The sequence below is a fragment of the Leiobunum rupestre genome, chromosome 2 (assembly GCF_980474605.1).
Source record: "Leiobunum rupestre chromosome 2, qqLeiRupe1.1.hap1, whole genome shotgun sequence".
Taxonomy (NCBI): Eukaryota; Metazoa; Arthropoda; class Arachnida; order Opiliones; family Sclerosomatidae; genus Leiobunum; species Leiobunum rupestre.
This window is the reverse complement of record NC_143385.1, coordinates 50,105,737-50,177,825: the sequence shown is the minus strand read 5'-3', so window position 1 is coordinate 50,177,825 and position 72,089 is coordinate 50,105,737. Positions and strand designations below refer to the sequence as shown.

Below are 72,089 nucleotides of genomic sequence, written 5' to 3'. Positions count from 1 at the left end.
AAATGATATTGCATCACACGTGGAAGGAGATTGTGAGAGATTCCACCACCTCGGTCAGAAATTCTGCGAAATTTAAGAAAAATCTGTAGCACTTGTTTATAAACACATTAACTGACTTGCTGCTCTAGAAAGCTACTGACCTAGCTTTTGAAAATTATATTAATGAGATAGTGCCAGAATTTTCTTGTTATTAGATTTTTGAATAAAATATATAAAATGATAATGGTAATGACAATTTTACTTAAAAAAAATATTCACTAACAAATAGAAGTTTTTAAATGAAAGGGTAAGCTTTCCTTCGTTTCTTGGGTACCTATTATTGACATCATTTGCTGATAGATGTTTATATTGGTTGCTACTAGAGAGATAATGTTTTAGAGGGAAACTGGATATAAAATAGTAGGGCAAATAATTCTCAAGTATAACCGAGATTTTAAAAAATCATTTTAACCCTTATGGAAAACATTAATACAACATCAGAATCGAATTTCTACCTTTAATAATATCATAATTGTTTTGCGAATAAGGAATTTAATTATCAAAAAACAGAAATCAATACCTTATTTCCAAAACAACTGATAATGTATTAAGCTTTCGTAAATATTGGTGGTTTTCGCTATTTCCTGATGCACTCTTAAAGTTATTGAGAGAGCGTTTTTATTTTGAAGGGAGCATGCAAAATTGTACGCGCCTAAAGAATCAACACAATTTTATGGACACATTTAATCCAAAAAAAACTGGAACAGTAGTATTTAGCTAGGAAATCTTCTCAATTTCTTTCTCTCGGCAACTTGTTTTAAGTGCCATAACATAGATATTGTAGAATTCTGGACATAAAAATCTATCACAAAATTTCAAATCTGTCCCAGCTGACACCATCTCTTTAACATAAAATAAAAATTCATACCTAATAATGAAATCTACTTCATTATTCGCAACTGTTATGGTTACAGGAGGCAGCCCGGACTCTGGCGAATCTAAATGAGATTCAATTGTGGCACGAATAGCATTTTTCAGAAGTTCAGGCATTATGTAGTCGAGGGGAGTTTGGATGTATGGAAATGAAGCGTTTAAATGCCCATTGAGTCTGATTGGCGGTGCTTTTCCATATTTGTGGATTGAAACTTGTCTAAGAAAAATAAATAAGTTAAGTTTATGAACCCAAAAAGTATTATAAATTATAAAAGAATCACCTGACAAAATCAGACCATTTCTCCAAAATTTCCTTAGGCTTCATGGAAACGTTTATAATTCCAACGTGATTAGTCTACAAATAATACAAACAATTTTAGTCTCAATGAGAGCACAACGATGAAGAAAATATTGAAATATCACCAACCTTTTCCTCGTGTAAGCCCAAATGATGTTCAGCTAACATTCTCAGACCCAATCTTGAAGTTAAAGTACGATCTAAGAAATTTCTTACTAATTCCTCTTTCTGAATAAAGTTAAAGGTAATTTAAAAAAACATAAGATAATAAAATATTTTAATTTTTACCAACCTGAATGTGCTTCCTACATTCACGAAATCCCGATGCAAGCATAGTGACAACATCCTTATGATCATCCAGCAATTGCTGTAGCATCTGGCAGTACTGCTTTTCAGTATCAAAATTTGAAATCTAAGATAGTAGGACAAGTGTTAGAACCTAAAATAATGGGATTTAGCAAAAGTTAAGGCACACTTACAGCAGGAAATTCCGTAAGCATGTAGAATGCACGAATGTAAAGTTCATGCTGAAATATAAGGTTTTGACTGTCATACAAAACAACAATTTAAAATTTTATTGTATAGACTCGAAATGCACTAACCACAGCAATGATGGTTGGGTTACAGCCCACGATAAAAGGTAGGCTACGGAAGCCATTGATTCTATGCGCAATTCGAACTGGTAGTTCTTTTTGAAGGTACTGGGCACTCCTCTAATGAAACAATGAAAAATGTTGTTTAAAGGATTTTAAATAGAAACTTCGTGATAGTTTATAATAATTGATAATAAAAATAAAATTATTGAAAGTACTATAGTTTATATAAGTTAAGATGAGGAAGTATTTATAAATGCAATATCACACCAGCTATCAGCTAGGCCCAAGTCATCTAGCGACTTTTAATGCCTTTAAATCCGGTGGTCGGTTTACAATGCGTAATTCTTTGAAATTTTTGAACTAACTAACAAAAAAATTTCGGCACATAGTCAAACCTAGAATTTTGGTTTTATAAATAAATTTCGTACAAGACTTAAGAAAATACTCTATATTTAAACTAGCCCTAACATTCTGATATTAAAAGCAAAATCAATCATGAAATTGGTTATAATTAAAGAAATTAGTGAATTAGCCTCCTAAAATCTCAAAAACACATTTTAAAAACTTAAAAGGTAATTGGAAATCAAAATAATGTACAATACTTTTATTAAGTTATTTAAGTTTAACAAATCAAACATTTTCTACAGCAATTGATTCAAATTCCTTAAGCACTAAATAACTATCCTAGAAATAGATTCAATTAAAATTTAAAATTGGGGTGTGAAGGATTAAATTGGCTTTCTAATCTAAAAAGTATTTTTAATAAATTTATAACTTTAGATACTATAAGTAATTATTTATAAAAATATGTTATCTAAACAGGTCAAGTGGAAGCACGAATTTGAGAAGTGGCAGTATACTGATGATTGCTGGTACATAAATTTAAGGCCGTAAAAACATTTGCATATAGCCTTGGAAATATAAAAAAAAATGCATGAAAACGACTGATAAGGTGGTTGCGGAAAATTCAAGTGAAGTGTTGAATCCGAAGGTCTAACAAAGAATTAGTTATAGCGATAAATAGAAAAACCAGAGTCACAAGTTAAACTCAGTAAAGCAGTCATTTATTTTTAGAACTTTTGCAATAAGATAAACCTACTATTGTCTATAAATGTCTTTGAGAGATAAGGCTCAATGACAAAAAGGTATTTTTGTGAATCCAGAAGAGGATAAGATTATGCTCCTTAAAAACTAATCTTTTGGTAGAATCAAAATATGTTGTAGTTGTGTACTAATAAAATTCAACGAGGCAATTGAAGCTACCAACAGACCTTAGATATTTCATGGTTTACTAACAGTTTGGGAAATTTGTCTTTTCAAGTATTAAAATTTTTAGTTAATAAATAAACTGTTCCTAGCAAGTAATAAACTACATCCAGTTTTTGGCTAGTAGACTGGCTAGATTATTTTGACAAAATAAAATGACTTTATTTGAAAGAGACCATTTCCAAGCATGTATATTTTCATATGAATGATAGTTACCGACAGACAGTAAAAATACAGTTACACTTTCTTGTCACTCCTACAATTTTATCAGACAAGGAACCGCAACATCAAAAACCAAGTTTTCTAATTTAAGATAGAGATAATTTTGAAATATGATATACCCACCAAAAGATGACTTCCATCTGGACTTCTACCCGAATACAGAATCGTCCCTGGAGTCAGGCGAACGGAGGGCTAGCGAAAAGAAAATTTAAGATTAGAGATTACACAATGGATTGCGGTCTTGTGACTTGAAAAAGAGCAAAATTTCAAAATTTATCATATCTGCAAGAAAAAATCTATTTCTCAAAATTTACTTGGAAAAATGTCAACTGTTGTATTAAAAGTAAAACATTATGGGTAGATGAAAATTAAATTATCAGATCCTGAAAAAGCTAACTGGTTTTAGGAAAAATTGCAATGAACCCATTAAATTCGAGTGAAATTAGTAAATGCTTCCTTATAAATATATTTTAGAAATATTTAGCTCATCTTGAAAATTCAAAAATCTGTGTAGTAAAATTTACTTTAAAATCACAAAATCAGTATGAAAACATTTCCAAAATTGGTTTAAATACTAGAAAAACTGCATCAAAGTAATATTTTAATATATAAAAAAACATTTTGCAAAATTTTTATTATATCATATTTTTTGAATTTAATGTCTTGTGACTCAAAAATAATATAAAAAGAAATAAACACTGAAACATCATTTTAAAATCATTTTAAGTAATTAAAATTTGAAACATTAATAAATACTGATAATGAAAATAGTAAAAGTTTTAAATACATCCAAGTAGATTTTTCTTGATTGTTAATTTCATAAAATATTGTCTGGAATTGAAATTAAAAAAAAAATTATTCATCACAACTTGTAAGTTATAATTTTTAGATCTTGTGATAAAATAAAATAATATAGTAGACAATTATTTAAAATAAATTTTGAAAGTAAAAAGGGACTTAACAAAAATGTGGGTTTCTTGTACAAACAAGCAAACTTCGAAATGATTATTGAACATTATTAATTTTTTGTGTAAATTACTGAATAATGTAGTTAAATGAACTTGCGAATTTGTACAAATTATTATAATAAGATTTGGCACTTATTCACAACCATTCTTGACAATTCTTCGAATAAAATATTTTGCAAAAAAAAAGGTAAGCAGATCAAAAGTTTAAATTAGGCAGTATGTATTTAATTTGTCAAACAATTAGTAAAATGTAGATTATTGGTAGAAAAAGCACCTTAAAGGCAAATGGTACAGAAAAACTTTCATTTAAAGTGTTGGGTAACCCAACAATCTGGATTCATTAAAGATATTTCCCTTAAGGGGGTTATTGAAACCAAAGGAGTTAAAACTGGATAAAACTGGTTGGTTCGCAACTGACTGTTACGGAAAGCATTTTTTCATTCAACTTCAGTTTGAAATGGTGTCAGTAAAATTAAGACCTCAAAAGACACTTAAAACAAAAGAGTCAAAAAGCAGAAGCAATTTATGTAAGTTCTCTCCCCACTGGTTTAAGGGGTTTTCCCCCGAGATCTTCGGTTTCCCCTTCCATAAAAACTTGTTGAGGTTAACGGTAATAGTTAGTGTAGGGAGCTGTTGGCTAGCGTGGCTTGCAGGGCTTGCCACCACCCTCCTACGCATTGTAACCCGGCCACCTGAATTAAAAGGCTTTAAAAGTCGCTCGATGACTTAGGCCTAGGGTGGTGCCTTGGGTATTAGCCTAGCTGATTATTAATGTGAAAAAGTTGTGTAAGGAGAAATTTTAAAATGTACTATAAAGTAAGAAAACCAGTTCGGATATTTTTACATTCAAGGCTTACTGCCAAAATTTTTGTGGGTAATTAACAAAAAAATTATGTACATGAAGGATATAAATAATAAATGCTTTTGGCAATGGCTTATTTAATAAGGCTATATGACTGGGTTCCTCAATGAAAATTTTAAGTGCTAAAAACTATTTTTGTAGTAATAAAAAACTTGCTACAATATATTAGAGATAAATGTACCTATAAAAGTGGTTTGTTTTGTCCATATGCACAATTTTATATTTTAGTTAAAATGAGCTAGGCTTAATTGGCACATGGTTTTTAAACGAAAAAACTTGCCAATGAAACTAATAAACACAAGATCTTTCACATTTAATAGTTATTGCTATTCAATGACATTTCCATATTAAAGTTAAAAATGTTTTTAAAGATTCATAAAATATTTCATAAATAGTTAAATTTCTAATGAAATTAAAAATTTTAGCACTCAAATTAAATAATTATTTAGCACAACTGATAGTTAATGATCTTCGATATCCAACAGGGTTGTCTGATTTAGATCAAGTCAAGAATCTTCGATTTAAATCACGTATCTATTTATTAAAATGTATGATAGTAGGTTCTTTAGCAATTTCAATTCAGAAAAAATGGACTTAAATTTTAAAATATAGTTTACGTTATCGCTGCACTCAAATTATTTATTAATTTTAAAAACTCAAAAAATCAACAACCCTGATATCAAACTAGTATTTTTTCATCTTTTTTGTATCTGGACCCCAACAAGCAAAATACTTTTTACATTAATATTTCCTTAGAAAAACTTTTATGAAATCATTGAAATTTATGTTAAAAATACACAAAAACAATACTCTTAACTAGTGTATTATAAATCAATAAATCAATGTAAAAAATAAATACCTTAGATGCAGATATGTCAATAGCTGACTGATTAAAGAAGGACTGTATGGATCGTTGTCGTACTTCTTTGAAATTTAAACTGTTAGTTTCGGGTCCATTTTGTGCGTACGTCAAAAATTTCACATGCACCAAAGCACCGATTTCCGGAACTAAAAACTTACCGTAAGCTAACTGAGGATTTAAATTTAAAACCTTTCTACAGTTTTTAACCGACTTTAATTTTGACATGTCTCACGTTTTAATTTAACTTGTCAAATTCAAATAACTACGGAATGACGAATGTGCAAACCTACATGACAAAAAAAGGCAAAAATGACATAAAAAGGCAAAAATGACATATGGATATTTAGATACTCTCTGCAAGATAATTGCAAAGCTTTAGTACTTAGCTAATGATTTAAAAACCATTTAACGAACAAAATTTTTAATATTTATATTTAACAAAATAATTGCTGAACACGGTGGCAAATTAGTAATTATATCTGGAAAATGGTCAATTTCACATGGATGGAACACTAATTTAAGGTTAAAGTTACTCATGTTGTGTTTACTTTAAAATATAGCCCACCAAAAACGAATTTTACATTTTGGAATGTAATGATTAAAGAAAAAATTTATAAACAAACAACAAGCTCACAAAAGCAAAACGCCTCAAAACATTTTTAACAAAATTTATGGTTAGTTTTATAGATTGTAACTGAATGCCAATATTTTGTTCTAAATTTTGAAATAAAATAGCAAAGGCTTCATTAAAAATATTTAAATAAACATTTCAACTCACTCAAATTAAAGCTCTTGTTCATCAATATTAAGTAAGTGCTTCAGAAAATGTAACGACTGTTATAAACCTTTAGTTAAATCATGGATTAATCTATGGTTAAAGTGAGATAACTAGTTATAATAGGCACACGCGGTCCACTGACCTGCAACTTACAGCCCGTTACATCGTGAAAGAAAGCAAAGCAATTTACAGTCTGCCTTTTGGCGAATAGCATTTGATACAACAAGCGTTACGTCACTCATCACTTTGTTATCATTCGGAAACCATTCATCGCGCACGTGATACGAAGGTTGCGGCCACGGGAGTCGCTCATCAAAATGTACATTTCCGTATGGAGGACAATGAGTTTACCAAGCAAAATCAGCCAATAGATGGCACCAGTTATTTCTTAGTCTTGGAGAATACGCTATCGCCATCTAGTCAACCAAAAAGAAAAAATCCATTACTAAAAATCTAAAACCACCTGAACCTTATTAAAAAAATTTAAAACCCAAATAAAAAATCCAGACCTTTGAAACATTTATTTATTCGAACAGTTATAATTGAATTTCCAAAATTTTGTATCTATATTAGGCCTAATTGCTTATAGATGGCGAGCTAATAATGCCATGATGTACCCATAGACATAATAAAGAACTAGACACAAGATTTTACGGGTGGTTAATACGGAAGCAACGCCAAGCAGACAACCTGCATTTGTTCCGTATTCCTGGGGTACTACGTTTAAGCGACGCCTGTCGAGTAGGTGAGAAAATAAAAAATCATCACTTGTTCGTGTTTGTTACAGTTTGTAATCTTTTAGGTACTCAGACTTGATTCGCGAATATTTCAGATGTGATAATTTAAAATAGGGTTAATTTTAATTCTAAGTTGTAAATAAGTCAATTCATTCTTTCCAAAGATAATATAACTACGTATAACTCGCAAGTGTCGACGCATGGTCCGCTGGCTTGGACTCCGCTCCCCAAGTAGACGTAATATTTCTCGACTTCAGGAAAGCTTTCGATACCGTTCCTCACCAGCTCCTCCTCGCCAAACTCCGCAGCTACGGAGTTCGCGGAGCAACTCTGTCGTGGGTTGCTGCCTATTTGGAGGATCGTGAATTTCGCGTGGTCTTGCCTGGAGCTGAATCCGATTGGTATCCTGTTACCTCTGGTGTCCCGCAGGGTTCGGTCCTCGGCCCGCTGCTGTTTACGGTCTACGTCAACGACATCGGGCACGGAGTTGTCTCACGGCTCTAAATATATGCCGACGACGTCTCGCTATCCCGGGTCATCCTCTCCCCAAATGACCACATCACTCTCCAGGCGGACCTAACTCAAATCACTAGCTGGGGCTCCCGGTGGAAACTCCAGCTAAACGCCAAAAAATGCAAGGTTCTTAGCCTGCACCGGCCAGGCATTACGCCAATTTGTCACGCCTACCAGGTCGACGGTGTTGGCCTCGACCACGTCTCAAACTTCAAATACCTGGCCGTCACTATCTCTTCCACGCTCTCCTGGGACGCCCATGTCTCGAACATCGTCTCCCAGGCCCATCGCGCGCTCGGCTTCCTTCGACGCCACCTCTATGGGTGCTCTTTCCCCACCAAGTCCTCTGCCGTCAAATCCTATGTACTGTCAATACTAGAATACTGCTCCTCAGTGTAGTCTCCGTCCACGGCCGCCGGTTCGCACAAACTGGAAATGGTCCAAAGAAAGGCCATTCGGTTCGCGACCTCTGTGGGCTACTCCTGGGACGTTAGTATAACCCGGGTTCTCCAGAATGTCCGCTGGCCAACTCTAACGTCGCGTCGGATGGTCAAGCGTCTCACGGCAATAAACTCGGCGATCCATAAGTCGGGTGGGGCGTACTCCGAGCTCAGCGCTTCGGTCTCGCCTTGGAAGCGTCCCCCGCGAGGATCTCGTTCTGGTGGCTCTTATGTCCTCCCTTTCATGAAGACGTCAGTCCGGAGAAACTCATTTGTGCCATCTTCAGTAAAGGACTGGAACTCGCTACCAGATCACTTAAAGTGTATCCCGCTTCGGCCAAAATTATCCAAAGAACTAAAACTGTATTTAGGCTTAGATTACTAAACCTATTGCTGTTACTATTATCCTGTATTTTCTTTCTGTAAATACTCTACTTCTGGCGTGATGGGCTTCGCCTTTTGCCAGCTCAATAAACTTTAGAACTTTAGAACCCTAGATTCGAAATCACGGCGTTTCTCGATAGCGCGTTTTCTCGTGAGGCTTTTACCAGAGAGTGTAAAGTCGCTTCGCTACAGAGAGGCGCCTCTTCCTATCCCCGTAATGTTAAAATTTCGTGGTACGTTTTTTCCCCATGAGAGCGTTGAAGAAGCAGACGACGGTGTTTGCAGTTCCCGGACACACGATGGCACTGTAAAATTGCTTATCAAAGAAAAATAAATTTTGCTCTCAGTAGGTTAAAGTTGAATTCAGCTCAGTCAGCTGTGATGTTGAATTATTTTAACTATTTAAGTAAAACAGTTGATTTCGTAAGAAATATAAAAGTAAGTTTATTATCAACTGTACTTTTTTAATATATCAAAAGAAATTCGTGGAATCTAAAGTGGAATATTTTATGGGCTGGCCAAGTCTTAATTAAATATACCAAAACCATGGTAGAACATTGGTGTTTTGAATAGCAGCGGTGAATTAAATATTCTGAAATATAATTAAGAACATTTTCTTTTAGAAGGTTCGGACTTTCAATGGCTTTGCAAATTTCTAAATCTTCGTCAGTGAATTGTCCTTTACCTTGCAAAACCCAATGGTTATCATATTTGGACAATTCTTCATCATGGTCCAGGAGCTGGTACTTTAAACGAGTCTGTTTAAAATAAAGTCATCCAAATTGTCAATTCAATATGAATCTGATGGTTTTAAGAGGCTATTGACTGATGCAGCTCTGTACGCGGCCTGGTATTGTTGAGGATTTGGATGATCTCAATTGTCTCCTTATTGGCGAAAGGAACCTAAGTAGTTTTCTAAAAATCTTGACTAATTCTTGCAGTTACTAAGAACTTTAAACCAAAATTATCCTTTACATCATTCCATAGGAGTAGCAAAGACTGAATTGATAGTTTCCACCCTTCAATACAAGGTAAGGTTTTATACCTACAGTTCTGAAGCTACCATATATTAAACCTTTCCAATTTTTCTTTCAGCATTGGTATGTGGATGGATTGATCAGTCATTGCTCTCTTACAGTGTGTTTCATTGTTTAATGTCCTGCTATTGCAGCAATCAAAAAGGCTGTTCATGTGTAAGAGGAACTGGGCTGTGTATGTGCTTTCAATTGTTAACTCTCCTAATCCCAGTGAACAGGCCATTTGAATTAGAAACACTTTGACTGCAAATTTGGGGAGGTAAACTGACTTTCATGTTAGAAAATGCTGGTAACTTGATATGTTTACGTTTCAGCTTTGAAACTTACCAATTTCTTGGTCTATTTTGATAAAATGTTCTAGGACTGCCCAAGAAACTAGATTGCCTTCCACTATTATGGGATACCGTTTGAAATTGTTCCTCACACTTTTCAAGAGATGTGGAGGATCAATTTCAATGAATGGCTTTTCCACTGATATCCCCATACTTTTGAACAAATTTTGATTGCCTGTTCCTTGGTCACAGACTACAGCTTTCACAATAAGGCCAATACGTTTCAGGTGAGTTACACAATCATGAAGCAATATCTTCAAAGTCTGTTCGTGACAAGCATCTTTTGTGGGGAAGTAACCAATTGGTGGTTTGAATTTCAGTTTTATGTCATTCACCATGAACACTAGGGCCTGATTTGCGTACTATTTTGACCTTCCATATGGACCGAAGTCTACGAAACCTTCAATGTTATGGTTTTCATTATTGTCAAAATGTTTAGTTGAATGGCTATAATTATGTTCAGTACAAATATATTTAAATGGAATAGAATTCAATAGATAGTTCTGGGTTTAAATTCATAGGAATTGACTTTATCCACTGTAAAAAAAATTTCATTTAAAGCTAGTGTTCATCATTGTGAATATTTTATATAAATTATCATTTTCTTCGTTGAATTGATTTTGGAGGGCATAATTTGGCATTTGTAGTGCTGCGTTTACCTTACACCAGATTGTAGTTGTAACATGATCTTCAGGTGCATTTTCATTTGCTACTATTTGAATTAATTATAAATGAACATAAGGCAGTAAGAGACCATGGCGGGATATGTTTTTGCCTTCAGTTTACCTAGGGAAAACCGTGGTTTCATTGCAATTTTCTAAAAAAAATAGTAGGTGTAGCTAATGGTGTAAGCCTGCTTTTGGTTTTGATATTCATAAAACAATCGTCGGTGAAATGAAGACCGCAAAATACGAGGTTAAAGTGTAAGTAATCTGTAGTTTTATTTTGGAGCTGTTCACTGTTTACATTTTGCAGCCACTGCAGAACTATTAAGTTTTAACTTTTTTAAGAAATGTTAATGTATTAGAATAGGCTTATTAAATTAAAACGCGTATTCACCGGTCTTTATCCCTTGGAAAAAAAGACAGACGCGTGGATACCTTTTTATTCGATTTACAATTTTAAGCCGAACAAGACATTTCAAAATAAATTAAACTCGCAAAAATACCTAAAACACTCTTCCTTTTTTGCGTCTTCTCAAACTCTAATCTAGCGCGCGCCGGAGATACTACTAGCGCCATCAAACGCCCGGGAATTGTGGACATTCTCGGCGAATAAAATCGTACCACGGATTTTTTAAAGAGAGGCGCCTCTCTGTAGCGAAGCGACTTTACACTCTCTGCTTTTACTGAGTTCGCGCCGGAAGTCGGAAAAATCGGGCTCCATAGCAGGGCGAGAAATAAGGAATTTCAATAGATAACCCAAGATTATATTACTCACCTTTAGTTTTCTTTCGTTTAGAAACATTTTTAGAATTACAGGCATGATCCATTATTGATTTAAAACAATATAACGCAAAAATATCTGGTATCTTGAAAACCGCGAGTCAAAAACCACTGCGCGATTTTCACTAAAACTTGACGTTTTAACTAGATGTCGGTAGCCCTGCCAGCTCCATGGAGGCAGTTTTTTCCGACTTCCGCCGGGAACTCAGTAAGACCCTGCGTTTACGTGCCAGGAGCTTGATTTCGAATCTAGGGTACGTAGTTATATTATCTTTGTTCTTTCGAAACCCATATAAAAAGCAGCATATTATCTTTTAATCTTTTAATTAAAAATAAACAAAAATTCTAATTGACGAAATGATATTTTGTCAAAGGCTTAAGTAACTTGTGGTAAAAATTTATAGGTTTCTTTAATTCACTTTTAAGTGTACGTAATTTCTTTACATTAAAGGGGAACGGCCAAGCTTTTCCAAATATCGCCTTATTTGCTTATCAAAAGATCAACAAGACGTTCAATATACTTAAACGTACCTTTTTTGTTTTGAAAAAATAGTTTTTGGCCTAAAAAGTTGAAACGCAAAATAAAGCCAAGTATTTGTATCGCCGCGCGTGCAAAACAAATCTTTCGCGTCTTCAGCAGCACGCGCTTTTATGTTGTTTTTCTGTCTCACCGACTTCTCACCAGGTGTCGCAGCGAACGCGCGCTTTTCAATTTCCCGAAATTTCTTTATTTTATTAAAAATTAACTTTTTAATATTTTTGGATGCGGTTTTTGCCATAAATTTTAGTTTTTAATGGGCTATAGGGCTATCTAACTGGTTAAAGCTTGACCGTTCCCCTTTAAATAAAAAAAATATTTTGGCTATTTTTACTTGTTTTAATTTTGTGGAAACAAAACCTTTTGCCATTTACAATTTGTATATCCCGTTCTAAAAAGTGATCACTATACAAATGAAATCATGATTTGAAGGTGTCCAGTTTTCGCGATTTTCAGCAATTATCCATTGAGAAAGTATTGTAGGTTTAGATAAGGGAAACCTATAGATATATAAAGATTATAAATAAGAATGAAAGATTATCTAAATAATATTATAATTTAATCCTACTTATGGAATGAAACATTTTCCGGTATTTTTTTCTTGTTGAAAAGTTATTGCAATGCGTAAAAGCACAAATTTTAACAATTTTTACCAAATAAAAATATATTTTCAGTGGAAAGCACTTTTACTACTTCTTTTTAAATTGAAAAATCATAAAAACTTGGGTATTTATTTATAAAACATGTTACCTAAGTCATAAAGGTACTACCCTTTTTTGCGTCTGATTTTAAACCCGATTAATATTCTTAAGCGTTAGGTGGCGCTTTACACGTAGTACCCCAGGAATACGGAACAACTGACGTTTGTCTGCTAGTTATCGCTCGTTTATTTTTGGCAAATCTAATTCCGCGTAAGGTGTCTATTTCTTTATTATGTCTATGGATGTACCACTTTTAAACTTTACACAGCAGGAAAATTTATACATCCAAACTTAATTAAATTAAATTTAGATATTAGAATTATTATAGCAGTCGACATTTACCTTTAATATTTTCTCAGAACACAATAGACGCTTCAGAAAATCATCCTCCCAGGAAATCGACATGAAGTAATATTTCCGAGAGCCAAGACCTGCAAATCACTGTTTTTGTGCTTGTTAAAATAATGGAAATTTTTCACCTTCACGGCAGCAACAAGCGTTCCCCTTAGCGTTCCCTTTTTCGACATATAAGCTTCATGCGTAGTTTAATCTTTGGTCAGAAGTATCGCCACCTACCGACTGAGTTTTAAATCGAATGTGTGAAAGCTGTCTGCTCATTCAATATTATCTCGATATTCAAGCTGAATGTTTCAGTTAAAGAACATTCTTTTTCAAAAGTCCTCTGTTATTTCTTCACGCATTTAGTTGACAGGTATTAAAGTAGATGGCACTATCTTTTCTAAACTCGAAGCCTATTAAGGCTTGGCAAAAACACGAAGTTCTGTTTACAGGACGGTGAAAAGTTTCCATTATTTGCACAAGCACTATATAAATAATAACTTGCGGGTCCTAGCTCTCGGAAATATTACTTCTTGGCGATTTCCTGGGAGGATGATTTATTTAAGCGCCTATTTATCTCTCTTCGCAAATAGTTTTGAGTAAAAATATTGCCAAAAATAATAAGTGGAAACTAAATAGTTTTCGGTTATTCTGCCATTAAATTAAACTATTCGCAGGCCACACCAATGCAGCAGCTACAAAATCGATCTTTAAAAGACCACAAAATTATTTAAAAAAAACGGCCCTAATTTCAGTACCTCGTGTTAGCAGATACGAGCAAAAATATTTTAGCATTTTTCAAGCCCTGTTTCCGAAATTCAAACGCTTATGTGGCCCTTTCAGTAGACGACTACGACTTTACTGAAGAGTGAAGAACCAAGCTTTTGGGTGAAGAAAGAAATCTTAATCTAAACCCCTTCCACCCTTGGTGTATCGTTTACTGTACAGTAGAAAGCAGGCCCGTAGCCACGGGGGGGGGGCATTCGGTGGCAATGCCCCCTCAAATGAAATTGTTATTTGCCCCCACCTGCCCCATCAATTGAATCCATTCCCACTCAAAGTATACTCCCTGCCCCTTCATCTTTATTAGTTTTTTAAACTTATATTCGTTGAAATTTACCTTTTGGACCACTTGTCTTTGTCTAAGGTTTAGATCCTTATTTATAGGTAACTTTTCCTTAATACAATACAAGTTGTAGAATGGTCTGCTTCAGAAAGCAAGGTTTTTTTGTTGAACACCAAAAACATTTCATGGCGCCCCCAAAAAATGTGCCCCCTCACCAAAAGCTAATGCGCCCTTAACGAAATGTTTCTGGCTACGGGCCTGGTAGAAAGTAATTATCACTACGGGAATAAGTGAATACAGTGATATCAGTATCACGTGACACGACGTCACCTATGCTTTTTCCCATAGAGAAAAAATCCCGCACAAAATGGCGGCCATAGCCAAAGCTACGAGCCTACGAACTGAAACTACTCTATAGGTGGATTCAGGATAAGAGGTGTAACACTTTAACACCTTCGGGTTCCTAGACACTGACAAGGAGACGACCCGAGGTGTTACACACCGATTTTGTTCAAACTCGGGGGATTGGTAGACCTTCATGTAACTTGAAAAATCCTAAAGGGATTTTATTCAATGGGCAACGGTTTTGCCATGGCAACGAAAAATGTTTTTGACAACATAAAATGGAAATTTTCCCATTGAAAATAACATGGGATTTTGACCGATCCCAAGGGTCCCCCCCCCCTGTGAAACATTTTACAAAATTGAAATAAAAAATAAAATACCAAAATAATAAAAATCGACGAAAAAAATAAAATTTATCACATTTTTGATCAATTTTTTAAATCTTTTTTCACGGGGAAATCGGTCAAAATCCCATGTTATTTTTAATGAGAAAATTTCAATTTTATGTTGTCAAAAACATTTTTCGTTGCCATGGCAAAACCGTTGCCCATTGAATAAATTCCCTTTAGGATTTTTCAAGTTACATGAAGGTCTACCAATCCCCCGAGTTTGAACAAAATCGGTGTGTAACACCTCGGTTAGTCACCTTGTGAGTGATTTTCGGGCCCATTTTGCACCCTCCCAAAAAATGAGGCCTCGTGCGCCTAGGGGCGTAAAATCGCCTCTGCAATACGTCCCTGGTGAGGCAGAAAATTATTTAGAATCCAATTATTCTATTTTGGAAAGATTCTATGACGTCATAGTGCCAAAGTCGGTAATTTCTTTTACACATTTTGCATTCTCGTCCCAATCATTAAAATGAATAAATACCAAGATACCGTAGCACAGTGTTCCAAAAGCCTGATTTTATGGCCAAAATGCCAGAGAGTGCATATAATAAATATTTGTACACAGATAAAGCAAGAATGTATTTATTTATACTCTGGGAGAATGAATATGTCGAGATTAATTTTAGCGTTTCATCAATTCCACCCGTTGGGGCCCCCGGTATGCTCCTCCGCTTTAATAAAATCAAATAATACTGCAATCTCATTGGTTCTCAAAAATTACGTTTTTCGACGCGATTAACGCTGCTGCGAGGACGCAAAAAATAAGACCGACTTCGTTTTTCCTCCCCCCCCCCCCTTAGCTTGACGGGGTTAGGGCCTCAACGTGTCCGTCGATAGTCTCGACATATTCATTCTCCCTGAGTATAAATAAATACATTCTTGGATAAAGTAAAGAAATCTACAACGATTATTTGTACACCATAAAACATTTTAATAATTAAAAAGAAAGAATTAAAACTGCCGAACTAACAGAGATCACAACGATTTTTCACCGTAATCGAGACTTGGCACTCCGTAGCTTTGCCCATGGCCGCCATTGTGGTCATATTTTTCTCCCCACGATAAAAACCATTGAAAAAAACTGTGACGTAGCACTGCCAAGTCCCTATTACATAATAGTGAAAAGATCTACGAAATTGGCTCGCAACGCTTAAAGGCAGTCAAAGATGGCTGATTTTGTACATTTTGAGATGGTTTTCGTTTCGTATCTTTATTTATACGCGAAACATCACCACCCAAAAAATCTATCCAATGTAAAAGTCAAAATTGTCCAAACGCAATAGGAATCTAATTTCGCCGCTAGGGTCGCATGAAAAAATATATAGATTTAACAAATCCAGTTATTCTGAAAAAACGAAATATGTACAAATATTTATTTTATGCATTCTCTTCAATTTTGGCCAAAAATTCGGGCTTTTGGAACACTGTGCGTAGGGCCCATGTTATAAACGATATGAAACTTGCAAGACAAACATTTTACCGAATTCTTTTAATTTATTTGTTAAATTGTAAGGTAATAAAATATCAAGTAAATTAAATGATTAATTTAAGACATGTTCTCTTTTGAGACAATTAGCTTATAATTAGTTAAAATCCACCACAAGAATTAAATTGAACCAAAAAAAAAACTCTGAAAATAGGTCAAAATTTAAAGACAAAAGCGTTGGCCCGAAAATCGAAATTTTAGGAAAGGAAGTTAGTTAGATCGATCCTGCGCTGAAACCTGAAACTCAATCTTGAAGGCCGCGAAATTGGTACTTACTCCATTTCAATAAAGTAGGCCTAGCTAGCTAGACGGCTTCGTCGGCGTAAATTTATTTTGTCCCAAGTTGTTTATCTTATTTTGAATAAAAGGAGAAAGAATTTTAAAGACAAAAACTATTTGAGTCATGGCCATCCGGGAAAGTCTACGAAGTCGAAGTTTATTACCCGTTTGCGTGAAATATTATGGGGTAAATTGCGAGGAGATTTAAATTTTATTTTCACAAAATTTTATACTGTTTTTAAAGGGAGTATGAACTAAATAAAAAATCGTTTGAAAGCCCGCTCTACAACTTTTCTTTAACGTAACTAGCGCCAATTATCACTAGTTTATGTTAAGCCTGGTAGCAGAAATGTAAAATTTGTTGATATACCGTAAATGTGGAAGTTCATACTCCCTTTAAGGTTAAACCTCCTGAGAATGTTTGAGGTCGTTCACTAATTACGTAACGCTCAAATTGGGGGATTCGTACAAGTGTTACGAAATGTTCTATGGGTTAGGGGATCGGGGGTCACTGTAGCTTATAGCTTGGGTGGTATGCTGTTATACTGAAACTCCATTTTGATTTTAGGTCTATAGTGAGTTGCAGGCTAAGAAAGACAAAATATATAGTACAATCGGCGCAAGGATGCCTCAGACCGTTTCCGGTCATTCCACGGCGCGAAATTTGAATTTGGCCATTTTACGGTCAAATTCGAATTTTGCTCTTTTTGTCGTCTTTTGGCGCCATCTAGAGACCGAAATTGGAATCTTTATTTTTTAATTTCATAATTGTGGTGGCGAGCAAATTTAAAAGATAAGGCATTCCTATCATTCTTAAATTTAAAATAGTAGGTATAATTATTTAATTTTGTAAATTTATTTCTACGTCTTACCAGTTAAATCGGCAGTTTCTTTTAAAATAGTTACCACGCTTTCTTGGGGGTAACGTTGTCTTAATGAGCTATAGACGTTTAAAATTATATTTTTCTCTTTACTTGTTAACAATAAACCTTTATCATGCTTTTTATAGTAACCTCTTGGGCTATTTAAAATATTTGGAGCTTCAATTATCGAATTTTCTTTAGCTGCATTCAGTAATTAAACTCATGACAACATGAAATTCAAAAATAAGATTCCAATTTCGGTTCCTAGATGGCGCGAAAAAATGATGAAACTCACGAAATTGGAAATTGACCGTAAAGTGGTCAAATTTAAATTACGCGCGGTCGACTGGCCGGAACTGGTCTGAGGTATCCTTGCGCCGAATGTACTATATATTTTGTCTTTCTTAGCCTGCCACTGACTATAGTGCGCCATCTCTTGAACTGAACTCGAGACATTTTTCATAAGTATTATTATTTTGATTATTATAATTATATTATTTTTTACAAATACGTTATATTATATAATATTTGCATATCGCGCATAAATAAAATTTATAATTTAATAATTTAATTTATATTTATGAATTATTTCGTAGCTTATTTGCTATAATATAAATTTACTCACTATTAATTAATATTATAAAAAGAACTCAGTTTGTAAAAAATATCGTTACAACATTTTCCAAAAGTTTATTTAGAAGTAGCTATACATTTTGAAAATTTGGTAAAGTTGCCATTATAAATACTTTCGATTCCGCTCACCAGATGACGGCATCTGACTCTTGCAAAAAATAAAACGTTGGTAGAGTTACGGACAATAGAGATGTATCACGTCGTCTGCTCTCCCTAGCTTTACCAGTGGAAACGGTCGCCATGTTGTGGGGGTTTCTCTTTGCTAAAAAGTATTAGTGACGTTAGTCACGTGGTCACTAAAATATCTCTATACATGGATATAAAACTATGCCGGCTCCAAGTTCTTCCTTCGTAAATTGATTCTAATGAAAAGGGCAGTAAATAGTCGCTATGCAGACGCGAATAAAACGCTGCAGGCTTCGAAACTTCGTCTCTTAATTAATTCATATCAAGGCCGAATTTAATTTAGGAATAAGCTCATCAACGGATCTCTGACGACGTTATTGTATTTCAAATTTGAATTTTAGCTTCCTTTTTCCATTAATAGATGGCACCACGATCTCCAGTAAAATCATTTCTGTGAAGAATCTGATAGATTCATAGCCATCTCTAATAACAAGGGCCTTATCATTATACAGGTGGCAATGATAGAGCCGACAAATGCTTTAAATAGTTTTTGTATATTAAATTTTTAAATAGAATTAATCATAATTAACGTAGTGGTTAAAAACTAATATTTAATTACTCGTGATAAAATGTACCATTCCAAAAACAGAATGACTCGAAAGTAGTCCCCGTTCAGACGGTTCGTTATTCCATGGTTCTACGTACACGTTTTGATACAATCTGCTTATTATCTCTGTTATTTAAAGATGTGTTGATTATTTTGGAACCCGAGTACTTTGCGGAAATAATTTTACTTCCTACATTAGTTTTTGTATATTACATTTTTAAATAGAATTCATCATAATTAACGTAGTGGTTAAAAACTAATATTTAATTACTCGTGATAAAATGTACCATTTCAAAAACAGAATGACTCGAAAGCAGTCCCCATTCAGACGGTTCGTTATTCCATGGTTCTACGTACACGTTTTGATACAATCTGCTTATTATCTCTGTTAGTTAAAGATGTGTTGATTATTTTGGAACCCGAGTACTTTGCGGAAATAATTTTACTTCCTAAATTTTTCCAAGAAAGAAAAGCGGTTATTTTAATTGAAGTGGGTGAAACCGGAAGATAATCTGATGTCGAAGAGCTCTTTGATAAGACACTGGAGATTCGATCGAGGAGGCGCGCTAGAGATATTTCAAAGGTGCAACGACCTTTTGGGGGCCACAATAAGGATTTAGAAATAAATTGACTATATGCAATTGATAAGTTTGAATACTACCTTATCCCCACGGATACATCTCTAACTTAGTTCGAAAATCAGGTATCTGAAAAAGATTAAATTTGAGTAAAATAGTATTGATAAAGCACTGTCGGCTATATCATTGCCACCTGTATTATGCTAAGGCCCTTGTTATTAGAGATGACAATGAATTTATCCGATTCTTCCAAAAATGAAGCTAAAATTCAAAATTGCGAAACGATAACATCGTCAGAGAACCAATTATAATTATTATAATTAAACAACTTATAATCTACTTAATGGGCTGTAACCTAAATTATATATCCCATATAAAATAAATTGTAAAAAATTACTATAATTTACGTTATTTTCAAATTTACAAACGAGTCAATCAACGCGAGGGGTACTTTTACGTCCCGCCTTTTGGGCCAAAAAGTAGCTTAAGCATCTTGTTTTGATTTTGACGCTGGCGACATCTGTTGAAAAAAAAACTACATCACTTTGAGCAGTACGTCACTCGCTTTAAAGGGAATATAATCTATAGTATTTCTGTATTCCAATATTGGTTACTGCTGAGTGGTTTGTTGCTGAGCTATCCCCTAAAATTGTTGCCGTATTTTCCAAAGAACGCGTTGGATGTTATATTCCGTTTAAAGACATTATGAACTTATTATATTTCTGGTGGCTTAACGAATTTCACATTTCTGCCACCAGGATTAATCAGAACCTAAAGATTATTTGCGCTACTTACGTTAAACACAAGTTATAAGGCGTGTTAGCAGACGATTTTTTTATTTAGTTCATACTCCCTTTAAGCAGTTTTGTTATAAATAAATACATTTTTGGTATAAATAAATACATTTTTGGTATAAATAAATACATTTTTGGTATAAATAAATACATTTTTGGTATAAATAAATACATTTTTTGGTATAAATACGTACATTTTTGGTATAAATAAATACATTTTTGGTATAAATATATACATTTTTGGTATAAATAAATACATTTTTGGTATAAATAAATTCATTTTTGGTATAAATAAATACATTTTTGATATAAATAAGTACATTTTTAGTATATGTACATTTTGGTATAAATAAATACTTTTGTGGTATAAATAAATAAATTTTTGGTATAAATAAATTCACTTTTGGTATAAAATAAGTAAATTTTTGGTATAAATATAATTTTTTTTTATAAATAAACACATTTTTTGGTATAAATATAATTTTTTATATAAATAAACACATTTTTTGGTATAAATATATATATTTTTTATAAATAAACACATTTTTTGGTATAAATATAATTTTTTATTCAATTTGCTCGATCAGGCCATTTTTCTCAAAATGTATTTATGCTAGGGTTCTGAAATTTTGTGCCGTTTTGGAAAATTTATTTTTTTCACCGGTAGGTGTCACGCAAAATGTTTCAATAGAAAAGTTGTAGGGCATAGTCGAAAGTGTAAAAATAATTTTGGTTCGGTTGAAAAAGACCTATTTTTCACTGAGTTTGGAGGTCGGGGGAAAAACAAGTTGTAAATTTAGTAACCAAAGCCTTCCATACCTAACAAATAAACCCCGAAAATTTCAGAACCCTAGCATAAATACATTTTGAGAAAAATGGCCTGATCGAGCAAATTGAGGCAACATGTATATATATATTATATATATATTTATATATAAGGTTGAAACAGGGCCTTCGTATTTTTGAAGATAGCGCCATCTATTCGGAAACCACGTTACAATAAGCATGGGCTATTCGTACACCCTCATGTACGAATAGCTGAAAGCGATATTCATACAATGGTGTCGGAATAGCCTCTGCCTTTTGGTTTATAATTCCACTTTTGGCCAATTATTTTGTGTTATTATGTTCATTTTGAGCGTGTTTAACTTAATTTTGTAACTGCCTCGAAGGCATATTCTGCCAATGTACGGCGTTTTTTCTTATTAAAGTTAACAGTCCTATTACCTTTGTTTTACTCTATGGAGATATGTTATACGCTTCTGATAATTTTAAATTAGGTTTTAAAAGAATCCTAGTGCTTGACGTTTTCCAGACAGATGGCGATACTGTTTCTGCTCCTTGTTAGAGAGACGATTCACGGGCATCAGGGTTTAGTCATGGACCAAGAATTTACCTATATTTTGACACGGTAGGCGAGGCCTAAATCGGAAGGCTTACTGAAGTACATCAGCCGCTTTGAAGCGCCTCAAGAATTCTGTTCAACAATAACTGCGAGTTGGGGCTTAGGAGACAGTACGTGCCAGAAATTTAGGTTAGGCTTAGTTCAATAAATTTTTTAAGCTTAGAAATTAAATGGATTTCAATAAATTTGATTAAAAAACCTCAGTCATACGTGGCTTACTGGTTATTACTTAACACAATGGTTAATTACCATTACTTAAACTTTTAAAAGCCCAATTTAAAAAATAAAAGGTAAAAGACTTACTAAGCCTAATCATTTAACTGACAACAACGGCGCCATTTTGTCAACATTGAACGTGAACGCTCGAGCTTCTCTATGAAACTACGCCGGAAATCGACTTCAGCGACGCCAAGTTTGTCCACATTGAACTAAAATTATCCGTGATTTTCCTATTCCCAGAATTAACGCGTGCTTTTTAAACCTAAACAGTGAGTCCCTTTAGATTATTGGTCCATGGTTTAGTTTTTCCAACTAACTGACACGAGAGGGGAGAGAACAAGTTGGCAAGCCAAAATATACCTCTCCTCGAATCCGTCGTGTGGGGCCTACTATATTTTTAAGAGGCTTACTATTTAGTACCCTTTTTTCCATAATTCGTTATTGGCGTACTATAAAATCAATTTTTCACGTTTTATATTTAAAATGCGGCTAAGAACTACATTCGGAATTCCTTTGTTAGAATTTCCGGCAAGCATGCGCACACTTCACGTCATCTCGTCACACGAGTTGACTTGACGCACGTGCTTGACGTAAGATCATTATAATGATCAACGTTGGTTACGCTGGGTTTTGGGATTCAAATTTTAATTTTCACCAGAATGTTTTGGTTAAGTATAATTTGGTCTGAAAATCTGTGATTTTCAATCTTTGAAACGATGATTTGACTTTGGATTTTCAATCTTTGAAACGATGATTTGACTTTGGGTTTTCAATCTTTGAAACGATGATTGACTTTGGATTTTCAATCTTTGAAACGATGATTGACTTTGGATTTTCAATCTTTGAAACGATGATTTGACTTTAGATTTTCAATCTTTGAAACGATGATTTGACTTTGGATTTTCAATCTTTGAAACGATGATTTGACTTTGGATTTTCAATCTTTGAAACGATGATTTGACTTTGGATTTTCAAACTTTGAAACGATGATTTGACTTTGGATTTTCAATCTTTGAAACGATGATTTGACTTTGGATTTTCAATCTTTGAAACGATGATTTGACTTTGGATTTTCAATCTTTGAAACGATGATTTGACTTTGGATTTTCAATTTTTGAAACGATGATTTGACTTTGGATTTTTAATCTTTGAAACGATGATTTGACTTTAGGAATCTTGCAACGCTGGTTTACAGCTCTTTTAAGTTGATCTTCAAAAAAATATTAAAACCTGAAAACATACTCTTCGAAAACTACCCAAAATTCCGATTACAAACAACTCTAAATGTGTAGGATTTAACCAAGCCACCCTTGAACCTTTCCGGTGGCTGTCGCTGGCAGCATCTGTTACTTAAAACGGGTGTCCCATATGTTTTCGGAAACGTAATAAGGCCTCGAGCACGCGGGGGGAAATTTGTCGTTCTGTCGGCGTTCTTGAAATACGATTTGGCGGCCAAGGCTTAAGTACGGGCGGAGAAAGAGCGGAACTAACGAAGCGGCTGACAGAGCGAGGTTTGACCGCATTACGAGCACCCATAAGTAGGTCAAGAATGTATTTGCGGGACCCCGATCGGGGTGGACGTTTGGCCGGACTCGTTTTAAACCTCTTCTTGAATCTTGACAGAAGCGATACGCGACTGTTTAATCAAGGAACAGACGGTTTGAAGTGTAAATGTAGTTTTTCATTAGACTCAGCACATTCGCTAGTATTATTAATACTTGTTATAATATTAGCGACCGAAAACTATCGCTACGACCCCTTTGGTTCGCCATTGAAACCTAGATAACTAAGCGGCAAAGGCGGACTTTTTTTACTTTATTTATAATGATACTTTGCTTATATTTTGATAAGTTTCTTTTAAGAAAAAACGTTCTTATGACTTTTTAATTTGTTTGTAGCAGACACTAGGCGCTACCTCGGAGACGTTAGAGCTGCTACGCCACCTATACTCGTTTCGGTCCTAAAATAGTCTTGGGCATAAAGTGTTGCCAGAAATAGTGTCTGATTTTCGCAAATAAAAATTATTAGGCCTAACGACGAGTTTTTGGGTCGAACCAAAGATAATTTAAACTCGTACCCTAGATTCGAATACTGAGAGCTTTCCCATTGACGTTTTTGTTACGAAGCGTTTACCCTTTTCCGGCACGTGACCTCAGAAAAATCGGGCTCCATCGGTTGCGGCACGGCCAACTTCGATCAGGCGCTGCCGCATTATATAGCGTGATCGAAGTTGGCCGTGGTAAGGCTCAAACCATGGAGCGAATATTTTCTGAGTTCCGGCGGGAAGTGGGCAACGCGCGAGAGAGTGATTTCGAATCTAGGGTACGAGTTTAAATTATCTTTGGTCGAACGTAGCAGAGCTTTTGTCCTTTTGGAAAATTAAAACTAGCCTAAAAAGGGAAAACGAATTGTGTCTATTCTGAAGTATTTTTTTTTACTTCGGCTAACCAGCCGAATCTGGTAACCGAGCAACTGAAAATATTTTGTCCAGTGATCCCGCTTTACGCTTTTCCTACGTCAGTGGGTGGACCTTTTGAGGAAAGAAAAGTATTGAAAAATTGAATTTCTGAGAAAATATCTTTCTGCCTTGTCGAGCCATCTAAGGACAGCTAGTGGAATTAAAATTACTTAATGGACGTTATTCCTATTTCCCTCAAGCGGCGCGTTTGGGAAGCTTGCGTGTAGAACATGGTGAAGCAGACGCTATTTTAACAGGGTTGCCATGCATTTTTCGATCTAAATTATTTATTTAACTTCGAAAATGTATTGCAACGCTGTAAAACAGGATTGCCATACATTTTCAATGTGATATAAATAATTTAGAAACTTCCAAAAAGCGCCGCTTGAGGGAAATACGAATAACGCCCAGTACTTTAACCGCTGAAATGATTGTATACTGAATAAAGATTGTATAGGCTTCGTGCGTAATTTAAATTTTGATCAGATGTTTCGCCATCTACCGACCGAATTTTAAATTGAATGTGAGAAAGCTGTACAACAGCTGAGCGTTTCAGCTTGGGTAATATTTAAACCACGAAATCGTCTGCTATTTCCATCGGTAAATAAGCAGACGATGGTATTTTTTCAAAACGCGAAGACTGTAACGCCATCTATTAAATCTTAACATTTTATTATATAATTTCCGTTTAAATATTACGCTATTATTAGAAATCAAATAGAAGATATAATAATTACATTGTTTATATAAAATAATTTGTTTCAAATAATTTTCTAATATCAGTATAGATGGCGCAAAACGCCAGAGTTAATATTTCCTGAGGGACTAGTTGCGCAAAAAACCAGGCGTGACCTGACCTCTACGTATGTAAAGTGTTTCCTGGTCGTCAGGACTCTCAGGAGCCCAGGCTCACTCTCTCGTCCGACTCGCTTCAATTTGCGAAGTCCGGAGGGAATCTAGTGAGACAATTCGGAGATGTATTAATTAAGCGGCGTCGCTAAGCTATTTAATTAAACCGTTTCGCTGCTGGGGGAGGTACGTACACTCGCAAATACCCAAGAAGATTCTTGTATACGTTTTGGCAAAGGCTTAGGGAAAATCTAAATTCTTTTAAAAGTGAAAGTAACGTTAATTAGCCTAATAATGATGGATCATTCAAACGCAACCTAAAACACACTATTAGTTTTAATAGTTTAGGAAACATATTTATATTCCTAAATTATGAAATTTGTTATAGCATAAGTAACATAGTGACATAAGTATGACTCGTTCAAGTCTCAAACTAATGTAAAATTTTTATTTACCATGGTTTAAAATATTAATTTAATAGTTGTTTAAAGCATGACTGATACTTCATGGTATTTTTGATTTTATTAAAAACAGTTAAAATTTACATGTTTCCGAAGCTTTCGGGTTCGAGACCTCTCGTCAAGCGGTATTTTGAAAACTGAATAATTTTACAGATTGAATTACAAATTGTGGAATTTTCGATATAGAGATTAACATTTCTCATACAAATAAGTTTTTTATGATTTAATTTTTAGGTCTCCCCAATTTTTAATACAAATTTTACCCTTGTCTAAATTTAATTCTCCCATATTTTTAATTGCTACTGCCTCTTTAGAATCTCTTTTAAAATAATGTTGTTCTTTAAAAACAATATAACCGTTATCAAAATCCATATTATGCCCTTTTGTCGCCCATATATGGTTTGCAATTCCGTTATATTTGTCACCTATTTTTATACATTTTTTATGTTCATCCTTTCTTATTTTAAACTTTCTTTTAGTTTGGCCTATGTAAGATTTTTTACATTCGCAAGTTAATTTATATATAATACCGGTTTCGTTATTTTTATCTATTTTAGGTTTATTCTTTATAAGGATTGACTGTATTATTTCTGATTTTTTACTTTTTAAATTTATATTTATATTTTTTAATTGTCTATTTGTTTTTTCTGTTATACCTTTTACATATGGGAGGATTAGCATGTTTTCATAATTTTTAGGTATTTTAGGTTGTTTTATTATGTGTGAATTAAAGATATCTTCGATTAGGTTTTTTGGGTATGCACATTTTTCTAATTGTTTTGAATATATTTCTTGATCTTTTATGGGGTTATCTGATATTGTTTCAATTTTGTGTTTTAGACTTTTTAGAATGCTTAATTTTCCCACCCAAATATCATAAAATTAAGCATTCTAAAAAGTCTAAAACACAAAATTGAAACAATATCAGATAACCCCATAAAAGATCAAGAAATATATTCAAAACAATTAGAAAAATGTGCATACCCAAAAAACCTAATCGAAGATATCTTTAATTCACACATAATAAAACAACCTAAAATACCTAAAAATTATGAAAACATGCTAATCCTCCCATATGTAAAAGGTATAACAGAAAAAACAAATAGACAATTAAAAAATATAAATATAAATTTAAAAAGTAAAAAATCAGAAATAATACAGTCAATCCTTATAAAGAATAAACCTAAAATAGATAAAAATAACGAAACCGGTATTATATATAAATTAACTTGCGAATGTAAAAAATCTTACATAGGCCAAACTAAAAGAAAGTTTAAAATAAGAAAGGATGAACATAAAAAATGTATAAAAATAGGTGACAAATATAACGGAATTGCAAACCATATATGGGCGACAAAAGGGCATAATATGGATTTTGATAACGGTTATATTGTTTTTAAAGAACAACATTATTTTAAAAGAGATTCTAAAGAGGCAGTAGCAATTAAAAATATGGGAGAATTAAATTTAGACAAGGGTAAAATTTGTATTAAAAATTGGGGAGACCTAAAAATTAAATCATAAAAAACTTATTTGTATGAGAAATGTTAATCTCTGTATCGAAAATTCCACAATTTGTAATTCAATCTGTAAAATTATTCAGTTTTCAAAATACCGCTTGACGAGGGGTCTCGAACCCGAAAGCTTCGGAAACATGTAAATTTTAACTGTTTTTAATAAAATCAAAAATACCATGAAGTATCAGTCATGCTTTAAACAACTATTAAATTAATTAACTTCTTAGCCACTTAATAATTTATATGGTCATTGCCGAAATCGACTATCATTAAAGAACTTAGCGTTGTGAGAATAGGAAGTGTCATACTTATGTTTATTATGTTACTCATGGTTAAAGTCATTTCTATAACGTGTAGGGGGAGCTTGTAGGAGTGTAGTTACGTCTGTACACTTGCCCTTTATCCCTACACATTTTGAAGAGGTGTTGCTTAACCTGTCTACAAAGTTCTGTTATTTTACTATTGGTCTGTGATACATTTTGTGATTATTATAAAATTTCTTAAACCTTCTGGTTATTTTTATAATTTGTAATTGCAACATTGTAATAATATATTTTATTCTTATTTTAAAGGGATCTATCACTGATGTTGGGGAATGATTTAGATCTACTTTTTCATGGAGGGATGGGGGTAGCTGCCGAGTGTTTACAAATTCTTAATGTTTGAGATAATTGTCTAATTTTGGCCTCAATAAAGTCAGATAACAATGTCTAATTTTGGCCTTAAAAAGGTATAATTTTGACCTTACAAAAGTCAGAGAAAAATGTCTAAATTTAGCCCTAAAAAGGTCCGAGAAAATGTTTAATTTTAGCCTTAAAAAGGTCAGAGGTAAATGTCAATTTTTGGCCTTAATAATGTCAGAGAACAATGTCAAATTAGCTAGAAGCTCCAAAACCCCCTATTGTTGTGTAGTGCCATCTTCAGCATAGTCGGAGTAAATATCTTCCTCATTCTACACATACCAATGTTATTATTTCGACCAACTGACCCACAATCTTCCTCATTCTACACATACCAATGTTATTATTTCGACCAAGTGACCCACAATCTTACTCATTATACACATACCAATGTAATTCTTTCGACCAACTGACCCACAATCTTACTCATTCTACACATACCAATGTTATTATTTCGACTAATTGACACATAATCTTACTCATTATACTTATACCAATGTAATTATTTCGACCAAATTACCCGCAATCTTACTCATTATACTTATACCAATGTAATTATTTGGACCAAATTACCCACAATCTTCCTCATTATACACATACCAATGTTATTATTTCGACCAACCGACCCACAATCTTACTCATTATACACATACCAATGTAATTCTTTCGACCAACTGACCCACAATCTTACTCATTCTACACATACCAATGTTATTATTTCGACCAACTGACCCACAATCTTCCTCATTATACTTATACCAATGTAATTATTTCGACCAAATTACCCGCAATCTTCCTCATTATACTTATACCAATGTAATTATTTCGACCAAATTACCCGCAATCTTACTCATTCTACACATACCAAGGTAACTATTTCAACCAGCTGACCCCCTTGTGGATAGTAATTTTAGACTTGACGTTAGAAATCAACAAACCAATTCAAATAGATCTTCGGTAGACCTACACAATACCCTTAAGGACAGCGTCATCAATTTTGTAGGTTTGAAATCAGCGCGTCGATGCGTTTCCAAAAGGAAAGCCTCAACAGACTGTAAAACTCTCAACATCATTCAACGTCTTTCTTCGCTGTAAAGTCAGATTCTGTAACCTTGAACGCGAAGAACTTCAACAACCCGTACTTATTCAGACAAATGCTTCCATCGCGATGATACCAAAATCGATCATTGAAGACGAAAATAACATTTTCGCTTTATTGGAAATCCAACCCAGTATGCAACGACCGATATGCGACTCTTAAAAAATTCTACAAGTGACCTAATGAACCGTTTTATAAAAAAAACCCGTCCATTTTGTCAATAACTCTCGACTTGACAAATTATTCCCATTCAAAAATCATACCCCAGCTTTCTGATATATTTTCCAAAAATATTTTTCTAACAATTTTACAGTCTAAGGATAATTTATATTTAGACAACACCCGACGTATTTCGTCAGCTGTTTTTTTGCGCCATCTATAATAATAATAATATTAATATTTATTTCGCAAAAGACAAACTTTGCAGGCAACCACAGAGGCAAAGCCTATACGTAGTGGTACCAGGACAGTACAAACAAAGAAATTAGAGTAAAGATTTGAAAACGCAACAAAAAATGTTTAAATAAATAAGATAAAAATAAAAAATAATTAAATAACCCATAACTTAGTAGAAAAGATAAAGTGCTCTAGCGACGAAAATGCGCAATTTGAAAAATAATTATGAATCTACGATCCTAAGCCTTGGCAGGTCTCCCTGACGCGCTCATTGGTGGATCTTAAAAGGGTCAAATGTGACGAAAAAGGATTACTAGACCTAATAGCAAAATGCACTTCAAAAACGCGTGGTTGTGCTAAAATTGACCGATTTCAAAATAACATTTTTGCGCTTGACAGTACCTTTATATTGTGAGGTATAGCAGGCTTATTTACCTGCTTTTATACTTTAACATGGCGGCGTATTTTCACGCGCAAAATGAATTTTAAGATCCCCCAATTGGTTCTCAGTAGAAGTTGAACATTCGGAAAATAAGGAAGCGACACTCTCATGTGAAAATAACTATTACACTTTGCAAATACATCGATAAATTATCGGTAAAAACAACGTCATAGTTATAAATCAATTAGAACATCTCTTAGGAAAGCACTATCCATTTGAGCAATATTAAGTTCAAGCTTCAATAGGCCACGAAAGCAATCTCCAAATAGTGGGTCTTATGGAATAAGGATGACGTCACCAACGTTATTTCACTATAGAAAAAACAAATGAGACGTTACTAAAAATAGAGCTACGACGTCATAAACGTCACAACTTTGAAGTGTCTATATCGCGTGTACTAGTTAATATTTATTTAAAAAATGATTCTTTACTTTTCACTAAGAATTTAAATACGCGTAGTTTTATGTAAAATTAAAAATAGGAATGTTAAAGGGAGTTGAAAGTAGGACTCTCTATGGAATTGTTATACAGAGGAATGTTACATATGAGCCATGAATTATGAATATAGGCTTCGAGCTTAGAAAAGATAGCGCCATCTACTTTAATACCCGCGAACTTAATGTGTGAAGAAATAGCAGACGACATTTGAATATGAATGTTCTTTAACTGAAACGTTCAGCTTTTATATCGAGATAATTTTGAATGAGCAGACAGCTTTCACAAATTAGATTTAAAACTCAGTCGGTAGGCGGCGACACTTCTGACCAAAATTTAAACTACGCACGAAGCTTATTGAACCAAGGATTCAATATGTTATAGAATCCTTGATAGAACGCAGATAGATTGCCTTTCTACTATGCAGCTGACGTAGAGGCAAGAATAAGTTTATCGTTTTTTATGACCCTCTCCAATTGCCCCATTATGTAACATTATAATTAACCCATGAATATTCACCTGGAGTACCCTAGAGTACGTAGTCTAGATTATCTTTGCCTAGATCACCTCCGGTGGGGCGGAGGGAACTTAAAGTGATGTAGTCGAACTCGAATGTTATTTATAAGCAGTCGAAGCGTTAGTTATGGTTAGGTTTCCTTTTTGCAGTATTTATCATGAATCTATTTAATTAAATAGATTCATGTATTTATTTAATATTATTATTATTAGAATAGTTATTATTATAGTAAAATTATAACGGAGATTATATTATTTAATAATAATAATAATAATAATAATAATAATAATAATAATACGTTAAACATTGACTCAGGTTTTCTTCCAAAGTATCACCGAGGCTTAGCTTTTCAGAGATAGTTTGACAATGTATGGTTAAATTGTTAAAAACCTCGCAGGCACTCGATAGAATCGCTTTCAAAAGATCGGAGTTACATACCTTCATTTTGTATTTTGTTCTAGACAAAATAACGCGAACCGCCTGTGAGAAGTAATTTCGCGAATTAGCGGTAATAAGCCCCGGTAATAAGCGCTTAAATAAAACATCTTCAAAGGAAACCGCCAAGAAGTAATATATCCGAGAGCCAGGACCTGCAAGTTACTGCTTGTTTCAGTAATGAAAACTTTTCACGTGTATACAGAACGTCGCGTTTTTGCTAAGCCTTATATGTAAAAAAAAGCATACCGTACCGGAGAAAGAAGTACTATATAAACAATAAATTTCTGGTCCTGGTTCTCTGAAATATTACTTATTAGCGATTTCCTCGAAGTTGTTTTATTGAAGCGTCTATTCTGCTCTCGTAAACTATCTTGCTTTAAAATGACATCATTTACGAATTCGTTCTCATTAGCTTTAAAAAGTAAATCAATCGTGTGACGCGAAAATAGGCTCCACCTTACGTTCTCTCGGAGTATACGGTGGCTAATGATAAAGCTAAATATTCATAGGTTAAATATATTCGTGGAAATAGTGCCAATGCTGTGGCGCTGAGCGTCAAGTTCCACCTCTGTGAGCGTAATGGTCAAGTGTGGATTTGGTTGAGTGTGGAATTAAAATTTAAAAGAAATTATTGCAACCAATTTTTATATAATTTTATATCGATAACTTAACTGAAATCAGTGTTTATTCCTGTAGCTTTGACTCTATTAATGGAAAATTATATTTTTTCTAATTCGGGATAATCTACAAAGAAACATTAAAAGGACATTTAAAATGGGCCCCCAAGTTTGCGCCCGGGGCATCCCCCCCACCGAGTAGATACGCTACTGTTTAGCACCTCGGTTTTGGGTGAAGCTGAACTGATTGTGAAGCAAACGTCAATGAAAAAGTCGTTTTACGAAAAAAAGTAAGCGTGATTTGGGTTAAGTTATCTTTTAAAGATCACAGTTCACCAATATAAGAGAAACGAACTAAATTAATAATAATTTATGGCCGCTAGAAACGCCAAAAACATAGACCAGCCCACGCCGAGTTGCGGCCGTTGCTGCCACGTGACGGACAGTCCGACGGCCAAGGTTGACCGACTGCAGCCCACGCTTAATCCCCCAGAGTGGCACGCAGCTTTGTAGTTGATTTCGCGGAAATATACGCGTATAAAAATAAACTAAATGGCCGCCATCTCTGAACGGGAATATGAGTACGCTTTTCGAGAGGGGTCGGACAAAAGCCAATAAAGTGTACAAGAGAATGCATTTATTGCATTCTTTACCGTTGATCCCAATCCACCTCACGGTCTGCCAGCATGCTCCGCCCCTAAAAGGGAGTATAACCTTTTCAGGAATTTGGGGCAATACATATTTTCCTCCCCTCATTTCTCCAACCACGTGTTATACGTAGCGTGAAATACAGTGGTTTTGGAAGAATTATCCCACTAAAAGTATCCCCGCTTTGCTAGTGCTTTAATTTATCATATCTACTAGAACGCATTTCGTGAATCTAAAACCACGTACCTCATTATTAAAAAATTATATTTGAATAAATATCCAAACTATAATGAAAATAATTAATTAATTAATAGCTCGAATATTGTTGTTTATATATTAACAGGGCCCCCACTCACATCTTCAATTTTTTAAAGGAAAAATAGGATTATATTTCTAAATATATAGGACTTTATAGGATTATTTTTACTAAATTATAGGATTTTATAGGACTATATATGCTATTTCATTTACTAACTTTATGCATTTAAAAACAAAATCTATATTTAGTGAAATAAATCTTTGATTTTCACTTAAAAAATAGAAATTATTTAACCATTTTATCACAAAACTATACTAGTAGCTAACCGTGTTAACAATAACAAAAGTATAGACTAGAATGACTTGGACTAGGAATTTATCCTATAGCTAAATCTAGCAATATAACTGACAATTGTGAGTGGTTGGATTTGAAATGAGCAAAATATCAAAATTAAAGGATTTTATAGGACTTTTGGGGGTTTTTGCTAAAAATATAGGATGTTATAGGACATTTTTGAAAATATAGGATTTTATAGGAATTTTAGGACCTCTGGGGGCCCTGTATTAATTAAGGTTACATTTAAAAATAAACAGTAAATATGAAACAATAAAGGTTTCAAGTGAGAAAACCTCTTCAGAAGAATTGGGTGTTTCTACTATCGTTCTTGACTAGCGCCATGAGCGAGAAAAGAGAGAAGCTATGGCGCACCCTACCAAACAAGGGGGGTTCTACTCCCTTTAAGAGTCAATGAAATCGGGCCAGTCTACTAAAACTGACGTCTTCCGACGCGATAGAAGCACGAGCTGGTGAAGACCCACCCCGTCACTAGTCCATTTCATTCTCAATGACAGGAATCCATTCCTCTAATTTGGAATTCTTGGCCGCGTCCAGTAACAGAAAAGGGTTGGACCGTTGAATGCGCATTCGCTACTGTACGACTTTTTTCACTTCCGGGATTGACGTCACGTTTGCAACGAAATAAGAGGCTGGAAGAGCCGGTTATTTTGTTGATAAACGCCATCGAGACGTCACAGCACGCTGGAAGGCTAGTTGCAGACGACACGACAGACGATATTTGATAAAATTTACAACAATCGTAAAAAAGCGTTCAACGGTTAATCAACAATTTCCCCTCCGTTGAGCGTTACTGAACGCGGCCCTTATCGCGGCAGATTTTCGTGTCGATGTGGCTGACGGTTTTTATGACGTCGCTATGTTAACTTAACAAACAACAACGTGAGAGGGGAGCGCGCGCAGAGTAGATTTTTTCTCTCGTAGGCGGGGATAAAGCCGTCAGAGTGATCTTACCATACGCGATACGCTAGGATAATCATTCCAAGCAGAGGTATGGATTCAAGTCCCTGAGGATAAATAATTGTGTTCTTGGAGTACGGAATATCGAAATACACTCTTCATTTTTCATATTTTTATATTTGGTTTCGGATTTGGAATTCTTTATGTATTTCAGATATCTTCTCGGATTTCTAGATTTTTCTTACCTTGGATCTCAAACTTTTTCGTCCGATTTCGAGATTTTGCCTGATTTTTTTCTCGAATTTCTTGACGTCATAAAATCTCCGGTTTTGCATTGAATTTCGTAATTTTTTATTGGATTTCTTTTTTTTTTAAACAGTTTTCTTAATTTAAAAAAATCGGGTAATTTTCTTAAAATCCAAAATGCACGTCGAATATTTAAATTGGATTTCTTTAGTTGATCGTTAATACAAAAATAGGAACGATTTCAGTAAATTTCAAGTATATTATGATACAAAACTACTGTTTCTTAAAAAATTAAGGATCGTAGATTAATAATCGGTTTATATAGCCTCTAATATTTTTAATTAGTCAATTTGTAGTTTTTAAAGGTCGACTACATAAATCTTCGGTTTACTCTGTCTTTCATTGGAAGTAGGCTGACTGCATGGCACAAGTGTATTGCAGTAAGCCTACTTCCAGTGAAAGACAGAGTAAACCGAAGATTTATGGAGTCGGCCTTTAACCGACCAAAACGTTGGAGGGACAATTAAATTAGAGGACCCCTCCAACTAAATACTAAACCCCCCCTTTTCCTACAGCTTTAACAAAAAGTAGGTCTAATTTAAAAATGTTATGTGCATTTGAAGTCGAAAATCGCTAGAAATTAAATTGTCAACAATTACTAAAATGTGCAAATGCCCCACTCCCGGGGCCCTGATCTCATAAATGTTAATAATGCCGGCGAGGACATGATATTTTTAATTGATTGACGTATCATGTGTATTTGTCCCTCTAACGTACCGCGAGAATTCGTGCGAACACCGGCGGCGGCGGACACCACACGTGAAACTAATACACACAAATTCCTTAGGTTTTCATTCCATTTTTAGCCTAATATTATTGATAGATTAAATTTTCGCCTCATTTTGTCGAATCCAAAAGTAATACTAAATGTCTAGAATAAAAACCTTTAAAAGTAAGAAATGTTTCAATTTTTACCTCTCCGAGGGGACTTTGTACCCTAGGAGAGGTTATACAACCACCGTGTCTGTCTGTGGGTCTGTCTGCCTGCGAACGCGTTCGCATTTTCGGGGCAAAGGGTAATCACTGCGTACCCAGTTTCTTAGAATCAGGGAAAAGGTTTTTCCAAAAGCGCCCTCTTTTTGTCATTGGGTGTAGTATAATTTTTTTATCGGCCGGGATTCGAATCCGAGCCCTCTTGCACGACAGGTGAGCGTTCTACCGCAGAACCACGGATACAGTTACGCTTCACTGAAAATTAAAAACTCTTCCGAGGAGAGGTACATTTTGGCTTGCCAACTTGTTGATTTTTGCGATTTGAGGAAATTTTTCCGCATTTAATTTTTCAGGAAAATAACAACTTCAGTTTAAATTGAAATGCTCCGCTAAGCCTTGTGTAATTAAGACGAAATCGGTACGAGTATACAAGGAGATAAATTTGCGGTAAGCCAGGGCACATGACAATTTTTTGTTTTTAGAAAATGCCCGTGCAGCCATACCGAGTTTTAGTTTTGTTCAAACAGGTTTTTATTTTCGTCGTGTACCCTGGTTTAGCACAAAACCTCTAATGTGTGAAAAATAATATTAGAATACAGTACTCAGTTTCGTTATTCTTTGAACTTAAAACACTCTTAACCACTTATAAATAATTTTTATTCGTGAACGTCTAGGTGTACTGAATACGTTTTTTTTTTAAATTTGTAGAGCGCTTTTGCTAAATCTCCATATGATCTAGGAAATATATTAACTAAAAAGAGTGAAAGTTCTATAGCATCGCAATAGATGGCGCTCGTGTATCGCGAAGAAAGATCAGTTTATCAAAAATCTCCGAACAACAGAGGAGCTGCTAAGTGCGAATAGGGCGATGTTCGAAGGCTCAAAATACAAAGCACGCTAAAGACAAACACGGGAAAATGCCGATCTAAAAACAAACCCACCGTTTTAAACCCAGCAAGTACAAAGTACCCACAGATCTGAAGAAAAAATAACTTACATGTAATAGAGTGTGTCTTACTCGAAGTGTATCAGACACAAGCTGCGAAAACAAACCGCTAATACCTTTCCCCAATCACTAGATGGCGTTGTAAAACGGGCTGTTCGACGCAAACTTTACCGAAAAATAACCGTTAAATAAGCAACTCACTAAGCCTTGGTCGTACGAGAAATAGTCGGGAGACATCTCAAAGATGCGTGGTAAGAAAAAAAAAGCCCCGTCGTTGCTAATGGCAACCGACCAGGGATGCTGTACGCTTTATCCAACGGAATTCCCCGAAAAGCCCACAGTTCCGCTAAGCTTCTCCAGTGATGGAGACAAGCAAGTTTTCGCGTCGTAACCGCTTAAGATTGAGATTTGTTGCAGTTCGCGATGATTTTTGACGCTTTTCAGTTGCATAATTTGTGTTTAGCATCTTCGCTTGGCGCAAGAATTGCCATCGCTTTCGAAAGGATTTAAAAGGTATGATTTTAACTTTTTTTGCGTATACACTTCTCTGGTGTTTAAAATAGTGTTGACAACTTAGAAGTCGGTAGTTAGATACTTATTACGTTTTTAAAGAGAACCAATGGATTTCGGAATTACGAAATACAAGCGTTGAATTAACACTTAACATGTCCTTAATTAATCAACAAAACATTTCAACAATTATTTTAAACGCTAGAGGAATGTTTGATCTTTTTTTGTGTGGCAAAATTAAATCGAATAATTAACTAGAAAGCCATTGTTATTGCACTGTTCCAACTTCATTTTAAGTGAAGTTGAATTGAAAATATTGTGTTTAGAGTAAAAATACTATCTAAATAATTATCAAATAAAGGTATATGCCTTTTTAATTAGCGTAATAAGCAATATTAGAAGAAAAATACCTGATCTTAATTTAGGGCTGCATTTAAGTTATAAAATAACGGGTTAAATGAAAAATATTTTACAGATGAAATGCAAATTTTGACTAAATTTTGGCTTTCATTTATATAGAATTTTCAAATAGCATTAATACAATTTCAAAATCAACGAATTTCCGCCAGTTTTAAAATGTAATAATAATTTTCAATTAATTTAAATTTATTTTCATCAATTTTAATTTATATTAGCCAATTTGAATTTATTTTCAAAAATTTTCTAAAACCAAGATTTTTAAGTTGGTATAATTTAAAATTTAACAAATCACCCCTGCCAGTTTTAAAATGTATGGCATTATGTATTTTTAAATTAATTTGAATTAATTTTCTTCAAATTTAATTTTTTAAACATTATGTTTTTGGAACTAAACATTTTTGAAATTGGGTTTTATTTTGGTATAAAATGCCAATAAATAAATTCAGTTTATCATTATACGTTTTTATTTGGTTGAAATGACGATGCTTTAAGGGGGAAGACTACAGTGGCCATTGTCTACTTTTGGGCTATTTCAAGCTGAACTCTTTTAATTTTGTATTTTAACTTATAAAATTAATATTTAAGTGTAGAACAGCCTCTTGTTTAGTGCCTAAAATAATTTTGTCAATTTTCAATTTAAAAGTAATTAAGTTATTACGTTTTAATTCGGACCCCCGGAGCTAAACAAGTTGTACAAGCGCCCAAACTACCCTTTAGTTAGGACCTTATATCTCGTTAACTATTAATATTAGAATTATCAAAATTATTTTAAGCACTTGAGGAAGGTTCAGCCTAATAAGAGAAATATAATTCAATTCTGTAATTGTTAAAACAGAAACGTTCAACTTGAACGAAAAAGAGGCTTTTAATGTATTCTTCCCCCTTAAACAAAATTATCATTTCTCTTAAACACAAATTTGTGATAAGAGAACGCTTAATTATAACAATTAATTAGTAGATAATTGGTTGAATTGATGTAATTACTTAGATTAAAGCGTGTCAAAACATTTTAACTAAGTCAATTCAAATTGCAAACTCAATTTCATAAGATTTTTGTGTATTGTAGAGGACAAGTTAAGCTCGCTAGAAAACGTGTAGTGAAAACAGTTTGTGTACAATAAAGTGGCATTTACACTTCTATACGTTTTCGGTACGCGTTGTCTAGCGCCGTCTTAACAAGGTTGAACGAATGTGTTTCCTATTGAAACTCTCTATTGAAATTCTTCTATCACAATCTGTCCAAACTTTGTTCTAAGCGTCGGAACAAAGAGTCTTGCGCTGGCTATTTCTCCAGGAGGACTGAATTAAATTTTACCCAAACGAAATGCGCCATTTTATATAAATTAGGGATTATGGACTTGGTTTCCTTCTCATTAACCATCATTTATCCAAAAGAAACCTCCAAATAGTATTATCTAACGGTTTATAAATTGAGTTCATCTCCGTCACCAGCCCAGCTTTACCCAACGTTGCGATTCCTTTTCTTAATATGATTAAAACACGATGTCCATGATTTAATTTTATAGCGAAATTTACTACTTTTAAAGTTTCTTTGTCGGTTTAATAGTTACAAATTTCACCATAGTGAACTATATAAATAACTATATACTATAACTTGGATGGATAGAGTAAATGTAGATTGAATAGCAGCACACTCTACTGAATAATTCATACATTCGCTTCGTCGAATAAAATGAACAGGATCTTTTTACGGAGAGGTCAGCGCACCGCAGGTTCTTTTATGCAACTCGTTCGTCAGATTGAGACCCGAAAGAAATCTCATTGTGCTGTTTTGCGCCATCTATACTTTTATCAAAACTTACATTTAAGAGATTATAAAAACAAATTATTTTATGGTACCAATATAATTAATTGATTTATTAATTATTTCCAATAATATACTAATATTTTAACAGAGATTATAAAATATAATAAAATTTTAAGATTCAATAGATGGCGCATCGTAGTGTACGGCGTTTATTTAGTCTATTAAAGCTTTTGCGCTAAAAATCACAGTTCTACTAGCGGCCGTTAGACACTGATATTTTCTCCTCTAATAGTACCTTCACCACCAAGAGCAGACAAAGCTTGTGATGAACGGCTCTAATTAACCTTTTCAGCGAACATAGCGCTACCAAGCGGAAAACGATAAAAGCTCACTTAGCTGCTGGATTTTCGTCCACTAAACAGACACTAGTAAATCACGTACCTAGCAGACGAAATACAGCACATAATTCCCGTATTGACCGCAACGTGGCTGTATGTAAACTTAAAAGGCTATTTAGTTATACGACAGAGAGGCCAATGCGCTGACCTCTTAACAAAGAAAAAGTGGAATTAATAACTACTCGTTGCAAGATCCTATTTCCTAAAATATCAGAGTGCGCTATATATTGATCAAATATCACGGTCTTAGTAATATTTTACTCTGTACAACTGAGAAAATCATATTTCTTTGGTTGCTAAGACGTTGCTAATACAGCTAGATGTCCACGTGACAGGTTAAACGGCCTGCTTAAACAGCACCAATACAAAAACGTAAATGTGGCTGACACTTCTATACTAAATAGCTTGAGGTTATTATAACCCACGCTCTGCTACCACCCCGACACAGACAAGTTATCTTGTTAGCCTTAAGAGAGGGGGACACTCACCAAACACAGATCCTATGGAAAAAGTAAGCTTCTTTGTGGAACTTCTTTCGCGCGGTTAAGATGGAATAAAGAACGCGAAAAAATCTGATAATGAAAAAATATCACGTTTTATGTCGGGTCGTTCTCCGAGACGAAGATGGCGGCACATTTCGCTTGTACCTCCTCAAAGTGGCTTTCATTGGGCTCTTTACCGAAGCCACTATGACAAATTGGCTTCAAAGTACGTGTTCGTATTATATAGTCAAGTTTCTATATTGGCTAAATTCGGCATTTTATTGATATGATTAATTAAATTATCGAAACTTTATGAATAAAATAAGAAAATTTTTAAATGACAGATAATTTATATTTCCTCGCTACTTTAAAAAAATTGTCATTTTTAACAAAGGTTATTAATTTAAATGCCGTACATTCGAGTACCCCGTTTTGTTTTCAGGTAAACACCACGGCCGCCTAGAGGATTTGAAATCAATAGTTTTAACATAACGATCGCTTGAGTGAAGGGAAACTCACGACGAAACTAATGTAACACGACATTTCGGAATATACTCACTGCAAAGTTTTTAAGAAAGGGAGTAAAATCCGTAATTCAATTTTCCATTTTGTTGCCATACATTACGGTAGGTGGCTGTGGTCGTTGTCGAGTACCCCGTGTTATTTTAAGGTAAACTCCAAAGCCGCGTAGAGGATTTGAAATGGCAAAAAAAGTCTTAAGTATTAGCCTTAACATAGCGATTTATTTAGTGGAGTGGATCTCACGACGAATATAATGTAACGTGAAATTTCAGAATACACTTATTGGGCAATTTTCAAGCAAAATCAGTGTTGAATTTGATAAGGCTTATCGATATTTCAACAATATTTTAAAATAGTCCAAGGATATAAAGTAAATAAATATTATTCATAAAAACAGACTAAAAAAAGGTTTTGCAATTTGCGATATAAAACTCTTTTTGCGTACAGGGGATCCGATTCTCCATTGAAGACCGAAATGGGCTTCGGTGCAGCAAAGCAGAGAAGCTATCAGTCCCGTCTCACTTTCTCTGTCTAGACTAAAAGGCAATTACAATAGAACTCGTCTAGCAAAACATACCTTGGAGAGCCTCTTCTCCCGATTTAAAAATAACCCTGCCAATAACACAACACCCTACTCTAAACATACACACCATAAAGTCCTAAACTCCATCAAATCAAGCGGCGCCGCGCAATTTAATGTTCAAGCAAAGGATTATAAAATAGAGAAGAATTATCATCCGTTACTTTAAGTGACACGTATTTTATAACCAAAATCTTATCCAAAATTCCTTTCATAAATTCTTACTTAAATCGATCAAACCCTTAACAAAAAATATCCAAACTGCATTCTTTGGTTTAAATTCGACTTAGGTTCAGTCCCATTTTGTTGCTATTTTCTAATGTTTAGTAGCCTAAGTAAGAAGATTTTATTTCAAAATATACGTTTTGACACCAAACAAATTCTATAGTTTTTAATAATCAGTATCTGTTATAATTTTTTTAAACCTTTTAAAAGTCAACATTAGTTTGTGAATATCATTAACATTATGGTTAGATGCCTACTTCGCTCGTAATAGTTATGTTATTTACTTCTGGTAGTAGATTACGACACAAAAAGATTTCGAAATGCACTTCCAGTGTTTCCATGGGGATGGGAGGGGGAAATGATGAACGAATAATCAACGCGAACTTTGAAGGTTAAGGCACATTCTTCAGCGAAGCTAGTTAATTAATCCGTCGAAATACTAGTCTTCTATTTCGATGAAAATTTTGCTAACGAAATCCAAGAAGATGGCGTTACTATCCTATCGCGGTTCGCGTCTTAATTTCTTGTCGCGTGGATATCCCCTCTCTCAGAGCTCAGTAACCCTCATAGATATAAGAAATGTATATAAAGGTCTAGATAAATTTCGGGGCGTCTAAGCCTAATATAAAATACGGAATTGACACCTAGCAGACACCGAGGAAGGCACGTGACCAAGGACAGTAGATACAGGGACGAGAAAGCAGGAAAAAAATTTCGATTTTAAACGTTTTCATATTCACGGGGAGTTAGATGTAAACAAACCGCAGCCATTGTTAAGACGTGGTTCACCATGGACAGTATTATTGTAGTTAGTTTTTACCATTTTGATGTTAAATTAAAAATAAAACTACGAGCGTAAATAAAAAATGCCTATTTGTTTTGAACACTTAAGCCTCGTCAGGAACCGCTAAAATTAGGTGACCGCCATTTTTTTGTTTACAACTAACTCTCCTTGCGTTTAAGTCGTTTTAGGTTATATATTCCAACAGAGGCCGCCAATACACTTTCTCGTCCCTGTATTTACTGTCCTTGACGTGACCAAGAGCGCGAGGTCTCTTAGCATTTTAGTACTAAGTGCTTGACCTTTCCGCAGGCCGTAGTCTTTAGACACCATCTGTTGGTGACTTTTAGTATAATTTTTAAGCGGGAGACAATGGCTCTCGCGACGATAGCACGAGCTTTCTTATCGATAGATAGCGCCTTATAAGGATAGCCTGCAGAAATTACGCGTTTCTGCTAGCTGTCACCTCCGTATTCACTCCCTTTGAAATATTTTATCTAGACCTTTATATACGTTTCCTATATCTATGGTAACGCTTTAGAGCAAGGTTTAGCGAATGGGGTGAATTTTTACATATTATACCATCGTTAACCTTCTGAAAACTAGTACTATTAGAGTAAGTTATAATTAGTTTATACCAAAAATAAATAACCAATCATCATATTTCAATTCCTTCCGAGAAAATAAAATAAAACGTTTTAAATTTCACATTGCAAGCTAGGCGATAAAAATTTGAGTTAAGCCGAACTGAAAAAGAATAAAAATACACTAAATATATTCTTTACTAATTAAATCTAGTACGCTTGAGCTAACGTCTATGACGTTATTAAATTATTTAGGAAATGACAAACAAATATTAATATATCATAAAGTCGTTAAAATTTGATTAGGTAAGGAGACTATAGCTCTGGAAAGTCTGTTTACATTGACAATAAACGTTTATTTATGAAAGGTTGTAAACATCTGCAAAGGCCCAATTTTCCAGTCGAGCAGCATTGGCCAATTTCCATAAGCGTTCTCGACATAAATCCTACATATCTCTTTAATTTATAGCGTGGACCTACGATCCAAGATCTCGTTTCTGTAAACTTTGAAGATTTTAAGACAGTGAAGAGCTAGACGACACTTATTAGCTCTGGCGTCCATTCGTTCTTATTTTAATGTTGTGACATAAGACGAAACTGTCTTTAAATTTCCTCACACGAGGGGTTTTGTTTGTCTGGCGGTCTGCGCTTGAGTTGAATCAATGGCATTACTTAATAAGTTAATATTCTGAGGAGCCAGTCACTCAAAGAAATTTGTTGTACCTTTAAGAAAAAATCGATTACACAATTTCTTAAAATCAAAAAATTAATAAATTTCGAAAAAGTAAAAATGAATTGAAAATAATCTTAGAAAGTAAAAAATAATCGAAAATAATCTTAGAAAGAAAAAATAATCGAAAATTATCTAAGAAAGTAAAAAATAATCGAAAATAATCTTAGAAAGTAAAAAATAATCGAAAATAATCTAAGAAAGTAAAAAGTTATCTAATATAATCTTATAAAGTAAAAAATAATCAAAAATTATCTAAGAAAGTAATAAATAATCTAAAATAATCTTAGAAAGTAAAAAATAATCGAAAATAATCTTAGAAAGAAAAAAATCATCTAAAATTATCTAAGAAAGTAAAAAATAATCTAAAATAATCTTGGAAAGCAAAAAATAATCTTAGAAAGTAAAAAATAATCGAAAATTATCTAAGAAAGTTATAAATAATCTAAAATAATCTTAGAAAGTAAAAAATAATCAAAAATTATCTAAGAAAGTAATAAATAATCTAAAATAATCTTAGAATGTAAAAAATAATCGAAAATAATCTTAGAAAGAAAAAAATCATCTAAAATTATCTAAGAAAGTAAAAAATAATCTAAAATAATCTTAGAAAGCAAAAAATAATCGAAAATAATCTTAGAAAGAAAAAAATCATCTAAAATTATCTAAGAAAGTAAAAAATAATCTAAAATAATCTTAGAAAGCAAAAAATAATCGAAAATAATCTTAGAAAGAAAAAAATCATCTAAAATTATCTAAGAAAGTAAAAAATAATCTAAAATAATCTTAGAAAGCAAAAAATAATCTTAGAAAGTAAAAAATAATCGAAAATTACCTAAGAAAGTTATAAATAATCTAATATAATCTTAGAAAGTAAAAAATTATCGAAAATAATCTTAGAAAGTAAAAAAATAAACGAGAGTAATCTTAAAAAATTTAAAGCAATCTGTTGAAATCAGGAAAGCTTAAATGATTATCTTATTTGGAATCAAAATAAATCTTTAAAAATGGGGAAAATTATTGGTAATCAGTAAAATATCGTGGAGATTATCGCTTGACAAAAAATCGGCAAATCTGTAAGATTATTTTTGAAATCATAAAATTTTTGGGAATCGGAAAAGATTTTTAGAAATCGAAAGAAATCTTTAGGAATCAGAAATCTGGTGATTTCGAAATATTTGGCATGATTATAAGAATAACCTCGTCTGATTTAAATCTCCGTGATCTGCGTCTCGGATTTTGCTAATGACTTTTTAATTGGCCCCTGATTTCTTGATTAGCGACTTGATAATCGTTAATCAACAAATCAAAAGCTAATCGAGAACTCAATATCAAATTTAAAAATCATTTGTAGAAACATTACGAAGTCACGAAATAATTTTCAAAGCAATCATATTTCATTGATATTATTGTACCTGAATTATATTAAAAAGAATTAAATAAAATCCTTAGAGGAAGTATAAAATTTCATATCTAATGTGGATCACTTAATTTTTGCCCCCAAAACGTGGTTCTTGGCAGCTAGGAGCAACAAACACAAGGAGATCGCACAACATGTTAACGCAGTGTTGTGTACAAATTTCATTGTACCAACCTTTACGCTGAACGTTTTACGGAAAGGGGGAAGACAATTTTCGAATTTTTCCCTCCCAACGGCAGCAGGCGCTAAAGCGCCTAACCAATGAAAAATGTACACAAGAAAATGCGCGACTTTTGACGGGTTGCGTTCTCCTTGTGTGGGCAGTGCTGGGTTTGTTGCTCCTAGTTGGCAGACTATTTTTCGATTTGAACAACAGTACTATTTCGATAAAACGCCTTACGGTGTTTATCCGTTACCAAAAAAAACCCCTCTTGAATTACGTTGGTAAAAATTGCACGAATTTCTTCGGGTGAATAACTTGAGGTAAATCCCACATCAAAATGAAAGTAATGTTGGTTCGACTAGAATTTGCAAGGGCTAGACAAGGAACTCGTTAGCAACAAGGAGTTTAGGCTGAGAGTCGCAATTAGATACCATTAACAGGAACAGCCCCACCTGTAACTGCCCATTAATCTAATTAGCGGAAAGTAATTGCAACGCCATCTACTATCGTATATTGGAATTTATAGATTCGTAGTAAAGCAGAAAGTATCAATGGACTAAGGCATTCTAACACGCTTATTTCAGGGGCAATACGAAGGCCATTTCAATTACGTCGCATCACCCGACCAGTCACAAGTCAAGAACATATATTTTTTATAGCAGAGCGTGATAAAAAGTAAAAATACGGGCTCGTATCCGTGGTCTTTGAAAAATAAATTTCCGTAACTGCGATAAGAAAAAGTGCTTTTTTTTGCTGTAGAGCGTCTTTTCCCTTACATCAGGCTGGCAATTTAATAAGTATAAAACTACTTTTGACACACGTGGTCGTTCAGCCCATTTAGACTATGAAACAAGTTAGACAAGTCACAATACACTTTTGAAATTCATATTTTGTTAAAAATAACTGTAATAAATAGGAAAATATTTAATCTTATTTAACTTGAAACTAATTTTATTATAATCAGTAGTTGGCCTCTATAATATAGTTGTAATAGGTGGTAAAATAAAACGCCATTAAGAAAATCGCCAGGACCCGCAAGTTACTATTTATACAGGATGGAAGCCTCAGCCGTGGTCCAGCGTCGGTACTTCTCCTAGTACACCAGAGTGCTGCGGGAGAAACACTTATACAGGCGCTGCTTTGGCAATTTAATCCGTTTTTTAATTATCGGTTAACTAGTTTTGGTAAGAACAAAGTTACGCACTTGGTTTCCGCGATAGCAGACGACGATTTAATACCAAAAATGCAAATCCAGCTAGAATTTGTAAAAATTAGTTAACCGATAGTTAAATAACGGCTGAGGTTTCCACGCTGTATAGCGCTTGTAGAAATAATGGAATCTTTTCACCTGTAAACAGAACGTCGTGTTTTTGCTTAGTCTTAATATGTCAAAACATTAAGCCACCAGGTTAAAAGGAAACACTTGTTGCATACCGTACACGGAAAAGCTCCGATTATTTCAAGAAGCACTATACAGGGTGTTTCAAAAGGTTATGCAAAATGTAAAGGAGTTGTAGGGGTGAGTTGAGAAGTATGCCTGTTTTATCCCCATTTTCCTACGCTGAGTTAAAGGCCGACTACATTAATCTTCGGTTTACTCTGTCTTTCACTGGAAGTAGGCTGACTGCATGGCACACGTGTATTGCAGTAAGCCTACTTCCAGTGAAAGACAGAGTAAACCGAAGAGTTAATATGTAGTCGGCCTTTAAAAGAGCGCCAGAGCTTCAAAGTGTGGCCTACTAGCCCTTGGAAGTAGGCTGCAACCAGCGCAAAACCAAGCAGCAGGGAAACGCGAACATTAAGGTTTGGGTTCGTGTGATAGGTAAAAAAAGGACTTTGTAAACACATCGAGGTAACCAGCGTAAAAAAGTAAACTCAAACAGTATTTCAATTCCCTGCTGCTTGGTTTTGCGCTTGTTTCAGCCTACTTCCAGGGGTTAGTAGGCCACACTTTGAAGCTCTCTGGCGCTTATATAACTCATCTTAGGAAAATGAGGAAAAAACAGGCATACTTCTCAACTCACCCCCTACAACTTCCTTAAAATATTTGCATAACCTTTTGAAACACCCTTTTTAAACCGTATTTTGCAGGTCCTGGCTCTCGGAAATATTACTTCTTGGCGAGTTATTTATTTTTTATTCGGTATTTCGAATGAAGTTTACATATTCTTATAAACTGCTTAGCTCACATTGCCAGATTTTGAGATTTAATTTCGCGATATTTTGACCTGATTTTAGTTGCGAAGATTCAAATATTTTCAAAATATATTGTCTGGGATGAGGACCGTATTTTGAATTTTTTTATTGGTAAGCCCTTTTTAGGCGTCCGTTAAATATTTTAGAAGTTGCTTATAAGCAGACGGTAATTAGCTGGCGAAGCGTTAGGGACTCTGAGCTATAGCAGACTTATCAATTTTGACGGTCCTTCTCACAGGAAGTGACGTATTCTCTTCTCACGAGTTCTCTTGAGAAGATCATTTTTATTTGTCCAAGAGTTGAGGAAGTTATAAATTAAAATGGCCGCTAATATTTTAGTCAGTTTACTTGATACTGAAGAAAATCAATTTCAGAGAATACAAAATGGTAAGTTAATTTCAGATAAAATATTTCCTTTTAAATTATAGATCAAAGGTTTTCTTCCTTTATACATTGTCGTGAAATGGAGTAAAAATAATATTTATAGTCAAAGGCTTAGTTTACAACTTTCGTAGGATTCTAGTAAGCCGCCATCTTTAGAAGAATCTTTTTGCATTTGACGCTTTTAAGCGAGTTCTCACGGGGAGAAAATCCTCACGAAGAACTCTTCCTTTTTAGAATTTTGACGCACCCCAGGGACGCTTATAAATGGTATTGTTGGCTACTCTTTCCGTGACGTCACTGATAGCCTAGAATCCGCAAGAAGTATACGTAAACTCTGCCCAGTGACGTCACCTAGAAGCAACAAGCATACCCCACACAAGGAGAGCGCACACGCAAAATCACTATTTTAATAGCTTTTGTTTATTGATTGTCAAAATGTGGGTGGAACTATTTTATACAAACCATGACTATTACGGCTGTAGATAGGATGACTTTATATTTTCATCGCAGCAAAAAAAGTACCATTCAATTGGGTATTTTAAATGGCCAGCTAAGATTATTGTAGCCCGGAATCCATACCTCAACTTGGAATGCTTATCGCGTATGGTACGATCACTCTGACGGCTTTGGCCCCGCCTACGAAAGCGAAAATCCCCTCTGCGCGCGCTCCCCTCTCACGTTGTTGTTTTGTTAAGTTAACAAAGTGACGTCGAAAAAACTGTCTGCCACATCGAGACGAAAATCTGCCGCGACAAGCATTCCAAGTAGAGCTATGGATTCCTGTTATAGCTTATTAAAGTGTACAACCAGAGCTCGGCGGAAAAGATAAATTAACCGCCAAAATTTTAATTATTCATAAACATTTCGGTTAACTGTTTATTAATGAATATTATTCGCGGTTATAAGACGATTTAATATGCAAAACTTAAGTTTTTATTCAGATAATTATCGGTTATGGATAAAAACAAATAAAACGGATATTTCTTATCCAAACCCTGAGCTCTAATCTTCGCGATTGTATTCGCGACATCTCGTTTTACAACACGTGGCGCCCTCTCTCGCTGCAAAGCCTCACGTTTGTTGATTTCCGACTTGTTCCCGAGGGGCGTCGCGTGCTTAATCGAATTTTTGGGCGAAAACAAATCGAATTTTCTAATATCACAGACCTGGAAGCCGTGTAGGGCGCCGGCCCACCCAACCCCATCATGTTCGGAATAACTCTCGGCTATTGGTAACGCCAAGGCCTAGCGAGGGATTCTTCGCTAGAAATATGGCGTTAATAACATTCGCGCTAAATCTGAGTCAGTTTTATATCTAGGATAAATCTGTAACTGAAACTAGGCCAGGACTAAATTATACCCAGAACATTTATATACGGCTACTTCTAGAAATGAACGGATGACGGCTTGTTTGAACTCCTGTAATATACAAGTATTACAGAATTAGAATTTCCTTACGACTAACTTATTTCAGTTATGGCATTTTTGCAATAAACACTCCGTAGAAGAAACACTACTTCAGCAAAGATAATATAGACCTTGTACCCTACATTCGAAATAACTGCCTCGCGCGTACTCAATAGCATTTAACAACTTCCTACCGGAACTCCGAAAAATTTAACTCCGTATTTACCATGGGAACCAACTATAGACAACACCACTTCGTCAAAGTTGGCCGTGATAGGACAATACCACGACCGATGGAGGCGGATATTTCGGAGCTCACGTGCCGGAAGTGGGTAAGCGCTTCTTTAGAAAACCATCAATCAGAAAGCTCTCAGAATTCGAATCTTGGTTACGGAGTTCTATATTATCTTGGACTTCACCTACTGAAAGCAAGCGGCGGTTTATGTCTAGTTGCATTCGCTCGCACTAGATGTCGTTAGCGTAATAATAAAAACAAGTTGAGTAAGCATCAAAATCTAGCCAAAAAGGTGTGGCAAATTCGGAGCTTCTCGCGTTGATTGGATTTTGGGAATCACGTGATTATTAACTTATTGAACACGTGGTTTTGGGAAGCCAGTAGATGGCAGACCACTCGCCTATCGCTTTAAGTATCCGGAAGGTGCTGCTACCTAGAAGCGCCTTTAGAAGCATTTTTGTAAACGTTTTTTAATTGAAGTCAAGCTGGTTTTTAATATCTCTTTGTTGGCAGAATTACTACTAGGTTACTTTGATGGCGATAAATATTAACGCGTTTCAGATCTCAAATTTTAAAATCCGTACTTTCAATGGTCAATTTTATTGTTTTGATTCGATTATTTGTCATCAATTCGCCGAAGGAAGGGTCAGCTTTCTTTGTGAAAACATTTTAATATTCAATAGGCCTTAGCCTCAACTAAAAATTAATTGGAGTTTGGGTGAACTACGGAATCCGGTCTATAATTTTTTAGGCATCAACCTTGTTTATAGGCATTTAAGGTAACGTAATATTATTTATATTAGACAGTTTAAGCATCTCAGGAAAATTGGTCTGGAAGTATGTCGAAGTTTTGGTCTTCATAGCTTGTCAAATAGCTGATTGGATAGCGATGCAAGATGTAATTTAGTATATTTTTTGATAAAATATGGTACACGACGCTGAAATGGACGATCCGTAGCTTTCCTATCGTACTTCGTCCATATATGAATTTTGTCGTCGTTGGTCCTTCTTTACCTAAATATATATTAGATCTCCAAATTGTATAATGCGATTCAATGGACGTGATTCCTATTTCTTCAAAGCGGCGTATTTTGGAAGCTAATGAATAAAATTAGGGAAGCAGACGATATTTTAGCAGGGTTTCCATGCATTTATCGTTCTTTTATATCTAAAGAAGCTTGGCAAAACTTTTCTTTAATGACTGGGAAACAGGGCTGTTACATAAATTAAGAGTGCACAAAATGCAGGGAGGTAATAGGAATAACGGCCATTTTAAATGATCATATCATGAAGTTCAGACTTTTACGTTGACCAATTTATTTAAGTGGATAAAACCTTTACCTCATGGCCATAAAACACAAAAAATAATTATTGAAAACGAAACGAATACAGGGAAAATGTTTAGAACGGTGATGTCACTTTTGAGGGAAAGATTCGGGGTCTCTGTCGTTCGATAACCTAGAGAATCGAGACACAGACCGCTATTTTAAAACTGCTATTGAAAGCACGTACGCGAGAGTTTAGAGTTTGTCTATATGATCTCAATGCTGCGTCTTATTTAATTTTTATAAACTGCTCTCAACTCGAGTAAATTTTACGCGTGGAGTTATCGTTCCTTTAGTGCCAAAATAAAGGTTTATTTAGCAATTGAAAACTTTTTTATTTCCGCTAAGCCTTGGCCGAAAAATAAAACCAGACTAGACGTTGTACATAGCGCCAATTTCGTACGCGGCATGTTTTGGAAGTATAATATAGATAGATAAGTAGATAAAAATGTGAGAATAAGGTTTAGATCCTTTTAAGACGCTCAAATAACCCGTTTACGAAAGAGCGCGTAAAAACAGTGGCGCCAACTACCCCGACAAAGAACGAGGCTAGCCCTAAATCTCCGACGAATTTGGTCATTCCGTCCCACTTTATTGACCACATTATTAGTTGTCAAAAACGCCCAATTGTCCGTGGAATAAACCACACACACATTTACTACATAGCAACAAATCGTTGGAACGATACGATCTATTCAATAAAAGGCTTAACCTACAAAACCTCTCGAAAGCGAAACGCTAGTAGAAACCAATATCATAGTGTCGCCCTACATTTCTACGTATAATCTCCTCATCGTAAAAAAGGAGTAGAAAAAGTACATGAAACGTAACTCCCCCCATTTTGGGGCCAAATAGAGCCCCCATTATTTTGTGGATTTTAAAAAGGATCTTGCGTAGTTTGTAATTCAATCTGATTCCATAACAGGTCAGCTCACTCAATTTCTAGGTCAATAACTTCGACAACGGACACGAGATGGCGTTGGTCGGGGGCGATTTTCTTTAGAGCCTACGATATTATACACCGAGGCGGAAGTTACGGGGTCACGCGTAAACAATATTTCAAGACAAAAACTTTAACTGCCTTATAAAAAAAACGGGCACTCGGCTGGAAGTTACGACTTACTTTCTTAGACAACTTACGGGCGTATTTTTAACATCAGGGTTAAAAGGTCGCGCTTCTGGGATGACCTCTCTTGGAAAGTTACTACGAAGACGGCGTTATTAAAATGTATGTTTACGCTATAGACTTGTAGATGTCGCTCGAAGTATTGGCATGCAGGGAGGCGGTAGCGGGGCTGGACATAAGCCTACCGGGGAGACGGTTGGGTCGTTAATTTAGTTTAAGGAAAAATTTATTTTGGAATTAATGAGTTGTTTTGATTTCGGATGCAGATTCGTCTTTAAAACTGGGTTAATATCTCGCGCGGGGAAATGAGTAATTGTTCATTTATTGGAAAAATGACGTGTGCTCGAATCTAGGTTAAAATTGAAACAGTTTGTGGTGGCGGAGTCTTAGACCAAAAGGCGGAGTGCTTAGAACTTTCGCTTCGCAGCGAGATTAGCCGGGTTCAATCCAAGCTTGTGGCACTCGGTATAAACTGGGAGCAACTCCTTCTGTCTTGAGTTTGCACTGGGTAAAGAGTTCTCGGTTTCCCCTTTTCATTAAAACTTGTTGAGGTTACAGGTAATAGTAAGTGTAGGGAACTGTTGGCTCGCGTGGCACGAAAGGCTTTCCCCCACCCTCCTACGCCATTTAACCCGGTCACCTGTTTAAAGGCATTAAAGGTCGCTAGATGACTAGGCCTGTGGTATTGGCCGAGCTGATTATTATTGATTATTATTTATCTTTAATGGGACTCGCGATTATCAAAATGGTTATTCGTAACTTCGACTCCTGCATATGACAAGCCTGCAGAGTTAGGCCTTGCAGAACGTTTAAGCATCATCGAACAGCTTTAGGAGAAGTATTGTACTTTTATGTGCATATTTCGTTACAATCTTCATTCAGAGTGACGTAAAAAATGTCGAAATTGCGCGATACGTAGCGACAACGTGAATGTCACTCGCATGCTTACGACTTTAAGCCAAGCTTTAGAGAAATTTTAAACGCTATCAAAATTAAATTGGACTATTAAATTAATTATTGAAAACACTCGCTTCGTCTTCGGAGCTAAAATTTTTCGACCTTAGGGTTTACGAGGAATTTATGAACATCAACCTGCAGTTTCCAAGTATTCACGGATTAGTGGAATTTCAATTTGGAAGACCATTAGGTAAAGCGAAACCCACAAGGGCGACGAAATTTCCTGTATTATGATTTTGCGAATCCTTCTACTAATTCTACTACACTAATGTATGGTCGAGGCTAGAAGTATCACGCTTATGGTTGGTTATTAGGTTACCCATGCTAGTAAATAGAACTCGGTTTTTTTCAAATAAAATTTTACAACATTTTTGTGGTACCAAAATTAATATCGAAATTTTAACTGTGACCTCATTTTTTTTGTTATATTTCCAGGTTATTCTAATGCCCTAAGACCAACCATGTCAATCAATATCACACCACTTCTGGAACAACTGCAGGAATTTCCTCAAAATGTGTCGCAGTCGAGCGTGGAGGCCATCCTGAGTCAAGCCCACTCGGCCTTCATACTACTAGTCTTCACGGCAGGTGTCGCCATTAACAGTCTGGTCTTGCTGTTGTTCTACCGCAAGCCCAGCGTGCGTTCCTTCTCGAACGGGTTCGTCATCAACATGACCATCACCCACTTACTAACGTGCTTCCTTGTGACGCCGTACGTCATCGCCACGTCGTACGCCGGCCAGTGGGTCTTTGGCCCGGTCTGGTGTCAAATTACCGGATTGTGTTCTTTAGTCCTCAACACTGCCACCGTTTTCTCCCTTTTCCTAATCGCGATCGATCGCTACTGCGCAGTTAACAGTCCATTACATTACTCCACAACCATTACGAAACGAAGAACCTTCGGACTAGTGTCATCAGTTTGGTCTTTGTCTTGCATCTCGGCACTGCCACCCTTAATAGGACTTTGCAAGATCGAATACAGGCCGTCATGGGGAATGTGCACGGTGGTATGGACGCCGACTGACGCGTTTACGTTAGTGTACGCTATATACTTGGGTTTTTGCGTCTTCCTGCTACCGTTTATTAAAATGGTCTGGATTTACTGTTCCATGTTCCGCGCTGCACGATCCAGCAGCGCCGGTGTACGCCAGCGTAGTTTGAGTTCTAGCTGCAGCGAAGTGAACTGCGGTATCCTCACAAACAACGGCACTGAACTTCGAGTTAGCCGCATGTACATTGCCAAACGACGACCGTTTCGAAAAAACTCTAGCCAATCTTCCATATTCGGAGAAGAATGGAAGGCTGCCAAAACAGGGTTGATCATTCTAGCTTCCTTTACTTGTAGTTGGTTACCACTATTCACGGTGTCCTTGTTAGAAGCCAGTCTACCGTCAATTGACATTCCACAATGGATACCTCCAATCGTAGTAGTTTTATCACTAACTTCGCCGGCGGTTAACCCTTATATATACGTTTTCAGGAATAAAACAACCAGAAAGCATATAAGGAAGATTTTTCGATGCAAAAGTAGGGCCAACTACAATGAATCGGTGGGCTCGGCGCATCGAAGACGAGCCAACAGAATTAACTCCAACTCATTCAGATACAGTACGGATTACAAAAGAGCCGTGGTGGATCCAAATCCATCGCAGACTTTGCAGTCGGAGAAAGCCGATTTGTGGAGGTTAGTGACTTATATCGAAGGCGGACAAGAAGACAAGGAGGCCACTCCGGTTGAAGACGTCCGGGAAGAGTGCGCGCCATCCAGGAGTAAGTCGTTTCGAAGTAGGATATGCGATGAAGAGATCTTGCCGACATCCTCCAACGAGAGGTTGTTGTACAGGTTCCGCCGGGCTCACAGGGATTCGAGCGCCAGCGAATCCACCGAGATGGGCTATCCTTCCTGCCCGTCTTTTGATAGTGTACTGACCACTGATGAAAGCATCAAAGTTGATACCAGGTGAGGCTTTTGATTCGATCATGTATTGAAGCTTCTTAGGTGATTTTAGGAATAGAGACAGCTCATCTCGTGTAGGTAGTTTTAATAATAGACAGCGTGATTTCTTGTAAAAACCACGCAATTTAGCGTAGTTTGTTTCGGGAATATTATTGTACAGGTAAAGCTGTTTCTCTATAAGTTGTTTGAAGAAAAAATAACTAAATTTTTTATAATTAAACAACGTATGTTCTTGTCAGTTTAAGAAATAGATAACGTAGGCTCTTTTCAGCTTAGTTTCTTGGAGTACTTTTAAGAATATAAAATTCTGACCAAAAAAAACGTCTATTTGTAACGATAGGTATCTGATCCAACAATGGGAGGCGAGCAACCCGGGAGCAGGACGGTTGCCGGGAAGGCCACCGCTGAAACGTGGGCGATCCGTCCAAGACGAACAAGAACTGAACCTGGCACCCGTCGTACTCATGTCCAAACTGGGAATCGGTCGACGCAACTCTTACGTTTGCGCGTCCAGACGCAAAAGCCAAGACTCCAGCGAAACCACCCTGACGTCGTCCGCTTCCACAGAGTCCCAAGACCTGCCAGTCACACCCTTCATCTCCGTTCAACACCGCAACAGACCAAAACTAATACGACAACATTCCTCAGTTCTACCTTACACCGAAGTTAAGAGTCTCAGGAGTCAAGAGTCTTACGACGAAGGACGTAGAAACAGTATTTGTTATATCGTTGGATAAGTTGAATTTAGCGATTTATTATTGTATTAAGTAAGGTGAAATTTACAAAGAAGTTTAAATCATTTCGGATTAAACATCACATTGACGCGGATATTTATATCTTTTCAAATACCGAATTAAAACTGACAAGCAATTTATCAATTCAAGAGTAAAAATGGTGTAGTGGGAGCCCCGACGATAAAAAATGGGTGTATACATCTATAATTATGTTTATCTAGCACCTGATCTAGCAAATGGATTGTGTTGTGAGGTCTAGAAGGGCACTTGCGTATGCGTATACAATGCCTCATGGTCAAAATCAGGCTAATCAGCGCATGCACATTAAATGACCTTATATAGAGGCAATTTAGATTTTTTGAGTTTAAATATATGAGAATACTCAAAGTGTGTAAAATTACCAAACATTCATTTCTTAATCGCCAAGCAGTTTCGGTTGGTCTTATTTTACGTCTACACAAAAATAAGGGAATTAGAATGATCTAGTCAGTCATAGCGACGGTATTATTTTCAAGGCTGTAATCGCCATCTAGGAAAACGTGTGTAAAATTTAATTTTTGTGGACTCAATAAGAAGGTACGAAGTTTAAATGTGCAAAAATTAATAATTTAAAACGAGCTTATGAAAAGTTTTCGTGTTGGAATTGATACTGACGAGAAATATTTTTATACCGGCTTCGGGTCACGTAGTAGGGTTAGGCGCAATTGGTTGTGAAAACATTTCGGTGTTGTGAATATTGTGAACTACAGTGTTGTAACATAGATGTTTCGTAAAGAGGTTACCGTTAACGTCTGTAATCAGGATTTTGTGTCACTTGTTTTGGTTTCAATATAGTGATCAGAATCACGTGTATTGTAAATGGTTAATTTTAAATAATTGTAAACATTTTCGATGGTTAGTTTCGCCATAAGTCTATTTTATAGACTTATGGTATAGCTTATTTAAAATTAGAACGGTTTTAATGTAATGATAAAAATATGTTATCAGTATAAACACATTTATGATCTTTATACACGTTTTGGTATTATTACTATATAGTTCAATTAAAATAGTTCAAAGTTCATTGTAAGAAGTTCAAAGTTGAATATATTAAGTACGAATCGGCAAAATGTGACATCTGTGACTAAAAAAGCGTTAACTTGTTAAGTTTCCTCCAAAACGTGCCACAACGGATAAAACAACTTAGAACAAAATAAAGCTGGATATTTATAAATCCACTTTCTGCCAAACGACTCAAAAATTGTGACTAATGTCACAAACTATTATAAAACTTCGATATGTCACGTGAGATGTCTATCAAGTCCGCATTAATTGCCTGTGGCGAAACATTTTATTTCACGTAGTTCACAGATGTCACAAGGTCACACTCGCTCGAAAATTATTAAAAGTATTAAAAGTTAAATTATTCGGATTGTGATATTTGATCACAGAATTATTATACACAAAAAACACGATTATAGCGTAGTTGTAAACTGGTGTGCTAATCACAATTAAAATCAAAATTAAAATATTTGCAAGTTGAAAAAAGCAAAATGCACTGAAAAGAACGTACGCGGTCAATATAATATATTGTCAAGTTGCCAAAAGATATATTTTATGACAAATATTTATTCAATGCGAAATTGAGATTATTTAAAAAATGAAAGCAAATGCAGTGTGATTGTGAAATATTTAAAAAAAAACCGCTTGATGTTATTTTATGACCTTTACGATTTTAGAAATAAAAATATTGAAGCTTTACACTAAAACGAGTTGAATTATTGCATCTAGCGCTTCCAATGTACAACTGATCAGGATTTTCAGGTACCACATCTCAGATATTAAAAGATTATATAATCTTGTAAAAAGCAAATAAACAATATTCCAATGAAAGTGAATGGGGTACATGATAACTTTGAGTCATTTGAAATCTGCCTACGTTATGTCTGTGGATTTGCAATGGATTCAGATAAGATCTGATAATACTTTAACTTAAATGCAGATCAACTGATCTGATATCTTAACTTAAATGCAGATCAACTGATCTGATATCTTAACTTAAATGCAGATCAACTGATCTGATATCTTAACTTAAATGCAGATCAACTGATCTGATATCTTAACTTAAATGCAGATCAACTGATCTGATATCTTAACTTAAATGCAGATCAACTGATCTGATATCTTAACTTAAATGCAGATCAACTGATCTGATATCTTAACTTAAATGCAGATCAACTGATCAGATATCTTAGCTTAAATGCAGATCAACTGATCTGATATCTTAACTTAAATGCAGATCAACTAAAGTAGCGTTCAGACTATGCAATTTTATTTGTGGCACGTTGGTTGTCCATGCATATCCGATATTAATAGGTCATCCTACGCTGTTGACACTTTTTCAAAACAATGCGTTTACATTGTATAGTTGATTTTATAAAATGTCTTTACGCTTGCCCAACTTGTTGAAATGTTGCCCTGGAATAGTTCAGCCAATGCCTAAGAATGAGTTCATAAACTCTTTAGTGGGAGAGAAAATGGATCCACAGCTGAAGCGGGGAGGCAACATTTCCACAAGATGGCCAAGTTTTAGAGGTGTGCAAATACAATTTTTTTCAAAGCACGGCAAATACCAAATCGAATATTTATAATGTCAAATAACTTGGTCGAATATTTTTAAGGCAAAAATTTTGACCAGTTAACTGATCAAATACCAAATAGTATTTCGAATATCAAATTATTCGACGTATTTGGTTTTCAAATAGCCAAATAGTTTGCATATTTGTCAAAAAAAAAGAAATTGAAATCACTGTTCGTTTTACTTGAAAATAGTAAAATATTAAACCAAATACAGTATAGCCTAGAACAAAGTTCCCTTGGTGAACTTGGTAAATCAGTGGTATAATGACGGGCCCGTCCTAAAAGACGGTCTTTTAAATTTTTAATTTTACTTAGCCTTCTCTAAGGCTCCTAATAAAAAACACTGAAGGGGTCCATTGCCTCATCCTGCAGGCGGGCCCAGAATTTTATATTACGCCACTGTGGTAAACTCTAACTTACCAATCAAATTAATTCTAATTGTTGTACAAAATGTCTTTATTTTCAACCTTCCTTCGAATTGATCAAAATGAGTTAATCGTAACCTACAAAAATATAGTGCATATCAACTTATCAATTATCATACATATTTTAATTGGGTACCATGGCAAAATAGTAATAATAATAATTAACTAGGCTAATACCCTAGGTACCACTCCTGGACCAAGTCTTCTAGCGACTTTTAACCTTTAGTAACTACTAATTACAATTAAAATCAAAGGACATGCTACATACTTCATAGTTTGCAAACACTTAATTACAATTTCAAGTTTTTAAACAAATGTAAAACGCGAGGGAGCAGATCTTTTGTTACAAATTAAAAAATTGTATTTATATTAATTTTAAATCAATAATTATTAATTTAGTTAACTCAAAAATTCTAAACAGAAAAATCCATAAAGTTACTGTTCAACTTTCCTCCCGGTTTTTAGTTTTGTTTTGGACTTGGTTTACGTTTTAGACTCAATTTTAGTTTTACTTTGCTATTCTAGAAAATTCCATAACAAAAGAGAACACGCGAGTAATCTAGCCAATAGGCACTAGAATACACAGCTTCTGTTTTTCGCTAAGAAGTTTTAATACAAACGGTATGGATAACGGACGTGCAAGATACTCTTTATATGGTCCTTGGCGCTGCGGCCTAAAGAGAGGTGCCAGATATAAGGACTAGTTCGGAAATTTCACTACGCTCTCCTGGGATGGCCTTGAAACTCAATAAATTAGAAAAAGACCCGCGGTTATTCGACCAGTTTGCAAACTATTTGAAAATACCAAATAATTTTTCCCTATCTTTTCGAATATTCGACTATTTGATCAAAAAACTCGATTATTCGCGAACTTTTCCAAGCGCTATTCGATTTGGTATTCGATCGAATTATTTGGTCTCACCAAATATTTTGCACACCCCTACCAAGGTTATTTTATAAAAAGAACTATTTTTATGGGTCGCAATAGCACAACAACGAGGGCTAACGTTTTGGCTTCCTTCGTTGGGATTATTCGGTTATTTTGCTGTCGTCTGCTATAATGTTTCTGGGATTAAATTTTTGTCTGCTATTTCAATTAGGTGTAGCTTGTCAAAATTATTTATGTCTGCTATTTCAATAATCGCAATATAAGACAGTCAGCAGACGACGGGTCAATTGTTTCAATGTTTGGAACAAATTGTACACCCAAAAATCGGTTGCGTGTTGGTCCACCAAAAAGTGTACCAACGTTTGCTGTTCACACTGCTTCATCCATTGCCAATTAGTTGGAGTGGTGGCCCAAAGAATCGGTTGAAAGCACTAATGGCATAATTGTTTAAAGTGGAATATTTAAGGTTCCCTAGTTTGGAAAATTTTCCTAAATATTTTAATTACTACTCTTCAATTATAAACTTAGTATTTCACTTCATTGTACTGTTTATTTTTCACCGCTATCTCCATTGTAGTCTATAAAATTAAAACTACACGCGGGTTCCACTGCAATATCGCAACTAATAAAACAAGCAGCAAAAAACAGGGTCTTCTAATAACCTATGTTATTTCTGGCCACTAATAACCCTTCGAAGGACGAGCTGCAAAATAAAATTAAATCCTAATTTAATATAGCGCTATCCGCATCCTACCAATGATGGAGCCCTTAAAGCGACATCGCAAAGGCCTCTGAGACTATGTAACAAAAAGACTAGACTGTTGTCAGCAGAAAGCCAGAAACAGCGATGCTACCCTAAAGAGGCGGCGTACTCAGCCGAGAGCGTACGCATAATAGCCCCATCTGAAGGCCGACGACCTTCCGAGAATCCTTATCGCGCCGGTATATAACGCCATGTGGCGGCCAATGGAGGAACTATTATTTACAGCGGTACTCGAAATCCGTCGGGGGTTTAGGCGCGCGACGATGTTCAAGGATCCAAGCGGAGGCTATAAAACCCTTTCGTTCGTTGTCATTTCTGTTGGGATTTTGTTGTCTTTTCGCCGATATTGAGAGTTACGAAGCGGAAGTGAAGTAGAGAACACGACATTTTATTATTTATGGAAAATAACGTATTGACTAAACGTACATAAAATAGTTTAATTTATAGACTTTTCCGTTAGCTCCGTTCACCATTACATATTTTGATATAACCCTAGCTTAGAATATATTCGCGTCAGAAACGAATCTAGGTGGCGTAACGGCGCTAGCTTCTCCGAGGTTGCGCCTATGATCTAGCGTCTGCTACAAACAAACTAAAAAGTCATAAGAATGTTTTTTATTAAATAATCTTATCAAAATATAAGCAACCGATGCTAAAATTATATTAAAATGGAAGTATAATTATTTATAAAGTCAAATTTACGAATAACGACGAGGAAAACCTAAAAGCGTCTGCTTTAGCCGCTGCCTATCTAGCTTTCAATGGTGAACCCAAGGCGGCGTAGCGATAGTTTTCGGTCGTGAAGAATCGACTTTGGTGGCATGTTATTAGACAGCTGATATTGCTATAAAGCTTATCAGCCTGAATAGAGGGACCGTGTCGTATTAAAGACAAAGTCGATATTAAAATGTATTTCTGTTTAAAACTTAGGAAGTCTGTACATCTCGTGGGGTTTGCCACTACAGGCCAAGATTCCCCTATTCCGCAATCTGGGCGAGAATCCTAAATTTTTCGGGAATTAAAGAATCATTTTCGGATCTGGAATCATAACCGAATCATGGAATCTTACAGTTACATGGTATCAAATTCGAATCATTGAATCATCTCAGGAATCAGGAATCATACCAGAATCATCTCAGGAATCAGGAATCATACCAGAATCATCTCAGGAATCAGGAATCATACCATAATCATCTCAGGAATCAGGAATCATACCAGAATCATCTCAGGAATCAGGAATCATACCAGAATCATCTCAGGAATCAGGAATCATACCAGAATCATCTCAGGAATCAGGAATCATACCAGAATCATCTCGGGAATCATACCAGAATCATCTCAGGAATCATACCAGAATCATCTCAGGAATCATACCAGAATCATCTCAGGAATCATACCAGAATCATCTCAGGAATCATACCAGAATCATCTCAGGAATCATACCAGAATCATCTCAGGAATCATACCAGAATCATCTCAGGAATCATACCAGAATCATCTCAGGAATCATACCAGAATCATCTCAGGAATCATATCAGAATCAGCTCAGGAATCATATCAGAATCATATCAGAATCAGCTCAGGAATCATATCAGAATCATCTCAGGAATCATACCAGAATCATCTCAGGAATCATCTCAGGAATCATACCAGAATCAACTCAGAAATCATACCAGAATCATCTCAGGAATCATACCAGAATCATCTCAGGAATCATCTCAGGTATCATACCAGAATCATCTCAGGAATCATCTCAGGAATCATACCAGAATCATCTCAGGAATCATACCCTATCATTTTAAAGGGATGTGCAACCTAATTTGCAGAAAAATGGTAAAAGTTGGGTGTCGTGGGAATACGTAGTGAACGCTGATGCTGGTGGAGGGATACAAACATCATTATCAGACTGATTATTTCATATGCTGCAACGTAGGTTACGGATCCCTCGAATTGCAAAATATTGCATTTCCTGTTCCCTTAAATATAAACAAAGAAATAACCTTAATCAGAATCAACTAACAAGGAGACTACCTGGGGTGTTTATCTCCAATTTTGTTCAAACTCAGGTGCATATGGTAAGTAGACCTTCATGTAACTTGCAAATCTCTAAAAGGGTGGACAAGATTCCGAATCTTGTACGTTTTTTTCTTAAGTGACGCACCCCTCGATACATCTGCATCAGTGAAATTATAATTGCAAAATAAGTGAATTCGATACAACCGAGTATACGCCGACAAAACACTTGGACAATATTATTGCCCCAATGAATTTTTGTCACCAGGTTGAGGTAGACCCTGAATCTCTAACCTCCCATAAAAACGGTGGAAGCTAATTAAGCGAACGAATAGTTTTAGAAAATTAGAAGTGGTCTTGTCCAACTTGTTAAAATGTTGTTCTTACGTCACAAGAACCAGCTTTATTAGTGTATTCTACGCACGAACGATTTGCACGCGCGCTAGAAAAAGTTTAATCCTCTGGCGACTGAAGCACGCGCTCATAGACTGTGACGTAAGAGCCACCTTATAACAAGAAGGTCACGTTACTTTATAAAAAGATCTATTGCACCCTGAAACCAGTTTACGGACATTCTTGAATAAATAAATTAATAAATAATAATCGGCTAGGCTAATATCCAAAAGCATCACCTTAGGCCTAAGTCATCAAGCGACTTTTAAAGCCATTAATTCAGTTTGCCGGGTTACAATGCGTAGGAGGGTGGTGGCAAACTTTTCATACCACCAGAATTAGATTAGAGGATGTTATCATAGAGCCATAGAGCCCACTGTGGGCGCATTTGACTTACCAGAGAGAGAGAAGGGAAGACTAGGTGGGATGACAATTTTGGCCTCCCTATCACGGGAGTAAGACCGAGATCGGTACCTGATGGAAATTTATCGAAACACGGGAAAATGGCAGCCGATATAACCGCTGAAACGTCTTTGCGGTCTATTATGGATATTAACAGCTTAGAAAGTGAAACAGATGCAACTAGGAATATTGAATGCATCAACTCAATATAGTTATTATTTAATTAACAAATCTAAAACGAAAAATAAGTCTGTAGCATGTAATTTCGATAAAAAATTGGAAAATAATAACCAAAAAACGGCAAAGAATACTAAGCCTTCGCCAAGTTTTAAATCGGTTTCTTAAGCCGGAAATTAAAAAGAACAAGTTGGCTAGCCAAAATATACCTCTCCTCGGAAGAATTGTCCCTAGCGGTATTAATTTTTCGAGATGACTTTTAAAGATATATCTCCGCAATTCCGAGTTATTTACTAAAAACGTAATCCCGGTTCAATTCCGCCCGGTATAAAATTTTAATTATAATTAAAATAATTGAGACGAAACAACCGAGTATAATTTATTCAGAATATTATAAATTAAGTAGTTACAACAGCGAGTTAGACGTACTAAAACAATGCACAATTGAATTTAACCCTATTTACGGTACACGTTTATCAGTTAAATATAATACGAAGCCAATTTTAATGAAAGAAATAACTACAGAGGGTATTTGTATTTTTCTCGCTTACGAAATACTTGCCGCATCTTTAACGCTCATTTTATTTCAAATTAAACATCTTAATCAGTCGAGAAAACGTTTAAAATAAATAACGAAGTAATAACGACCCAGTTAAAACCCAGACCAACATAAGCGCACGATGTATACAACTCGATAAAAATATACGACTGAAAAAACGAAATAAAATACAAATAAAACGAAAGATATTTAAAATTAAAAAACTGATCGCAATAAAACGTAAAAATACCCTCCACATCACGCACATTCGAAATACGCAGAATTAACGTTATACTATATCCAGTTTAAAATATTAGAGTATCAAAAAATAAAAATAACGAATAAAAAAAATACACAATGAAACCCAATCAATCAGACTTCAGAAACAAAACCCATAGAAAAATATTATAACGCAGTCAAGCAATCAGACTTCAGAATCAAAATAATTCATAGAAAAATATTATAACGCAGTCAAGCAATAAATTAGTTCAAATATTTAGAAATCAAGCAATAGAAAATATAATATCAAGAAGCGCAACACCTTACCCTTCACAAGTACGATTTTTCACGTTATTATAATGAAACTGGATAAGCTTTTGGGCATGACTTATGCTCTGAAAGGTTCCTCTAAGACTGGACGATTTTGCGGGAAAAAGGAAATAAACTTAAAAAATAGTAGATACAAATATAAGACAGAAAAAAACAACAATACCAAAGATTAGACAAAAAAGAACGTAATCGGGATCAGTTAAAAAACACAACAAAAAAGCGTATCCGAAACAAGATTTCACCTTTAAAATTTCATACGTAAAAAATGTAGACTTTAAAAACCATTAATAAGCTGAGTTTATAATTTTCAAACGTGAGTAACATGTATCGGTGGTTCTGTGGTAGAACAATCGCCTGTCACGCATGAGGGCTCGGGTTCGAAACCTGGGCGGCGCTTTCGTTTTTAATCAACAGAGAATACGCTACATTAGAATTACTTCGATCCAATAATTTAAATGGAACACGAAATTTCGTTCTATTTAGTAACAACCAAAATTTAATTATCTGTTAATTTGTAATAAACGCTTCCGATAAAGCTGAGGGTCTAATTTTCGTTTAAGCGTAATAAGTGTCGGTGATTCTGTGGTAGAACGTCCGCCTGTCAAACAGGAAATCTCGGGTTCAAATCCCGCCTGATGCGGTCGCAAATTGATACTAAGACGAATACCGTAAACAATTGGTGGAAACCCTGCCATTTGGACGTTGAGACGTTTATCGTAACCTTCAGCACTCGGTCCGTCACAAAAAGTCAATAAGAAGAAGTTGGAGAGCAAAGATGCAAATCCAACACTCACAACCGCCATTACACAAACTCAACACTTACAACCAAAATAACAAACAAACTTAACATTCCTACATACACATAAACATTGCAACAAATTCCCATTACAACTGAGCCGAAACCGAAACGACGGCGAGCGTTAACGAAAAAAACGACTAGACCGCACCCTACGCAACCGCAACTTTACCCATTAACGCTCACCGTCAGACGGTGGTTTTGCCAACCTTTAACAACGATTTCACGACTATTGGACTTTGCCCCCGGTAACGCGTTCGCGCACACACACAGACACACAGACAGACACACACACAGACACGATTATTGTAAAATCCCTCCTAGGGGACTTTGTAAAAACGATTCAAAAGCTAACAAATTTACCAATGTTGACATCAAAACGAAGAGTTAATCCACCCTTACAGAATCAGTGGTAGTTGGATATTTCAAAGATGATCAATTTTATTTATCATGTAGAATTAAATTATGAAGTAAATTTGTATTAAGGAATTTTGGCATTAAAGATAAATAAAAAGTCTATAGAATATTGAAGCGTATGTTTTAAATAACGCGGTTCTTGACTGAACAAATAAACATCTTTTTTAAATATATTAGTAGCTTAGGTAAATAGGTGTCATCCCAGTCCCACCCTTCCATGGCTAACAACACTTAATATCTAAGCCTTGTAAAACGTACGATATAGCAGACATTTTAATTTCGTTAGCTCACGTTAGATGGGGGTATCGTTACCCAGCGTCCCTCGAGAATCTTCTCTCCTTTTGAGGGGGGTGGAATTTTCAACGAAAAAGAAGCTTACCCCCCACGCTTTTGTAAGGCATTTGCGCTTCCAGAATTTCAGGCTTTGTAGTGACTTCTCCTAATCTAATTCTGATACCACGCTAACCAACAGCTCCCTACACTAAACATTACCGTTAACCTCAACATATTGGTTAACAAAAATTGGTAATATGAACAATCACTGTTAGGCCTTGATTGGTTTCCCGTTTCGTCAGCCTCACGATAACTGGTTCGGTTTCCTCAGATTGTATGTGATCTATAGACAATAAATTTAAAACCAACGACTCGGAATGTGTCCGAAAGAAAAAGAAATCAAAAGCCGAGGGAGAAATTAGCTCCGACTAAACACGCTTAGCTTGGAAAAGGAAGCCCTTTCAGCGGGGCTTCAACTTGCTTCTAGGCTAAGTAAATAAATTTTTTAAAAGGGCCCCCTTTCAGGTACGGGCCCGGTCTCATTTGCGGGCATTTCGGGCCCCTCGCTACGTCACAGAATATGAAATAATATTGTCGAAACACCCGAATTCCGTAGTCGGATACTCGGTTTCACGCAAAAATTGCGTATTAGAAATAGTATTGTCTAGACAGACGCATTTATCAGTCAGGTACCCGGTTTTATCTAGAGGTCGGGGATGGTTAACTTTTATTCAATAGATAAAGCTCTCAAAATTATTCGTAAAATGTTTTGATCAAGTAATTTATATTTCTGTATTATTCGATTATTTTTTTGATAAATTTGTAAAATTAATCGGAAAAACGACGTTTTTTTTCGATAAAAAGCTCAAATTTTCCGAATAATACATGTTTTTTAATCATTTTCCGAAATATTAACCGGTAAATTTCTTTGTTTACATTTTTTCCCGAAAAAAATCAATTTAAACATGGATAATGATTAACCGTCCCCGACCTCTAGTTTTATCTCAAAATACATAAGAGCAGGTGCATATATTTGCCCAAACTTACAATATGATAGACTTATAGTTTCTTTAAACAAATTCTACGGCTGTAAGCCTTTAAACCTTTATCTCTTCAATTTGCGAAACAAAGCAAAGAGTAACAAGTATCAAGCTTGTGGATCATTACCGTTAGCCTTACGTCGATAAATCATAAGCCATTACTTCGGGGGCACGGCTTAGAAACGGAGCTGTGCGGTTTGGTCCTAATTAACTCATTATTCCCAGAACCAAGATTTCTCGAAATCCCGCGCTGTCCCCTTCCAGTAATAACAATTTCCGCAATTATTAATTAGAAAAGATCAGCTTCGCTCTTCCAATTTTTCTTTCCCGGAATGAAGGAAGTTGCCTCAGCGCCGTTAGCAAACCCATTTCCCCATACAAATTCGAGTATGATAGACCTTTTCTTATTACTTCCTTAAAGGACAACGCCAACGGGGGGTTTTTTTACCCTATTCATTTCCCCTTCCAAGCAATTCGAGTTTTTCCTACCTCCGGCGATGGATAGATGGCGACACTTTTCCCAGAGCAGAACCCAACTCTGAGTAATTTTTATCTCTCTATTTTTGTCTTTCCTCAGCCTACCCTCTTCCGAAAAACACTTTTCCCGGCTCCTACGCATTAGACTAAATACACGACAGGGCAACCCCTGCAAAACGTGTTAGGATGCTACCTCTACGCTGCTACAAGTCCCACCGTTCGTGTTTCCTAGCGCCGGCTTAACCTGTCTAAGGCCTTCCACCGACAACGTTTCGCTCCTCCCTGAGCTGACCTTTAATTTTGATACTTGATAATAGCAGAAGTAAATATGAGAAAAGTATCCAATCCTACACTAAAACGTGTAGGAGTGTAGAATGTACTCAATAAAGCTACGTCTACAAAAGTTTGACTTACGCGTTTCCGAGGGCGGGGCTTACCTGTCTAACAAAAGTAAACTATCGTTCTTGGTAGTAGTATAATATCGTCCTTGGTAAAGTATATTAACGTCCTGGGTAGTAGTATATTATCGTTCTAGGTAGTAGTATAATATCGTCGTGGTTAGTAGTATATTATCGTCCTGGGTAATAGTATATTATCGTCCTGGGTAGTAGTATATTATCGTTCTTGGTAGTAGTATATTATCGTTCTTGGTAGTAGTGTATTAACGTCCTGGGTAGTAGTATATTATCGTTCTTGGTAGTAGAATATTATCGTCCTGGGTAGTAGTATATTATCGTTCTTGGTAGTAGAATATTATCGTCCTGGGTAGTAGTATATTATCGTTCTTGGTAGTAGTATATTATCGTTCTTGGTAGTAGTATAATAAACCGATAAAATTGTGTAGTTTTTAGATGGCGCCATATTTTAAACTTGGTTTTAGCCTCATCATGTACTGAAATTGTCCAGTCATCCGAACTTGGCTTCGAAATGGGGAAACAAAAAGAGAGAGGATATATGGATACATCTATTGAGATATAAATGAGCACTCCGTAAGTAATGACTCTCACACAGTACACCAGTTAAAGGAACAGCTTCGTTAAAATCGACTTTTCTTTTATTTAATAGGAAACGATGGCTTCTTTTCTCCATGGAAAGATGCAATCTTTTGTAAAAACGTAATCCACAACTAATTAAAATGTAAAAAAACTAGCAAAAATATGTGCGATTCGCATTTTCCCGGAGCGCCCTTACTCCTAGCGCCAGGGATGGATAGCGGACGGCTTCAGAACTACATTACGGAGGGAGAAGCTGAGAGGAGATTAAATTATCGCTTGGAGAGCTGAGGTATTTGCTTTCCTCGCTATCAGCAATAGGTGGCGCCACTGCGTTGAAGCGGTGGAACAATTCAAATTTCTAAAATGTATCTTAAATTAAATAACTTGTTTTTAATCGGATTCGGATTATTTTCGGCTAGTCTTTTTATAAGCTCTACACATTTTAAAAGTTTTTAGGCAATTAAATACTAATGACGCTTAAGCTATACGCATGGTCACACGGCAGTTAGAACCTATTAGAATCTAGCGGTTTAAATATTTCAGTCATCGTGTGATCAAAACGAGTTGCAAAAATACTCGTTGTAAGCCTAGTTCGGCTGCTCTGCTTTGGGAAGCAACGCGAAGAGGGTAGTTCTTGCTCTATTTAATTACTGGTTCTGACTTATAGTATTCTTGGGTAAGCCAGGGTACACGACGAATAAAAAGGGATTGTATAACAACAAAACAGTGTTAAAAATCTTATAGGAATATAGTCTATTTTTAATTTCCATCGTCGTGTATCCCACTTTAATACAAAATCACAAGCATACTAGTGGTTTTCTAATGCTCTACTATGAATAATCCAATGAGGTAGAATATGAACTAGAGATACAAACAAATTTGGTATTCGTGGGACACGTTTTATTCGAGTAGGAGAATTAGGTTTAAGTTTTAACTTTATCCAATCGTGTTGGCGCCATCTGTTTCTATAAACGGACACTTTTGCCAAATATATTAAGGTTTAGTTTTCCAATAACACGATAGATGGCGCCAACACGATTTGATTAAGTTAAATTGTACTACAGCCTTAAAACTACTCTTAACATTTCGATACACTTACAATCCCGGGAAACAATTATCCGTTCACGCTGCCTGTCCCGATATCTCTGACGAGTTTCCAGTAAAGGCCAAGGCCCGACGACCCCACGCCGTCAAACGCGTTTTTTCTGGTGCAATTTTCCGGTCTAAGAGGTGCGTATTCGCTATTCGGGCACGCGCTATTTAGCAGCAAGGTCGTGTTTGGGAACCCGGACGACCTTGGCAACTGCGCGAATCGAGCGCCGTTTACATAATTGATTTCATAGATGGGGCATAACCCCCTCTCACTCTTTGCTTTGCATTCGGGGGCGCAGTTGATTAAAAATAACAAAGGCGCGAAGCCTCCTGCAGCTGTAGAGTCTCCCATTCCGCTCCGAAAAGCAGATCGATAGCAGCGCCGCCTAGTGGTGTCGAGAATCAATTGGAAGCAACAAAAAAGTTCTCGACTCTAGAGAGATTACCTACCTTAATCCTTGTTGTAGCGTGGTTCTTGTTTACATACATTATTTCGCTGGGATTTGGCGTTATATGATTAACGAGCTTAATTAATTTATATTGAATTTCTGTTTAATTACTATCTGATTGAAATCTTTTGATATTAATGGGAAGTATTAAGTTAACTTTCCCGTCATGTAGCGCATAAAATGTTTGTCTAGCCCAGGCTTCAAGGACCAAAATGACTGAAGAGTATGGTTCAAACTCTCTTGGCGCCATCTCTATGCTGTTGAGACATCTTTATTTTGCCTTTAACACCTAAAAAAAAAACTTAGCGAGCCTATTACGTAGTTCAAATGTAAGCCCCAAGGGCGCTTGGCGCTGTGTGTAACTTCCGGGTAACGACGACATGGAATCTCCTTCACCAGCTAATTATCGCTTGACGTCAAGGCCCATGAAAACTAAAACGTGTTGATAATGAAAACTTGACGCTTATATTAGTTCAATAAGCAAAATATTGAATAGGAACGTTAAATTGAAGATTACAAACAGTCCCTTCGTGATTGAAGGTACTAATATCAAAATTTGCGTTTAAAAACACGTTTTAACAATGGCATTTATTACAATTAACTTAGCTGCATTCATTAAATAAAGATAAATAAAATAATAGCTGGTCCTCTGTAGCTTAAGTGTAGTCCTTTGTCAATGAGAATTTATTTTGTTATTACGCAGGAATTTAATTAGAAGTTTCATTTAAACCAAGGAATACCTCGGCGTGTGGTGCCATACCAGTGATTGAGAAAAATCATATCACCTACGACCTTTGAGTTACCGTCCCAACGCCACTACCATTGGACTACCGAGGCCACGAGTAACCAGGCCTCGCACACCCAATTTATGAAAGACTCGATCTGGTTCACATTATTGACGGGATACATTTAACCCGTTGTTGACGGTGCCGTAGCATTTTTACGTCAGCTAATTTATAACAGGTCCTTGATATCCTGTAGTCATAACAATGATAATTTATTTTGTTATTACGCAGGAATTTAATTTGAAGTTTCATTTAAACCAAGGAATACCTCTGCGTGTAGTGCCATACCAGAGTGATTGAGAAAAATCTTATCACCTCGGGCAGGAATCGAACCAGATCGAGTCATTCATAAATTGGGTGTCCGAGCCTTGATTATTCGCGGCCTCGGTAGTCCAATGGTAGTGGCGTTGGGACGGTAACCCAAAGGTCGTAGGTTCGATTCCTGCCCAAGGTGATATGATTTTTCTCAATCACTCTGGTATGGCAGCACCATAGAGATACAATGAAATCTGACGGTTTGTTCCGCGGTGCTATCCCCTTTCGCGAGCTATGCGTAAACGGCCATCTAAGAAACTGAACTTCCATTATGGCAAACAGCTGGGCTCCACGAACTTAGGTGGGAACTGTACAGATTACCTGTGCAGGTCTGCAGATAACTGCAATCTGCGCAGGTCAGGTCAGATCAGATCACGATATAAAATATATTGGTTGCAGGTTGGACAGGTGAAAAGAGTGGCAGATACAGGTTAGGTAGATCATATTATCGCAGGTTTACCTGCCATATATACGAAAGGTCCGCTTTACCGCAACATAAAAGAACTAAGAAAACGAGTATGCAATATGTATACTATGCCGTTACGAACTGGTGCCTGTCCTCGCTAAAATAACCGCGGGGAGAATGGAAATGTGTAGCTTCTCGGATTACGTTATGAAATTCCTGAAATCATCTATAGTTATCTAGACAAAAAAACCATTTACCAAAAAGGACATTCAGCATTTGGTTTCAAGTTTAAGTGACAGAGTATCATTTTCTGATTACAAAGGTACGTCACAAGTTTGGCATACTTTTAAAATTATTAACATTGATAGTGTACCAATAAAGTATGTGAAGTGTGTCTCTTGTCCGGCTATTTTTCATTGGACTACTAAATTGGGTTCGGGTAATTTGAAAAGACATATATTAATACTTCTCTACATATGTCTTTAGTAGTATTTCTGCAGGTGATTTGCAGGTTGCAGGTTGGACAGGTGAAATAGCCTGCAGGTTGCAGGTGGTACAGGTTAGAAACTTGGCAGGTGCAGGTTGGACAGGTCGTCGCAAATTGCTGCAGGTCCCACCTTTGTGGCACGAAGTCATTGCAGAATGTAAACAAAGGAAGAACGTCGATTTTTCGAGAGACAAAAGGTAAATTAGTCACTAATTTTCTAGATTAAATAAAATTATCAATCGTAAGAATATATTTAAAATATTTATCTTAAATAAATTTTGATATCTTAATTTCTATAATGTGTGAAAAGACTGGGATGGCAGCCAAAATCCATAGAAGAAAAAAAAATGGAATAAAGAAAATTATTGTCCTTGGAAAAAAATTAGTTTGGTGAGTTTTCTTCGTATTGCTTCTTTCCTTAGACTATCGTTGATGTCTCGGCTGATTTTTCTTAATCTTATATTTACATAAAGTTTGACAATTTTCTTCATCAGGGCATTAACATGTTGTTGTGAGCCAAGCTCATCGTCGAACATATGTTCTGTTAAAGTTGGGAAAATATCCTCTGTGACTAACTGACTCATCACCAAAATTTCAATTTTAAGGTTGAT

At 35.5% G+C, this 72,089-nt stretch overlaps 2 protein-coding genes across 2 annotated transcripts in view; one reads left to right on the top strand and one right to left on the bottom strand.

Annotated features, from left to right (window-relative positions):
• LOC149957799 (branched-chain alpha-ketoacid dehydrogenase kinase-like) overlaps positions 1–7,053 on the bottom strand; it is a 9,241-nt gene extending 2,188 nt beyond the window's left edge. Inside the window, exons 1-10 of the mRNA XM_090165737.1 lie at positions 6,765–7,053; positions 5,984–6,272; positions 3,418–3,486; positions 1,813–1,923; positions 1,690–1,737; positions 1,503–1,622; positions 1,340–1,438; positions 1,194–1,267; positions 908–1,129; positions 1–63 (exon numbers count right to left, since the gene is read on the bottom strand). The exon at positions 1–63 is cut by the window's left edge and continues 2,188 nt beyond it. Coding sequence (XP_090021863.1) covers positions 1–63; positions 908–1,129; positions 1,194–1,267; positions 1,340–1,438; positions 1,503–1,622; positions 1,690–1,737; positions 1,813–1,923; positions 3,418–3,486; positions 5,984–6,211 — 1,034 coding nt within the window. The 5' untranslated portion in view covers positions 6,212–6,272; positions 6,765–7,053. The remainder of the gene's footprint in view (positions 64–907; positions 1,130–1,193; positions 1,268–1,339; positions 1,439–1,502; positions 1,623–1,689; positions 1,738–1,812; positions 1,924–3,417; positions 3,487–5,983; positions 6,273–6,764) is intronic.
• A 40,321-nt stretch (positions 7,054–47,374) lies between these two features.
• On the top strand, positions 47,375–55,590 carry LOC149957798 (G protein-coupled receptor 161-like). Its single transcript, XM_090167139.1, has 3 exons — positions 47,375–47,441; positions 52,923–54,447; positions 54,785–55,590. The coding sequence occupies exons 1-3, from the start codon at positions 47,375–47,377 to the stop codon at positions 55,179–55,181; spliced, it is 1,989 nt and encodes a 662-aa protein (XP_090023265.1). The 3' UTR covers positions 55,182–55,590.
• Positions 55,591–72,089: the final 16,499 nt, after the last annotated feature.

Excerpts from the sequence above, each read along its gene's own strand:
- LOC149957798 (XM_090167139.1), top strand. The coding sequence starts at position 47,375 with ATGGCCGCTAATATTTTAGTCAGTTTACTTGATACTGAAGAAAATCAA. Across the intron at positions 47,442-52,922 it reads ATTTCAGAGAATACAAAATG|GTTATTCTAATGCCCTAAGA; the intron begins GTAAGTTAATTT and ends TTATATTTCCAG. Across the intron at positions 54,448-54,784 it reads AGCATCAAAGTTGATACCAG|GTATCTGATCCAACAATGGG; the intron begins GTGAGGCTTTTG and ends TTGTAACGATAG.